The sequence below is a fragment of the Ambystoma mexicanum genome, chromosome 12 (assembly GCF_040938575.1).
Source record: "Ambystoma mexicanum isolate Mex_15411 chromosome 12, UKY_AmexF1_1, whole genome shotgun sequence".
NCBI lineage: Eukaryota > Metazoa > Chordata > Amphibia > Caudata > Ambystomatidae > Ambystoma > Ambystoma mexicanum.
This window is the reverse complement of record NC_090936.1, coordinates 677920352-677992440: the sequence shown is the minus strand read 5'-3', so window position 1 is coordinate 677992440 and position 72089 is coordinate 677920352.

Below are 72089 nucleotides of genomic sequence, written 5' to 3'. Positions count from 1 at the left end.
AATCAACTCTATCAAACGCGTTGGTAGCATCCAGGGCCATCAATACCAACCTCTGAGAGTACTGGGAGGCGAGATCCACTAGATCTAGCGCCCAGCAAATATTGTCACCTGTATATCTATTTTTAATAAAGCCGGTCTGGTCAGGATGAATTATGTCCGGCAGTATGAGTGACAGGCGATTTGCAAGAATTTGGAATAAATATTGGCATCTATATTTATCGGTCTATACGAGGCAGGGTCTCTCGGGTTCCTCCGTGGTTTAGGCAAAAAAATGGTGATTGATTCTTGCATGGAGGGGGCTACAATACCTGTTTCCCTAAAGGAGTTGAAAAGCGTGACCAAGTGTGTAACTAGTTGGGGCCTAAAGATCTTATAGAATCTGGTGAAGAATCCTTCAGGGCCCAGAGCCTGGAATTTAAGAGATTTTATGGCGTCTTCAACCTCCTCACCTGAGATCGGAGTGTCCAGGCTGTCCGTCTGAGTCGTTAAGCTGGGGGAGTGCCGCCTTCTGCAGGTATGCTTTCTGTTCATTCTGGTCTCGTGGAGGCGCAGTTTAGCCACCAGCAGCTTATCCGCTTTATTTTTCGCGTAGTAGAATTGCTTGGTCTTAGCCAAAAGTTGTTCCGTGTGTTCGGCGTAATGGGCCTCTAGTTTTTCTCGCGCAAGACGGATGGCTCGTTGTGTTTTTGGGGACCCGCCTTTTTGCTTATGAATCTTCTCTGCTTCCTGAAGTTCCTCTTCAAGGGCCAGGCGGATTTGTCGTCTTCTCCTGTGAAATGTTACTGCCTGCGCAATCCGTTCTCCCCGGATCACCGCCTTCATAGCATCCCAGGTGTTTGCTGGGGAGGTATCTTCGCTCGGATTTTCCCTGAAGAAATGTTTAATTGTTGAAATTGTGTCTCTTAGAAGCATCTCGTTGGGCATTGGATTGTATAGGGTCCATTGGCGTTGCGGGTTATGAGATGGCTCATGGGCTCGGATCTCCATAAATATCAGAGCGTGGTCAGATTGGATTCTTGACCCAATAGACACATTGTAGGCGTAAGTTAATACCTGGGGGGACGTCAGGAGGAGATTGATCCTTGAAAAGATTCTATGAACATAAGAGTAGAAGGAGAAGTCTCTCTCAGAGGGGTGGAGCAGCCGCCACAAGTCCACCACTTCCAAGGTCCTAAATAAGCATAGGAGGCCCAGCGCAAGAGTGAAATCTTCAGGGGTGGGAGGATGTGATCTGTCCTTTTTGGGGTCTGGTACCCCATTGAAGTCCCCTCCACGTACAATTTGACCTTCTGAGAAGGGGGAGATGGCCGTGCCCAACGATTCATAGAAGGCAGTTTGACCAACATTGGGGGCGTATACTGAAATAAATGAATACAGTTGTCCCAGCAGCAGGCAATTGACCACTATATATCTGCTTCGGAGCATAGTTTTGTTTCTAGGATCTGAGGATTCAACCCCATCGCAAAGAGGGTCGCTGTTCCCCCTCTTTTAGTGCGGCCAGAAGCCAAGAATTGAAGTGGGAAGTGTCTAGAATGTAGTCGTCTGAAGTCTACTGGAAGTAGATGAGTTTCTTGTAGTAAGACCACTGCTGCCTCTTCATCCTGGAACTTCTGCAAGATGGATTTGCGTTTGGCATGCAAGTTTATCCCCCTGACATTGAGGGAAATAAATCTTAGGGTCTGATGTTCCTGGGCAGGGTCTGAGGCCGCTGTGGAATCTGACTGGGGGGTTGGGGTGAGTGTAGGCTAGCCATCATTTTGTCAATAGCCGTATGCCATCCTGCCTTTGGGATTTTAACCCAGGCCTCCAACGGTAGGTCTGAACTTTAACCGGTGGGGGTGCTGTCTTTTTGGGTTCAGCGCCTCCCCTGGCCAACTGGGCCACATGGATGCACTCAGCAACGTGGCTGGGGCAAAGAACAGGAACTGTGCTGCATTCCAAGGACTCATAGATGGACTGTACCTTGGAAATGGGCATAGACCGTGGGGGGCCCACTGCAAAGTTTGTAGATTTTTGTCTCAAATTCGGAGTCGGAGGAGCTTCGTCCAAGAGGCATGAAATCCTATAAGAGGGGAGGGAGCAGAGCTTCACCATCTAGGGTTGTCACTGGGTAGGGGACTCAGGGCCATGCAACCAGGCCATTAGCGTCTCAGGATCTAGAGTCTCTCCCCACTCATCATCCACGCCACAGCCTATCTTTTCTTTCCGCTCCTCGGCACCCTGGACCACGATGCCCGTCTAGGTTCTGGTGGGAGGGGATGCCCCTCGCTCATTGCCTTTTCCAAAGCTGGATGTGCAGCCCCGCCAGGTGATTCTGGGTGTATGATCTTTTCAGCGTCTTCAAGATGACTGATTTTCCAAAGGGCACCTTTATAAGAGAATAGCAGCGCCGTCAGAAACAGCCAGCTGTACCGGATCTGGTGGTCTTGGAGGAAGAGAGTCCGTGGTCGGAGGGATTTTCTCTTTTGTAGTGTGAGGAGGAAGAGGTCTTGGTAGATCTGGAGGGGAGAACCTTGGAACGATAATTCGTCCCGATAGCGACTTATTGCTGAGATGGCCTCCTTTGTGGTGAAGAAGAGCGCCCTAGTTATTATGTCGGGGGGGCGTCTGTTTCCACTCCCCGACGTGGGCGCAACCTATGGGTGCAGTCGAAGAGGAGCTGAGATTTATTGAGCAGTGGAAGCAGTGGAAGCAGTGATTGGAAGAAGTCTCCCACGTATTCCCCTAGATCTTTGTCCGGAACCGAAGCTGCAATCCCTCAAATCCGAAGGTTATTGCAAAGGGCCCTGTTTTTGAGGTCTTCCTGTCTAAATTCCAGGATTTCACATTTGTCTTGCAGGGTCGTGATTGAGCGTTGAATTTCCCCTAGGGCGGCTGCGTGGCCCTGGGACCGATCCTCGCCCTTCCCAATTCTTTGTTCTGCCTCCGTTAACCTCTGATCGGTGTGTTCCAGCTTTGTAGTGAGTTCGGTCATGCATGACCTAAATTCAGCATTAATATCTGCCATAAAGGCTTGAATGTCATCTTTGGTGGCAAGGGACCCATTATCATCTGGGGATCTCTGTGGAGTAAGCTTGGGGGGGTCTTGTTCTTTTCCTCTGTCAGCCGACAGAAGCATTGTAGCAATATCTGGGATCTTACCAGATTTGAACTGTTTAGACATGATGGCTTCAGTTAGGTAGAAAAAAGAGTTTAGTGGCTTCCAAGGTGGAGAAAGGTAGGTAAAGTTATTGTCTTGGTTCAGATCACTGTGTGCAGCTGTGCGGGGAATAAAGGGGCTCCACTATCTGCTATTTATTGGCACAGGAACTTCCGGAAACTGTGTCCCCTAGGTGAAGCAGCGAGTGAGGGGGAGGCCCCCCTATTCACGGTTCAGAGACTGTGGGCAGGATTGTTGCACCTTCGTGGTCAGGAGCGGGGCGGCTGTTGTGTGGGGCAGGGCGCCCCAGGAATGAGAGTGAGAAATGTGGGGGGGAGCAGCTACAGGGGCGAAGAGGGGGGAAGCGCGACTTTTCAGCTGCTTCTCCTGGAATTAATTTTTTTTTTTAAATTTCTTTATTGGTTTTACAACATCAGAAAAATCAATCATTAATCAGTGCTATATTCATAGACCTGAACAGCAGGTCTTAACTATCCCAACCACCCCGTCCCTCCCCCCCCCCACCAAGACCCCATTGGAACTCTCAAGAGAAAGCGTCTTAGGCTCGTATCTCGTCAGGGCCACTTGGACTGTTCGGGGTGCTATCCAGTGACACTGGGTGGAGTAATGGCGTCGTTAAAGCCACCCATCGGTTCAAATCTGCGCTAGAGTCCAGTCTCTGTGTTTGGATTGCCGTTTCCCAAGCCGCCGTCTCTGCAGCTATCCATTTTTTGAGGTCATTCCACCAGAGGGCCCTGTTCGGTCCCCTTGCGCTCTTCCAGCTCATGGCGATACGTCTTTTCGCTGTTATATATGCCAAGTCCTTGAGTTTATTTAGGGGCTTGTTCTTGCTGGTCCGTCGGTAGCTTCCCAATATACAGGCTGCCGGCTCATCGGTCACCAGCTCGATCTCAGCGGTCGCCATTTTTTCCCCCACGCCGCTCCAGAACTGCTGAACTGTCGGGCAGCTCCAGAACATGTGGGTCATTCCCGCCCTAGGCTCATGGCATTTGGGGCATGTTTGAATTGTGGCTCCCTTGAAGTTCGATATAACTTCGGGCGTGAGGTAGGCTCTGCTGGTGACATATAGTTGTATGAGTTGGAGGCGGGCATTCCTAGAGATTGCCTTGTGGTAGTGTGTTATTCTCCCCCATGATTTGTCCTCAAATTCGATCCCCAATTCGCTCTCCCATCTGCCCTTGCTTTTCAATACGTCATTTGTCGTGCTCTGCAGGAGAGTTTCGTATATTCTGGAGGTTTCATGGCCTCCTTCAGCAGCGTTTAGCAACAGTTCGATAGCCTCGTTTTCCTGAAACCGATTGGCGGCCTCCGGCCATCTCTCCTTTAGGGCTGTCATTACTGCTCCATATAGCAGGAACTGACCCGGTGGCAGGCCAGTGGATTCGCAGAGGTCGCCGAAAGCCACAAATTCTTGCTCTTGGATGAGGTCCCCGAGCACTGCTACACCATATGGTTCCCACAGCGTGCGTGTGTCCGCGTGACCCCATGAGGATTTCGCCATGACAGCTGCGATGGGGATCTGTGGGGAATACGGGTCCGCTACCCCTATTGCCTTGCAAGCCCTTCTCCAAAGCTGAGTCCCAAGTTTGATCAGGTAAGGGAGGCGTTGCGTGTTTCCCCATCTAACCCAGAGTAGGTCCCTGAGTAGCAATCTCGGCAGGGCTGGCTGGAGGAGTCTAGTGTCAGCGGTGGTCTCATCTGCCATCCAGTGCATTACGTGCCTTAATTGGCTAGCCAGGAAGTACAGCTCAAAGTTGTGGATTTTTAGTCCCCCCTTCTCGTAAGGCCTCTGAAGAATGTCTAGTGCCACCCTGTGCCTGCCACCCTGCCACAGAAATCCTCTGCAGAGCTTGGACAGATCTCTAAAGAAGGTAGAGGGGATGTTAAAGGGTACATTGGTAAAGCAGTGCAGTAGGCGTGGGAGCGCCACCATCTTGAGGAGACCCGCTCGCCCGGCCACTGAAAGTGGGAGCTTCCCCCAGAACCCCATGGATTTCTCTAGCGCGTCCTTTGCCCTGACCGTATTAAGAATGTGTTCAGTGTTTGGGTGGCGATGGATGGTGATCCCCAGGTATCTAAAGGACGTGGCTTGCCATTGGAGGGCTAGCGGAGGCAGGGAGCCATACTCCTCACTGTGGAGAGCAGCTAGGGGGTAGAGACAGGACTTGTCTTTATTTATCTGTATGCCCGTAAGTGTGTGGAAGCAGTCCAGTGTCTCTAGGATGTAGGGCAGGCGGAGCTCGGGATCATGCAGGTAGAGCAGCATATCATCTGCGTACATAGAAATAAGGTGTGATACCCCATCTAGCTTGATGCCTCCGTCCCCGTACTCCTGGCGGAGGTACGCGGCCACCGGTTCTGCGGCTATGATGTAGAGCATGGGGGACAGGGGGCATCCTTGCCGTGTACCTCTGTGGAGGGGCCATTTACCGGAGTAGGTCCTGTTAGTACGGACCCTGGCAGTGGGGCGAGTGTAAAGCAATTGGGTCCATTTAAGGAAGGCAGGTCCAACCCCCATCTTGACCATGGTGGCGTACAACCAATCCCATCTGATCGAATCAAAGGCCTTAGTGGCGTCGAGAGATGCCACAGCGTACTTCTGGGGCTTCCCTTCGGTGCTATGTATGATGTGGTGCAATCTACGTAAATTTTCGGTGATGGAGCGTCCTGGCACGTATCCCGTCTGGTCTTGGTGGATCAGAAGGGGGAGTGCTCTGCGCAATCTGCTTGCTAATAGTGCCGCGAGTATTTTGCTATCGACATTTAACATAGAGAGCGGTCTATATGCTCCACACTCCATCCCATCTTTGCCAGGCTTTAGTATAGGAATTATTATTGCCTCGCTCATAGAATCCGGGAGGGTGCCCCGCTCAAAGGCCTCGTTGTATACCTGTGCGAGCAAGGGGGCGAGGGTCTCCTCATATGTCTTATAAAATTCCCCGGGGAGGCCGTCCATACCCGGCGTTTTACCCGAGGGTAGTGTTCTGATTATAGCCTTCACCTCGTCAGGTGTAATGGGGTTGTCTAGGGCTTCCGTCATCTGTGGATCCAATCTGGGTAACTGTATGCAGTCTAGGGCGTCTTCGATTCCGGTGGCCGACGAAAGGGGGGTCTGGGAGTAGAGGTCGCGGTAAAACTCGGAGAAAACCTCATTGATCTCTGCCTGTGTGTGCGCAGTGCCGCCATCAGGTTTACGCACGTGACAGATAGGGGCGCTGGGGGTCTCTCTTTTATATAGCCAGGCAAGGAGTTTGCCAGGTTTGTCTCCTAGGGCGTGTGACCTTTCAACGTGCTTAGTGTAACTCAGTCTCCCGAGTGTCTCCCAGTGGGTCAGACAGGCCTGTCGCAGTTGAATCATTTCTCGCAGGCTCTCGGGGGTTACGTCCGCTTTGCTTTCTAGCTCGCCCAGTTTCCCCTCTGCCTCCGCCAGGGAGTTCGCGACAGTTCTCTGGGCTCCCCCCACCGCCATCAGCATGTCCCCTCTCATGACCACCTTATATGCCTCCCACGCGGTACCAATGCTGTCTACGCTACCCAGGTTAACCCGCCAGTATTCATCTGTGCTGTTCTGTATGTGGTCCCGGAAGGCTACATCTAGCAGGGCCTCAGCTCGTAGTCTCCACGTGGGAACCAGGGGTCTAGGCGGGTGCATCTCCCATGTGACCATTAAGGGGGAGTGGTCCGACAGGACCCTAGGCAGGTACTGTGCATCGCTGAAAGTGGCCTGCCATTCGCAACTGACCAACATGTAGTCCAGCCTAGTGTAGACTTTGTGTGGTGGGGAGTAGAAAGAGTACTCACGCTTCTCCGGGCCCAGCTCCCTCCACAGATCACAGAGCGAGAGTTGAGTCATTAGCTTAAGCAACACTTTGGCTGGAGGGGACGGGCGGGAGTGTTTGGCATCAGATCTGTCCCTGAGCGGGTCGAGGGTGCAATTGTGGTCCCCACCCCAGATCACCGTGGAATTTGCGTGAGGGCCTAGTCTGGTGTATAGGGAATGGAAGAAGGGGGTGGCATCATGGTTTGGGGCATAGGTGCTAACCAGGCACAGCTCCCTCCCCTCCACTGTACCCCGCACCAGGGCCATCCTACCTTCATCATCCGTCTTGGTGTCCGTTATTCTGAAAGGGACGGTCGGGTCTATCCATATCAAAACCCCCCTTGCGTATGAAGAGTAGGAGGATCCAATCAGGGTCCCTCGCCATGTCTTGGCCAGGGCTTTCAGTTTCTCCTCTGTTAAATGTGTTTCCTGGATCATGGCAATCCTGACTTTACAGCGCCTTAAGTATGTGTGTATCCTGCGTTGTTTCACGTAACTGTTCATGCCTCTGACGTTCCACGTCATTATTTTAATCGTTCCGGCCATGGGCATGGTTGGGTCCAATGCTCCCCCACTGTCTCGGGCGGGGGTTTAGTTGGCAATGTATCTGTGATAAGGATGTCCTGGGGTCTCGGCGTTTCCCTTTCAAAGTCCCAACGTGGGTGCAACTCCTCTGCGATTCCCTCCCCCCAATAAACTTCCCAAACAAAAAACTGGTCTAACGGAGGGAACCCCGTCATGACTGTCCCGTTTCCGCTCCTTAGGACCAAACATGGCCGTCGGGTGCCCTACGGGCGGGTAAACGTACCCTAAAAGAGGAATAGAACTCCAGGGGGTTGAGGGAGCTGGTGCTTCGGTGTTCCGCGTGGTATGATCCGTTCAGTTGCTTGTAGGGAGCGATTCCGTGTCGTTGTGCATCTGTGGAAGAGCTCTTTTCATTATAGTTACGATGGGTGGTTCAGTTCTGCTTACGTCTCTTATCTTCGATATCTGGCAGTTGTTGCTCGTCCATCCAGTCACGAGCGAGTGCCGGGGTGTCGAACAGGAGGGCCCTGTTGTTGTGTAGCACCTTTAGCCTGGAGGGGTACAGGAGCATGTATTTCACCCCGGCCGCTTTCAATCTAGCCTTAGTGTATATGAACTGGGCCCTGTTCATCTGTACTTGGAACGTGTAATCCAGGTAGATCGCAATCTTGGCCGAGTTCCTCTGGATCTGTCCTCCCGAGCGCGAGAAGGCCAGGATGACCTCGCGGTCTCTGTAATTTAGCACCTTCGCTATCATAGGCCTGGGTGGGGCGCCCGGTGGCGGTTTCTTAGCGAGTGATCTGTGGGCCCTCTCTATGGTGAATCCCTGTGAAAGTTTCCCCGCTCCGATCTCTTGTAGCAGGAGATTTTCTACGTAGTCGGTGGGGTCTGAGCCCTCTATACCTTCAGGTAGGCCTAGCAGCCGGATGTTATTTCGGCGGGCCCTCCCTTCGGCCTCCTCCGCCCTGTCTTCTAGATTCTTAACTCTCTGCCGTAGGCCGTCTACATCATGCAGGAGTTGGGCCTTTGCTTCAGTATTTTCTCGTACCTGGGTCTCCAGCGTCTCGGTCCTGTCCGCTAGCGCACGGACGTCTTGGCGCAGGAGCCCCAGGTCGATGGCCACGGCATCTATCTTGTTCACTATCGTTGCTTGGAATGAAGCGATGGCCTCCATAAGTTGGGTGTTGCTGGGTTCGGTCGGCGCCGCGGCGGGGCCCGGGTCCTTATTAGCCGTTGTTGCTTCGGGGCACCCAGGGGCTGCATACACATCCAGGGTGGACTGTCGCTGTTTAGATTTGGCTCCCCTGCCCGTAGATCTGTCCAGGCTGGCCATGCCTACAAGTCCCTGGCGGGAGGGCCGCGCGCCTGTGTTCTTCCCTCGCCTCAGCGGGCGGGCCCGGTTCACTCTTCAGTCCCCGTCGGACCCCACCGCGGGGCCGCTATGCCTGCCCTCGCAGGGACCGTCTCGAACCCAGCGAGGCCTCCCTCGATCTTCCTCCGGAGCCTCTTCTCTCTCACTTGCGATGGGGACCCGTCCCCTTCGCGGATCTCTAGGCCAGCTCGGGGCTCCGCGGGCTTAGCAGGAGGCGGCCGCCATCTTGGTCTCAGATTACGCCGTTGTTCGCAAGCCGCGTTTGGGTCTTTTAGGGCCGCGATTTCCTTGTGTGAGAAGTCCAAGGGCCTCCTGCAGGCTTCCACCACTCCTTCGATGTTTCTGCGGGCTCAGGTGTAGCTTAAGTGTCCCGTAAAGCAGCTTATCGATGTCCTTCGAGCGGAGCTCACCGGAGACGCGTCCACTCTACATGGCGGTTAGCCACGCCCCTCTCCTGGAATTAATGTTTGTTTTAGCTCAGATTGCTGCAGATAGTAAGTATGGCTGGAGGTAAAGAGGGCCCCTTTGCTGACTTCTCATCACCATTGTAATCCACAGGATCAGGTTGGGCTGTTACCCAGAGTGGGTCCTCCCTCTCCAATGAGGGGGGAACAGAGCGCAAATGTGTTGATGGTGTGGCCAGGAAGTCGCTTTGCTCCCTGCAGGGCCGGCGGAGCCTTCAGAGTGAGGCCCGGGCTATCTCAGCCATACAGAGCTGCTGGACTCACTCACCGTTGTCGGACCAAAGGAGCGGAGGGGGAATCATCTGCTTCCGCCCGTGGCACGGGATGCTGCTCCAGAACCACAGTTTCAATGCTGATGCGCTCCGAGCCTGAGCGCTCGGACGGGGTGAGCCTACTCCGCTAGGCGCACCAGGGCTCGCGGTACGTGGTACATGGATCCCCAGGAGCGGGGATTGTAGATCGCCTGGGGATATGTGGGAGGCAGAACGCTGCACTATGGGCTCTTCATGGCCGGGGATCCTAACCAACATGGCCCTTCCGCGGGTTGTCGCTGGGTCCAGGAGGTCCATCCGCCATCTTGGGAGAGGACGATGGAGGACCCGCGGTGCTCATGGAGTTTGTTCTCGACACCCCCGTGGACTCAGATCTTCGTTTCTGCTTCGGCAGCTGCCCCAAAGCTTCTTATGACTCGGCAGGCATCTCTACTCAAGTTTGGAATGCCGAAACCCTGCTAATGTTGGCAAAGCAGCGGGCTCTCCACAGAGGCCATTAAAAGAACGACTGCATCGCCGGCACTCCAGGCTATGCCCCCCGCTACCAGAGTCTCTTAGAATTTAGAACTCTGGGGCTCTCGTCTGTTGGAGGCTGAAGCAGGTATATGGAAACACAGAAAGCAAAGCACAGCTAGCACTGATCTGGGTGAGTGGCATGGCAGTGCAGTGCAATGCCTGCGCAAGGGAAAAAAAACGCCATTACAACTACTAGTCAACTGTGTCTAAAGAAAGTGTAACCCCCTGATTGGAACACTTAATGGTCTGGAATTGCTTACCTCCCATAAGCTATCCTGCACTGGTCATTGTTATACCTATCACATTTTTGCTTTTGGTGCTACGACAACAGTTGAGTCACAAGAAGTTTCTGTGTGCTTGTCTGCACTACATATTATACATGTCTGGTGGACAAGTGTGCTCTTAATGCCGGATGAAGTCGGCAAAAGTAACTACAACCTACAAGTCATAAGATGGCTTCTTTGATTGCAAATATTACTACGAACAGTATGCAAACCCTTGCTGACTCTGAAGGCCGGCTGAAGGCCGGCTGGCAGTCCTGAGAAAGGGAGACTGTTAAGAATCCTGATAAGGGAAAAATGTCGAATTATATTAACGGCCCGGGCGACGGAGCTAGTGATTTGTCTTCAGATCACAATACAATGGGTGTCAACTCTGGTGCTTCTGTTGTAATAGACAACAATAACTCACTCCACAATGTATGTTATTCTTTGCAGTCTAAGGTGCTGCAATCAGTGATTATGGGTAATATGCCAAGGACATGAGTTGTGGAACAAACCTTACTTGACAACCCTTGTCTGCCTCCTCCTTCAGTGACACTATTTAGCTCACCGAAACTGGCGGGTTTAATCCACAATGATAATTCCTTAGAGAGCTGTAGCGGGCACTGGTGATCTGGCTCATAATGAGCCTACTAATTTTGCACTGAAAATGGTTTAAAAATGTGTCATCATCTACACGGTGAGGCACAAAAACCCTCCATTATAATAGAAGTGCTTGAAAAGGAATTGGTAACTGGACCAAAACCAAAGGCACAAGTGTGTATGCGGCTAAAGCTAACCACGATGTGGACTCCCCAGGGAGGAATCAAGAGCTTGGGGAGCCTGCACTGCTGGTGGAAGTTCTAGAATCTGCACAAGTTGATTGTCAAGGTTACTAATTGACCTTGTGACTCAAGAGAAACCAGTAGATGACACCATATGTCAAAAAAAACCAGAGGAAATTAAAGAAACAGGGAAAGGGTGACAGTATAACCACCCCACCACAGCTGGAGGATACTATCCTCAGTGTCAATGAAGAGGTTCCAATAAGCGCTCCCAAGAAAACAAGAAAATCACGAAGAAAGGCAGCTTTTAAAGAAGGCACAAAATAAAGTGGGGAATCTCACTAGTTGGTTGCTGAAAATAGAAAGACGAACAAAGTGAATTAGCAATTCAGAGGATAATCAGTACGATGTCCCTAAATCACCTAATAGTAGTGTTGACCTGTCTATTGCAGACGAACGTGCGGCTGGAAATTACTTAATCTCTGATGCAGTTCCTGATAGTCTGCCGAGGGGGAAAACAAAAGGGAATGACAATGAGGAAGAGGGCAGCCTTGTCCCTTGTAATCCTCTACCTACAAAATCATTCACTATTGTGAGACTGTGACAAAGACAACTCCAGTGAATCGAGGCCTGGTGTTACAATTATTCAGTCACTTACTGGCATTAAGGGTGTTGAAGAGCTTGCATATTGAGTATGTAGAACAATGAAGATTGCCCAAGCTTACAACGCAGGTAGTCTTGATTCTATTAAAGACACTGGTGCAAGATTTATGCTTAGCTTCTTTAATTACTGCTTCTAACAGCTCTTCAAAACTTTTAATTGTTCTCTTTTTTTTTACTTCATTCATTAGCTGCATATCAAAAAACCAACAACCAAACAAAAAGAGAGGAGAAACTGCTAATCCCCATGGTCCTTTTCTTACTTGTAGTCCTGAGATCCTCTGTCACAGTCCACCAATCAGGACACACTCCACAGTACATAACACACTGTGCCTAGGTCCCTTCCTCTTCTTTTGGATACCTCTCTTAAGTCTCTTGAACAAACAATCTATTCAACACAAGGGAAACTCCACTTGGCATACTCAGAACTTCACCCATCCCTCCAAATAAACTTCTTCATCTTCTGACGATCGGTCATCTTTTTGCTCCTCCGCTTAGGGTTGTTCTCATGTGCTCTTCTGGCCATCTTCTGCATCAATAGAAAGATGTACCAATAAGGAGGGGAATACACCACCAATCTCCAAATAATACACTGTTCTGTAAATTACATTGTGTATTCGCTGGGTGGGATAATGCTAACCTCGGTGTCTTTAACAGAATCAAGATTACCTGTGCTGTAAGGTTCAGCAATCTTCATTCTATGTCACGACCGGAGGCAAGCATCATGCCTTTTCAATGCTCTCTACCACGGCTGCAGCAATCGCTGAAAACGGCTTGAAATAAAAAGTCTTAAACATTTAGTCACCAGACCAATCGGCTGTTTTCATGATCTCCTGCAGCAGAACTCCCGCTGCAAAAGCCTTGAAAGCCATAGCTCCACTTGCAAGATGTACTCTGAACACTGATGCATAAATCCCTCCTAAGGCGATTATCTGTCTTACCCATCTTACTATGGTTGCTGTTGCTACTGCATGGTAAGGCTTCCTGCGCGCTATCAGCAATTGGGTCACACCAGCGGCCTCACTCCTGCCATAGCCACCTCATAACTCTTAATGCACTGGGCGATGCATAGCTTGCTATTATTTGGAAAGTAGGGGTAGGACATAACCAACAAACTGGTCTTGGTGCGCTGCGCAATGCTAAATGCTACTCCTTCTGGGTAAAATATCTTCCTGTCAATCTCCAACGCTTTGACATCTGAGACATGTCAACAAGATACTAGACATAGTAGAGTCGCAAGCTTCCCCAATAACTGTTTCGTCGACAGAAGATTGTTACATGGCCATTACTCAAAAACTCTCAATAATGTATTCACATCCAATAGGGAAGAGTACTTCAGCTGTGGGGGTTTGCTGACCTTCACTCCCCTAATGAATCTGGCTACTGCTGGATGTTCTCCCACCGGTACGCCTCCTACCAATTAATGACTGGCTGAGATAGCTGAACTGTACACCCCCACTGTCCTGAACGCTCTTCCTTAACTGGGCAAACTTTCCAGAAAGTTTATCACCTGTACTACAGGGGCTGAAATGTGAGGAAGACCCCTCCACCTGCATTTTACTCCCAGGATTGCCATGCGGCACTATAGCTCCTGGCGGTAGATGGAGCCCAGGATAATTCGATGAGATCTGTAGTCTCTTCCGAAAGTCCTGGCAAATATCATCTGGGCGTGAAACACTGCATGCGATCAGTGCTAGATATTTCTCCTGCACTAATGGGTGTTCTGCCCCGGTCGGGTCTGTCAGGATATCCGCCTGGCAGAGGGGACCTGGCCTAGCAGTTCGGGCTGGGCTGCTACCTTTGGTGGCGGCAGCTGCTGACTGATTTGCACACGGCTGGTCCCCTTTTGCAATGGCGCAGAGGGGCTAAAAAACGGTGGTGTGGAAGGTTGCCCAGAGCAATTGCCAGTGGTTTAGATTCATTCGAAACCTTCCACCCATCACTTTTGTGGTCAGGATATCCGCCTGATGCAGAATCTTCTGGGGGAAATCTGAAGAAAGTTCCATCAGAACTGAAAACCATGCCTGCAATCTCCATTCTGGTGTCACTATCACAATTACTGCTCTGTCTCTGCAGACCTTTGCTAGTGCCCTCTCCAGCATCACAAAGGGGGGAAAGGTGTAATGGACGTGTCCTGCCCAGTTTGGTTGGAAGGCGTCTGTCCCCAGTGCGTCCGGATCCAGCCTCCTGCTGAAGTACTTTGGCAGCTGAGTGTTCAGCCTCGAAGCGAAGAGATCCATACTGAACGGTCCCCACACTTGCCGTAACCATGTGAACATGGCTATGTGCAGTTTGTAGTCGCTTGAGTCTTGCAAATAGCGGGAGTTCCAATCCGCTATTGTGTTCTGTGCCCCCAGCAGGTATTCCGCCATGACAGAGATACATTTCCCTAATTAGAAGTGGCAAAAGTCTTTGGCCAGTTCCGCTAGCATCTTGGACTTTGTCCCCCCAAGCTTATTTATATATCTCCCTGCTGAAATGTTGTCCATTCGCAGTAGAATGCAGCATTGTGCTTTCTTTTTTTTTACTTTTCTTTATTGGCATGATGAGAGAACAGACAATCAACACAGTGCACGAGATATACACAGATACAGTTACATTAATGTTTATATGGTATATGGGGAATACAAATGTAGGTAGACTTTCAGTTTTTACAGTTCAGTGAGTCACAGTAGTGGTCTAGTTTACTTCCTCAGGAGGGGGGGATGACAGTAGTTCTAGGTCCTCCTTGCTGTTCAGCTAACTACAAAATTCAGTCCATACATTCTTGGGGCGAGAGGGCAGCGGGAGGGTATTGATGTAATCCTCCTCACATGTTTGAGTCCAGGTGAGGGCCCTCAGCCACATCTCGAAAGAAGGGGGGGAGCGGCGCTTACAACATTGTAATATGCATTTTTTGGCCACCATGGTGGCCACATTAAAATAACCTGGAGACTTTTCTCAATTCAGGCTCGTCCCATAGGCCGAACAGTACAGCTAATGGCTGAGGAGGGATATGGGACGCTGTTATTTCATAGAGAGCGTCTGTTATGGCTTTCCAGTACGGGCCTAGTGCACCGCAAGTGCAAAACATATGTATGTGATCCGCATCTGTAGATTTGCATCTGGGACAATTGTGAGCCTGGTTGTTTGCGAATCTATCCAGTCTGTGCGGTGTGTAATATAATCGGTTCAGGAGCTTGTATTGTATACATCTATATCTGGCGTTTAAGGAAGTGGTGCGGGTGTGTATGCACATTTTCCTCCACATTACATCAGTGATGGGCAGGCCTAGCTCACCGCTCCACATGTCGCGTGCCGTCTGTGGAACATCTTTAGGGTTGGCCATCAGCATTTTATAGAGCGAGGATATTATCCCTCTGGCCCCGGCCAAGTTGGTTATATAGTGGATCTCGGGTGAATCTGGGGGTTTGTCGGGGTATCAGGGCCACCAGGCACAGACCACTGCTCTCAACCTGAAGTATTGTAATAGTTCCAGCGCAGAGCCAGTGTGACCGGGGCGCAATGTCTGCAGGGTGATAAACTTCCCTTCAGGGTATAAGTCAGTCAGGGCTCGGTATCCCAAGTCATGCCAGTGTTTCATTAGGAGTTTGTTGTGTGTGGGGCTGAGGCCTGGGAACTGCCAAATGGGCAGCCATTTGTAGTACGGGTGGTGGCCAGGTTGTGTGTGTAGTATTTGTTTCTAAGTCATGGTTGTTGCTGCTACGGGGTCAGCTAGGGCATCAGTATGAAATGTATGATGGAGTATGAGAGAGAGGGTGTTAATCCCTTCACTTGCTAGTTTTTCGAGTTTCACCTGTTTGGGAGGATCGGTGAATGTGTACCAGTGTATAGCGTGTTGGGCTTGCGCAGCGGTCCAGTATTTAGGGAAGTCTGGGGCAGTGAAGCCCCCATTCTCGTATGGAAGAGTCGTATGCTGCCACTTCTTACGAACCGCGCCAGAGTGCCACAAAAATTGGGCGCATGCAGTGTGTAGGTCCTTGAAGTATTGTCTCCCGGGCCAGACCGGCACGTTAACGAAAACATAGAGCAGCCTAGGGACAATTATCATTTTGATTAGGGACAGTCTGCCCGATAAGGAGAGCGGGAGATTGCACCATTTCAACATTTGGGCCTCTGCAAGCTGCGCCGTAGCCACGTAATTGTCGGCCAATAGTGAAGATTTAGTGAGGGATACCTGGAACCCGAGATATCTGATGCCCTTAGGTGACCAGCGGAGGGGGAATTCGCATGCTGGTTGAGAAGTGGTCGGTGTGAGCGGGAAGATTTCAGATTTGGTATAGTTTATGATGAAGCCCGAAAATGTGCTGATTTTTGTTATGTCCCGTATAATCGGGTCCAAGTGGACAGCCGGGTGTCTGATGTAGAGGAGTACATCATCTGCATACAGTGAGATGATCTCTGGGGTGTCACGCAGACGTATGCCTTTACGTATGTGTTTGTCTCTGACATTGTCCGCCATGGGTTCAATAGCGAGTGCGAAAAGTATCGGGGAGAACAGGCAGCCTTGGCGGGTGCCCCTATGTAGGGTGAAGGGGGCGGAGACCCTGGAATTGATAAGGACTCTGGCCACAGGGTTTGTGTAGAGCAATTTGATATATATCATGCGTGGGCCGAAGTGCAGCCCACATATATTGCCACAACACCATGTCAAATGCTTCTGGGCATCGAGGGTGACCGCTACGGCGCTTGCTTTGGGGTCAATTCTGGACATGACATTAAATAACCAGCGGATATTGAGAGCTGTGGATCTGCCGGGTACAAAGCCACTCTGGTCAGGGTGAACTAAGTGGGTCATAATGGGGAGGAATCTATTCGCAATAATCTTGGCAAATATTTTCATGTCAGTGGTTCCAGCGATTTGCCCGGCTTGGGAAGAACAGTTATGAGTGCTTTGCGCATGGATTGGGGTAGGGTGTTCAACCTAAGTGATTTGTTCCACACCTCTAGGAGTCTGGGCGCCAGAACGGCTATGTGCTCCAGATAAAACTCCTAAGTGAGACCGTCTGGGCCTGGTGCCTTGTCCTTCGGACAGTTCGAGATGGCTCTGGTTATCTCATCTACAGTGAATGGAACTTCAAGCTGGTCGCTGGTCGCGTAGAGTTGTGTAGAACGCGGTGAATGTCTCGAGGATGCCTTGGTCGGACCAGCACAGGGCGCCCACTGCGTCTTTAACGCAGTCAATGCGGGTCCTGCCACCCTCTGCACGGACAAGTCTGAATAGTGTCCTCCCCGGTCTGTCCCCCTCCCCGTATTTCCTGGCTGCTATGGGACGGGCGTGGTATTGTATCTCCCTCTGGGCATGGGTCTCAAATGTTTCCAATTCCGCTCTAATCTGTGCCAGTGTGGTCGGGGAAGGGGCGGAGGTGTATTCCCTCTCGAGTTCTTTTAGCTTCGCTTCAGATCTCTGCAAGCTATTTTTAATGACTTTGAGGACCCCGGATTCTCTAGAGATGCACACCCCCCTGAAGGATTACATATCTGTCCTCGGGGTCTATGTGACTGGTGCATAATGAAAACTGGACTGATTTGTGTATTAGGGTGAGTACCCCCCTGGACTGGGTCGAATATTTTGTATAGTATCTGTTGTTGCTCCAGGTCGGGGTGAGGTATGTTGCTAGGCGCCCCAGTGCATGAGTTTCTTGGAGGAAGAGTACTTTAATTCCATGCCGCTGGGCATAGGCAGTTATCCTGCGGGCTTTGGTGAAGTTACTCAGTCCATGAATATTCCATGTCATGAAATTAAGTGACATAGTGTCGTATTATGGGACATCCCTGCAGTAGTATTCATTACCATTCCATAACTTGCATTCACTTGGTGTACAGGTACACTGCGCTGCAGTCATGTACCTCCCTGCCATGCCATTTTCCTTTAATCCAACCCCAACAGTACCACCCCCCACCCTCACTGCCCAACCCGAATATACAGTGCAGCACCCCCACCCCCCAACAAAGGTACCAACAATTGAACCGACTCCCACCAGGAGGCGGAGGTCGGAGGTCCGGATCCAACGTGGATATACCCTCATCCCAGCCCAACAGGGGCCAAACATTAGCAACAACCAAATGAAATTAAACATTGCAACTGCAACGGGGAACGCTGATGCCGTGCGGCCGGCATTTTAAGCATGATGTAGGGCAGCAGTGCTGTCCCGGATATGTTACTGCGGTAGATGGATTTTGCAATCGGCCCCTAGAGCTAGAGAGCACTCTCGATCTGGGCAAATCCGCAGGAGAGGGTAGGACACATGGCTAGCTTCTGACATCAAGAGGGGAGAATGGCCAGTGTATACCATCCAGGAGCCAGCCTGCGACCCAAATGCATGTGATAGGGATCCATGTCTGCTTAGTAGACAAAGTCAGGCTGCCATCGACACATTATAAGACAAGGATCAGTGGGTATGATAAGTCTCCATGAGCCACGCTGTTCCTGATTAGCTGTCGTTGGCTCGGTCGTCTCTTGGGCCGTGTAGCGGTATTTGCAACTCGATAAATGTCACCGCTTTGTCTGGGACAGTGAAGAAATACAGTTTACCATTGTGGGTGATTTTGAGTGGCGCCAGGAACAGGATGGCATATGGGATGTTGCTCTCCCTGAACAGTTTCTTAACGCCAAGGAATTGACGCCTCTCCTGCTGTACCGCCACCAAGAAGTCTGGGATGATTCTAATAGTGTGGGCCTCAAGTCGTAGGTCTCCCTTCTCACGCGACAAATGAAGAATGAGGTCTCTGTTGCGGTAATTGAGTATCTTAGCGATGATGGGCCTGGGGCTGTCGCCCAGCCTAGGGCGTGGTGATAAGGCCCGGTGAGCTCGCTCCACCGTAAAATATGGTGAGAGGTCTGGATTATCCAGCAGATCTTTGAGTAGTTTTTCCACTGCATCTTCCATCTGCCCCTTGAGGGCATTCTCGGGAACTCCGATAATGCGCAGGTTGTTTCTGCGGGAGCGAGACTCCAAGTCATCGCATTTCGCCTTAAAACTCTTCATGTCACGCGACAGGGAGGCCACAGTTTCTTGGACCATGTGTATTTTGTCCTCATTGGCGGAGATTCTATTTTCGGCCTCAGTGATCCTAGAACCCGCCTGGTCCACCCGAGTTTTTAGTGAGGCAACATTTGCGTTAATGTCGTCTAGTTTTTCATGAAAGGAGGCAAAATTTATGGCCATAGATTCCATCAGCATGGTGAGATCTGGCGCTGCAAACCCATAGTGAGGGTCCGGGTCGGATTCTTCCTGTGAAGATGACGTGTGGCCCGGCTCAGCCCGCGGCACCGATTTAGTAAACTTGTCCATGGTACCCCCTTGGGCAGCACCCTTGGATCTACTCAGCATTGCAGCAGAAAGAAGAAGGTATGGTGCGAGCTCACCGACGGAGAGGATGGTGATGTGGAGGGTAGTAGCTTCAGCAGGGCTGGAGGTCTCCTGCCAGTGTCTCCGTGTCAGCAGGGTGCGCAGGCCGTGGCAGAGGCAGCAAGTTGCGGCGAGGCTGCAGTATGAGGTATTGGCTGTGGATTGAGGAATACCGCTAAGCGACGGGGCAGTGATGGCCACGGTACGTTATTACATCACATGCTTAGATTTCTTACGTCTGGTCCGCCATGTCGGGCCACAATGGGGGAAACACCGTGCACACCTCCCTCCGCTCCTCACCGTGACCGCCGCACGGATGGTGCGAGCCCCAGAGTCGTCCCAACTGGGCGGCAGCCAGTCCGTAGCCGCTGGTATGGTGTCCGTCACAGCAAAAGGTACGGCCTCTGAGTACAGGGGGAGGTGGGCCGTGCTCCAGTGCTGGCCCCGGCTGCGGCCCCGCCGCACCGCGGCTCGCTCCGCGCGGGCCCCCGCAATAGACGATGTCGGGTCTCCACAGCACCCTCGCCGATGTTACCAGGGGAAGGGACCCGGGGCCGCCTCTGCAGTTGTTACGGTGTCGGCCTCTGGGGAGGGAGCCAGGCGAGGGGAGTCAGAAGTCAGGCGAGCGCCAAGCCCTGGTGCGCACACGGTCAGCAGTCGCCAAGAATGTCACATCTAGGCCCTTGAAGGTCGTATTGGGCCCAAACTTGCACTACACACGCCCCGCAGTGTAGGCAGCAGCTCAGCCAAGCAGTGATGTTAGATAGCGAAGGAGACCGCAGATGTAGCCGGATCGATGCCTGGGCCGCACAGAGCTGAAAAGCTAGGCAGCCATCTTGGGCTGCTCCACAGCGCCACCCCCATTGTGCTTTCTCCCTGACAAAAGCTTTTACTGCAAATGAGCCGGCTAGCAGCTCTAGGCAGTTGATATGTAAGTCGAGTTCTGTCTGCAACCATTTGCTTCCTATCTCTAGCTGACCACACCTTGCGCCCCATCCTGATCTGCTGGCGTCAGACTCTTTGATGAGCTCTGGAACAGTCTCCGTAAATGGCTCGGCCATTCCATGGCTCCATGTTGTGGAGCCACCATAGCAGCTCTGACTTGCTTTCTTCATCCAGAGGCACTAGCTGATGATAGCGCATACCTTCTCAGAGGTGTTTGCTCTTGAGCCTCTGCAGGGCTTAATAGTGTAGGGGCCCGGGAAAGATTGCCTGAATGGACGCTGCAAGCAGCCCAACTACTCTGGCTAGATTCTGAAGCAATATAGCTGGTGCCCTGAGAGCTACTCTCAATTATTTCTTTATTGCTCACATCTTGGGTCTGGGGAGCTCTAACGTTGCTTTCCGTGTGTCTATCGCGAACCGTAAGAATTCCGCTCTTTTGCTGGGAACAAGGGCAAACTTCTTCTTGTTCACTAGGAATACTAAACTCGTTATGGTCGAGATTGCCCATTGGACCTGCTTGACCAGCCTCTCCTTGTTGCTTGCCATGAGCAAGATGTTGTCTAAATATATGATCATGCAAATCCCTTGCTCCCTGAGCGCTGCTGCCATCGGCCTCATCAGTTTGGTAAACGCTGAGGGGGCTGATACGAGGCAGAATGGGAGACTCCTGAACTTCTAGGACTGCCCTCTCCAAGTGAATCTCAAACAGGGACAGTGTTTTGCTGTCACTGGCACTGTCAGGACTGTGTCTTTTAGGTCCAGCCATGCTAGCCAGTCATCTCCTCTGATCATGTCCCCTAGCAGAAGGATTTACTCCATCTTGAAATGCCTGTATTGCAGTCAGCAGTTTAACTCTTTCAGATTTATGACCGGACGTACTTTGTCTTTGCGGTGCACTAGGAACATGTTGCTCTGAAAACCTAGCACTCGCGTGTCTGAAATTTCTATTGCCCTTTTCTGTGCTAACAGCTCTAATTCCACATCTAAAAGGATGCCTTCCTTTCGTGATATACAAATGCACGGAGGGATGTTCTTGATTGGGTGTCTCTATGAATTTGAGGTGAGATCCTACTGTGGTCTGCAGTACCCCCCCACAGCTTGCACCAATTGTTCACAAAAAGCGGTATCCTCCCTCCACCAGCGGGTAGCGTGTGTAGAGCACTCTAACCTGGGGGCGTGCTTTGATGTCTGTAATATCTGCGACCTCTGCATCCCCTGGCATCTCATCCCCTTTTGGGAAAGAAAGCATCTTGCTGCTGCGATTCCCAATACTGTGCTCTCTGACCATGGGGCCTTCTTTGCGAGTTGAAACGGCCAGTCGGACGGTCATTGCGTCGGCCGGACCCTGCAAAAACTCTCCTGGGAAAAAACTTTCCGGATTGAGGCTTGCACTTTCTCCAGTGCCGTGAATGTCCCAACAAATTTGTTCATCTCCAACACAAAGGTTTCGCCAAAGAGTAATCCTTTTGCTCTTTATCCTGTTTCGTAAGATGCTAGGTCAGCTAATGTATTGTCTATTTTCAGGAGCATGCTCCTGTGCCTTTTGGATGAAATAGCACAGTTTGCGTCCCCTAGCATATACACTGATCGTTGATTCCAGTTCGCCAGAACTTGGAGGTCCATCGGCTCGCCTGTATCTCTTGCCCGCTCTGCAGGGTTCATTATTTTCGCTATTGACCTGGCTAGGTCTAGGACCCTTTCTTTGCAGGTCTTCCATGCCCGGTCCATGCCTTCCCTGGTGTCTTTACCCACTTTCGTCATGAAGGTGAGCATCTTTGGGTTGAGCTCTGGTGTTTCCACAACTTTTCCTGGCAGCTCTGGCCTGGGACACTACGCCCTCAGGGGGTACCTTGTCTCCTCTAGGGGTTTGCGCATCTTCTGCGACATATATAGGGCCACCCTTTGTGATGGAGCCCAGTCTGTTGATCTGGGGTGTCTAAGTTCCTTCGGTTCCAACATGTCTGACATGTCGTCCTCGTCTAGAATAGCAGCCTCCACACTGCTGGCTTTCGACTCACGATAGTTATTATGTCTGTGTCGGTACCTGCACTGTCATCATCTACATCCGGATTGTCCTCACCTGAAGACATCTGTGCTTCCCCTGTATTTTTCGCCCCTGGGGTAGTGGGTATAAGGCTGGGCAGTGCTGTTTTCAGAAGCACAGCGTTTTGTAGCCTATTAAAAGCATCATCTGCCTCCTGGGGCTTCCTTTTCATCCCCTTCTGTGTGCCTGTGGGAGTAGAAGAGGCCTTTCTCTTCCAGTCTGTTTTGCTCTCCTTCTCGACCTGGGTCTTTTGTGGATAGTCCCTCACCTGTGTCATCTTTTCTGCCAGCTCTGTTGCCCAATATGTCTTCCAGGACTTGCAGTCTGTCCTGTAGGGGTTTTACCCTTTGTGTATCGGCCTGCACTAAGGAGTTAGTTATTTCTAGAGAGAGGCACATGCTACCTTTTTTGTAAGGAGTTCCTTAGCACCTTCTTGAAACTCTTGGAGAGGTCAGTTTTCACCTCTTCTATCTCTTGCTCACTCCCCTCGCTCCATCTTCAGTCCTCTCTGTCGCAGGCCATTGTGCTGATGCCTTTTTTGGGGGTGGGTCAAAGTACAATGACTTGCACACTCCTCACAATATACACAAAATTAAATGTTTTTTTTCATTTTTTTTCAGTGCTGTGTAGGGTGGGGGGGTGCTGTGTGCATTTCTGCTCCTGTGATGATGTGGCTGCTTTAATAATCTTGGAATTACTTGCGCTGTCTCAAGCAGATCTTTCGATCATCTGTGTTATTTCCGCGATCAGGTACTGATAGTGTGCATGCACACTGCGTGTCTTATGCGACGTGCAGCTGATTTGGCCCAGGAGGCTGTGCGCTGCCTTGGATGCCGGTAGCTGTAGTTCTCATCTTATGCAGCCAGAACGGAGCCCTGAGGCAAGTGAGATTGCTCACAGGCTCGGTCTGCTTCGCTCTACCTAATTAGTATAACGCTCACTTGCGGTCGATCACTGAGGATTATATGTGGTCGCTCTCGCGCTGTTCACACCACAAGACACAAATCAGCCATTAATTACGACATCTTGCTATCGCGCTTGCCTTACTTCTAATAACATTCGTTAGGACATATTAAGTCAAATGCTATAATGTAAAAACCCACTGTATTGGGAAGAAACGAAAAGAGTACTTAGCTGTCAGAGACCAGCAGAAAAGAAGAGGAGGGACCTAGCAACAGCGTGTTATGTACTGTGGAGTGTGCCCCGATTGGTGTACTGGGACAGAGGATCTCAGGACTACAACGAAGAAAAGAACCCTGGCGATTAGTAGTTTCTCCTCTCTTTTTGTTTGGTTGTTGGTTTCTTGATATGCAGCCAATGTCTGAAGTAAAAAAAAAAGAGTTTTGAAGAGCTGTTGGAAGCAGTAATTAAAGATGCTAAGCATAATGCTATCCTCCAGTCTTGACAAAGAATTAGAGGATCAATCTCCCCCTATGTCTCGGGTCCACTGCTATATATCTGAAGTGGTATCTTTGGTGAGATTAAATTCCGTTTTCAAAGTAGCCCCACATTACACATTTTCAGTGAACCCAACTCTTTTCCTATGAGAAAATAAGGAAATAAAATAGGCTACCACACAAAAGAGGCCCTGGGTGCAGGCCAGTCCACCCTTGCCATCAGCTCTCATTGGGACTGGCTCTTCTCGTGTTTGCCTCCTTTACACAATGTATCCTGAGCAGTGATTATTATTATTATTATTATTTATTTCTTAGAAAGCGCTGCATGCCCATGGGCCTCAGAGCACACAAATGACAATCAAAACGTAGACAGGATGGTAACAAATAGAAGGTCAGAGCGGGGGAGAGGAGGCAAGGGCAGGCACACTTCAGCCTGGTTTAAGGTTGAACAGGTGAGTTTTGACCGATCTTTTGAATTTTGTGAGAGAACTGCCTCTCTCACTGCCACAGGGAGACCATTCCATGCTTTCGGTGCTTGTACAACAAAGCTGGTGCCACCAAATCTGGCCAATTTACACCGTGGTTGCACCAGTTTGAATTTGTCCTGAGACCGCAGGTTGTGGCTTGGCTGACTCACCGTCAGCGGTCTGTGAGGTATTTAGGAGATGTAGAGGTCCAGCATTTGTAGGATAATGTTAGGAGCATATGTGTGATCCTGTGCTTGATCGGGAGCCAGTGTAGGGCCTTTCTGGCAGTTGTGATATGGTCTCTTCTTGAGAGGCCATGAATCGCATTGATAGCGCAGTTTTGGGTGATTTGTAGAGATTGAATGTTGGCTTGTGAAGTGCCAACCAGCGGATTGTTGCAGTGATCTAGCCTGGTGTTAACTAAGGCAGTGGCCAGAAGAGATCTGCTGCTGGTGGAAATGTAGGGTCATATGTGGTTTAGGAGCTTAATAACATAGACCCAGGTGGATCGAATGTGGGAGAACTGGGGTTTTATAGGTAGTTCTACGTCTAACTACATACCCAGTGTCTTTACACTTTTAGCTACCATGAGTCTGCTGCCAGCAATGATGAACCTTTCAAAGTCAGGGTTCAGTTTCTTCAATCAGGGTCTTCAGGCCATAATAAGGAGCTTCCTTTTATCCCTGTTGAGTGCTAGGGAGTTTGAGGCCATCCAGACTTGGATGGCATCATAGACTGCGTTGAGGGCTTGAGAGTCCTGTTTGTAGTCACCTGACAACTCGAGAACGACCTGGGTGTCGTAGGAATAGTTGGTATATTGCACACCCAGGTGATCCAGGAGATTGAGCAGAGGCCTGATGTAGATGTTAAACAAGGTGGGGGCGATACAGGATCCCTGTGGGACTCCGCAGGTCATGGTGGTTTATGTGGATTTGGCTCCTTCCGTTGCCACTCTGGTCGTACAGAGTCCCAAGGAGGAGATGATTGATCGAGCTGATGCCCTGGAGCAGCATGCCAAGTCCTATACTCCGTCCACCAAAAGCGTGTGGTTGACCAGATTAAAGATCGCTGATAGAGGCAGTAGCATGGCTTAGTGACTTCTGTCCACTGTGCTTGTTAGGTTGGATTTCAGACCAAGCATGGCAGTTTTGGTTCCATGCCTAGTTCTAAAGCCTGATTAACAGGAGCCCATGAAGCTTCAGTTAAAATCTAACTATTCACAAAAGAGAATCACATTGAAAAATTCATACATACATACATAGAATAAATGCTAGATAGAAAAAGAGTAAAAAACAGACAACAGACAAAACATATTTTACATTTACAACATTAAAATCATTCTTATCAAAAATATCAAAAGAATTAAGATCAATACCCCTTATTCAACGCGGCTCCATTACTATCACCATAAGGCCATTGCCGAATAAGAGTAGTTACGCTACAAACAATCCTGCCCATATCCTATTTCTAATTCATATACTAAAGCCTGCCAAACCCTTTTAAGTCCCACCGCTCTTGCAAAACATTGTCCAGATAGGCATCTTAACCAGAACATTTAACTGCGTACTTTGTGCCAACTGTCTGTCATCGTTATGTAATACCTAACGCAGTATTTTAACATTACCTTACATGAAGTAAGTACATGTCTAAGTGACTCATTTGTTTCTACTTCTTTACATAGCCGACATGTATGTTCTTTAACAGGTATCTTTAGCCACGCACCCTTTACTTCCAAGACTGGTAGCTTATTTAACCTCATTAACATGAACATGTGTCTAAATAGCGGGCACAGTAATTGATATATGTATTTTTGAGATTTCCTATAAGGGAAATAGATTTTACTAAATGTCTGTAATGATTTCAATCATCCTATATAATCAGGGTTTTCTGCCCAGTACCATCTTTGAGCACTTTTTTTTAAAACTACTTAATTGTGCCCTAAACCTTCTCCCCTTCTAAGGACCACATGCTCTTATTAAAAAACTTCTCATTTATATTTCTAAATTCCCTTAGCACTCTAGAATGATTGCTGATAATCTTCTTTATCAACAATAATATTGACTGACTCTCCGTACACATTATCTTGATCTACAAATTGCTCCTATTTGTTGCAATAGTTTTTTTCAGGGAGGTTATACCCAATTCCAGTCGTATTGCCTGAATCAGAGTTGCTTTGGATAACCCTAAAATATGACGCCATATGTGGCCTTCAAGTACTTCAGCCCATTTGTCACCCGCTGTGTATGAGCATTCCATAGCATATCCTATGCTGGTGACTCATTTCTGACAATACAATGCTACTATACCGGCAAGGCAAAAACCAGCATCTGTACTCACAAAGTTCTTAATGAAACTGTAAATATGCCACTCTATCCATGATTTTAAGCAAGAATCGTACATTTGTTATGGGCCGAAAGTTTTTTGCTCCAGCTGGATCGAGGTTACTCTTTTTCAGCAGCGACCTGATAGGCCTCCTTCTATGAAAGTTGGACTTGACCTTCCTTGAATGAGAGGTTAACTAGTCTGGTAATCCATGGGACCAGAACATCCAGAGAACCTTTAAGAATGTTGGCAGGACAGATGTTTCCCATACAGGACATAGGTTTCATGTCTAGGATTATCTTGCGAATTTCAGGTTTTGCACAATGCTTAAATTCGAATTTAGGTGACACGTTATTATTGGAGGGGTTGTGTGGGCTTTGGGGCATGTGTGGTGCTTCCCCAGAGCCCGTAAGTCTTGATTGTCGGTCCTGAATGGTTCGTTGATTCCCTGTGATCTTGGCTGAAAACTCATCATGTATTTCCTGGCACCAGGCGGGTTCTCTGCTGTAGGCTTGATTCACTGTGGACTTTCCCTCCAATTCTTAAAGAATTTTAAAGAGTTCGCTAGGGCTAGATCTAGCGTTGGATATTCTTGCATTAAAGTTCTTAGATTTAGCTTCAATAATGGCTGACTGCAACTTTTTCACTGACTCTTTGTAAAGACCAAGAGTTTGAGGGCAGGGATTCTTTCGTCGTTACCTGTCCAGGGATCTTTTCATTGGATGATGTTATCATTATACCAAGAGTTCTTGATGTTTTCAATCTTTATCCTCTTGACTCTTTCTGGCGCGAGGGTCTCTATAGAGGAATTAATAGTGGCCGCCAGGTGAGTGACCACATCAGTTGGAGTCATTAAATGAGTGTATTTGGAGTAGTGTGGCTACCAATAAGGCAGACAATTTCAGAGGAGTGACGTTTTTAAAGTTCCTAGTTTTTTGTAGTTTCTTGGCTGTTTATCCAGTCTCATTGATTGTGCTGGTGGATAAACGAAAGTCTTCACCATAAAATGATCGGACCAGTGGCAGAGTAGTGCCACAACACCTGTAATATGCAGGTGATATGTCAGGATCCAATCCAGCCTGTGCCCCCCGACATGGATGGGTGCTTTGGACCATTGTGTGCGTCCGATGGTATCTAGTGCAACTAGTAGGGAAGTGGCTTGCTTGTCTTGATTGTCTTCAGCCCATCGGTTGAAGTTGCCTAGTACGATGAAAGGTGTTTTAGGTTTGGTAATGCTGTTGAGGAGGTGGCATGTCCCTGGGTAGCCTGTAGATAGTCAGAACAACTAGGGTTATGTTAGCTTTTATTTTGACTTTTATAAGAAGACTTTCGCAGACCTCTGGGCTTATGTGTTTAATAGTATGGCAGTTTAAGAGGTTTTTATGTAAGTAGGGCTACCTCTCCCCTTCTCTGGCCTAGCCAATCGTCTCTGAAGATTTGGTAGTCTGGTGTTAGGGTGTTAGGATGCACGTCTAGAACCCCCCACCACCTAGATGATTTAGATTGCAGAAAATATATTTGAATATGGAAATGAACACGGGACAGTGTAGGGGGAGAAGGTGGTGTCATGGTTAAGGATAAGTGGTGGGAATAGAAACCCATAAAGGGGAAGTTAATTAGCAATGTTGCAATTTACTTATGTAGGATATAGTATGATTATATAAATGACAGACACAGCATGAACGAACACCACATTTACGAGTAGGCCTGAATCCTTGCAAGCCCTGTTCTCCCAAATAACACTGAACAACAAGGCTTTGCTTCTCGTCTTATTAGTGTTTTCCAAATTCCCAGGCTTGGCAAAAGAACACACATGTGCCCACACATCAGATAGGTCTTTGAACTAATTAGGTAGGAATGTGTGCAGCCGTGGACATGAAGGGCTGCGGCCTAGCACCAAGGTCGTATTCCTGAGAGCGAAGGCAGAGGTCTTGAGATGCCAAAACATGAACTAAGATGTAGGGCACTAGTGCCCCTCAGAACGATGGTCACTATATTTGAACTACCAGATGTGCAGGGAAGTAGGCGCTAAATCCTTCGTGAACTGGATATGATAGTTTATCTATATAGCGCCTATACACAATTTGTTTCAGAGCGCTTCACGACAAGGGAGGGAACAAGGGAAAATACAAAACATTCTTACAGGCCATGAACGACAAGAATGTGAAATTAACTATCGTACTCGGACTAGCAACATTTAAGATAGCGCAAGTGCTAAAACACAGATAGGAAGGAAATGGGAAACAGACAGGTGACTACCGCACTAGGCCTGACGACATTTATGGTACAGCCAGAGAATTACATGAGGTGAGGGAGAGGGGAGGAGAGAGGAGGGAGAGGAACAAATGAAGCGACTATCGTGCTAGGAATGACGACATTTCGGATAGTGCTGGAGGAGGCGGAATAATAATCAAGGGGGGGAGACAAACATGTGTTACTATCATACTAGGTCCAGGGACAATTCTGATAGAGTAAGTGCACTGAAAAATGTAGGGGAGAGGGGAGGAGAGAGAGAGAAGGGGAAGGGAAAGGAGAAGAGAATAGAATAAAAACGGTGAAAAGAGCAGAGAAGCAGAGGAGAGGGCAAAATAACGTTCAAACCGCATCGGCACTCAGGCCATACCCTGTATACGCCTATGTAAACCACCACACCCTCTGTGACGAGGCCACAGAATCCTCCCAGTTGTTTATCTATGATGCGCTTATGACTGAAAATGTGGGATGATATTGATGGGTGGTGACTTGAATGCCAAATGTATTAACTATGAGAATGTGAAAATGGTACTGTGTTAACATCTTTTAGGTAAGAGCATGGGAAAGAAGAGTGTAATACCTGCATGGTGCTGCTTAGAATTTTTCAGTGATCTTGAGTTGCATAGATTGAATGGGCAAGTCGAAGGTGATATCCTGGCTGCTGAGACGTGGAGACGCGATGTGTCATCCGTTCCCATTGATTGTGTATATGTTAATACTAAATTACTTACTTCTCAGGTTGCTATGGATGTTGCATTCAATGGCCATACTGATCAGCTATACTAACCTTGTCAGTGTCAATAAACTCCACCTCTGTGAGAACGGTAGTTTGGGTAGGTACTAAACAGATCGATGCTGCTAAAAGCAGGGTGGCGTGGCCAGACAGGAATGTGAGTGGCATCACTAATCTCATAAATACATTGGGGGACTATTATGTATTTTTAGATTCCCCGTATGAAGCGGTTAAATGGGTGTCCACGATTACATGCATTTTCCTTTCTGATGGTTGTCGTCAATTGGTAAAGCATGATGAGAGTGCTAATAGGCCATTTGATAAGGCCATTAGGGATAAGAAAAAACAGCAGATACAGGATCTGAAAATGATACGCAAAAGCATTATTTTGCCTTCTGGGAGAAACTGCTATATTAGAAAATCAAAAAACCTTTACAGGAATTGGGTTAAACAGCATGATGTGTCTAGTAGTAATGGGGCATGGCAATAAATGTATGCGATGTTAATCGAAGAAAATTCCAAGAAATTATGGGAGACATTTAGGAACATGAAGCGTGGGGAGTTTGATATTCCGATAAACGTGATTAATGAAGAAAATTGATCTATGTTCCTAGTATAATAATGTAGGGCTGATAGTGTGGATATATACCCCTAGCGGATCAATCAGTATTGACTTTGATCATGAAAGCATTGTTGAACTAATCCAAGGCCTTAAACAATAAAGAGCCCCGGGCCCTGACGTGGTATCAAACGCTGTCATGAAAGCTAATCCAACAGTCTGGTCGGATATGATGTGCTTCTTATTCAATAAGGTTATTAGACAGGCGGTTATCTATGATTCCTGGGGAAAGGCCCATCTTGGAACAGTACACAAGAAGGGAAAGAGATCTGATCCTCAGAACTATTGATTACTTTCCATATTAGATGGCATGAGTAAGGTCTTTGCCAGTTTTATCTTCCGTGGGCTTAATACATGTGAACAGTCCAGACAGGTGCTTAGTAGAGGCGTAGACAGGGTAGGACCTGAGTGGGCAAGGCCCACCCGCAATCTGTACATTCCCACTCAGAAGCACTGTGTGGGCATTTACAGATGGTAATGTCACTCTGGTGGGCTCAATTAGATGAGCTTTAGGCCCCAGTTGTTAGACAATAATGGCCACGCCTCTGGTGCTTAGTCCTTTTTAGACCGGATTTAGTAGGGGTTTGTCAATGTCATATAATATTCTAACATTGAGCACATTAATGCAGCAGGCTAGAAACAAATTATCGGCTCCTCTGTAGGCCCTTTTCATTGACTTTTCAGCTGTGTTTGATTCAATCGATATTGCCCAAATGTGGGGAAAACCTCACACCTTTGGGTATCCCAGAGAGTTTACTTTGTCTCTCTCAACTGCTCCACCACAAAAATAAAGCTAGAGTAATGCTCAATGGCATGGGTGAACTGCCAGATCCTATCGAGGTATGTAGGGGGGTCAGGCAGGGTTGCGTGCTGGCCAACTGTCTTTTTAATCTCTTTGTTTTTGACCTTGCAGTGATGAAAGTTAGGTAATTCCCGCCTATGCTAGTCCACTCAGCAATCTGATGGCTTACCTAAACGGATGATGTTGTGATCCTGGACAGCACCTTTGTAAGTATTAGTAGGTGCGCAGAGGCGGTACAGGGATATGCCAAAAATAAGTCCAAGTTTATGTGTTTCAGTTAGCCAAAGAAAGAAAGGCAGGTGATCTACACTATGGATGGTGGTATGGAAAGGGTTTTTAACCGAAGGCCAATAGTGAACTTTTGCAAAGAAGAAGGCTGAAAGCAATATCCAACTTGCTTTTTATTTAACAGTTTGTTCAGAGGTCTGCCGGCATAGCCTTATCGGTATACTAAGGGTTTATAGGCAAAAGTTTGTCATAAGCATACTGTATGCTTTAGAGGCATCTTACTCCAATCTTGATGCCTGGGTCAATGCACTTGAGGGTTTCTTATGGTGTAAAACATGAGGGTTATCCAATGGAACCTCTATTGAAGCGATCAGAATCGAGTTACAATCCACGCTGTTGGAAGCACTTATTAAGATTAGTAGAGGTAAGCTCTACATTAAAATAATGGCTGCTGACGATAACTCTTTATTAGTGACAATCAAACAAGCCTTGTTGGACGATTCTTGTCGTGCATTGTGAGAATTTAAGGGGATCAATTAATGTTTTTTTGAGCTGATTGCATGTATCCCTGAGTGGATGGATGGTCCAGGGGTCCTGATGAGTTCTCTCAAAAACATGCTGAAAGATGGGGCTGGGCATTCAGTCATGATCATGTTGGGAAACTTAAATCTTTCAGTATATTCGCTTGGATGTACTTATATAAAAAAAACACTATATTTATCAATTCTCTTTGCCAAAGCTCAGAAGGACCTATATTTTAATTAGATTTAACCAATTGAATGTACTGGCAATTCGAGGGGCATGGATTGGTTTACAAAAAGCGAAACTTACTTGCCAATTGTGTGGGGATGTTGAAAGGCTGCAGATGGCTAGGCATATCTTGACTTCCTGTTCTTCTTCATTAAGCACTTTTGTGCCATATTATAAAGCGCATGTTGAAGACTTGAAGGACACACAGGTGACGCTTTTTGGTGGCGCTGCGTTTCTGGCCATAGTCTTTCCATGGTTGTGGCCATTACTAGAGTATGGTCTGTTGTGTCTTTGTTTCCACTAATGCAGCCCTCTTGAAGTTTCACGGGATGTGGCAAGCAGGCCTTTGAAAGCCCAATGTTTATTAGTGAAATAATCATACAGAATCTCGTCTATTGTTATATGTATGTATGCTTGAATGTGATAGCATTGAGATAAGATGATGCTAATATTAGCATCAGTCTCGAATTGTGATTTTATTTTATGATGTAACAGAAATGAAAGCTGTGGAGTTTCTTTATGGTGTATTCTTGGATCTTAATGTTGTTAAGTTTATTCTTTTGATTATTTACAATTTTAATTTCTTTTGAATTGTCTTTTCATATTATGTTGGTAAACGAGATGAAGTGTAGGTAAAGTTATTTTGATATTGATATTGATATTTTATTTCTATCGCGCTCGTACACAAGTGTTTCAGAGCGCGATGAGGCAAAGGCGGGGAACAGGGGAGAACAAAACAATGATCTTACTAGGCCCAGTGACATTGAGAACGCGCATGTGCATGGGAGGGGGGGGGGGATTCATGGAAGGGGGGAGAAGTGGAAAATGCGGAGCAAAGGAGAAACAGATAAATAATAAATAAATAAATAAATAAATAAATAAATAAATAAATAAATACATACATAAATAAATACATAAGTAACAAAGGCAACAAACTGTGGTAGTGCAGCCAGCAATTGGCAAGTGCTGGGTTTCATCTGCATCACACGAATACCTTTAAAACAAATGCTTATGTACAACTTTCTATAAAGAGGACACAGACCCTTTTTGGGAAAAGGTATTCCTCCTGTCTGCCTTCCTCTTTGCCCTTGGAAACAGAGGCTTTTTACAAGGGTGGGGCAGCCCTCCTTCGTCCTATAGCTGTTGCCAAGAGTTACGTAGATTCTTGGGAGTGGTCTTCCAGTGAATAGCAGCTATGCTCGCTTCACACTAGGTTCTCACTCAGCACTGCACTGAACAAACTAAGCCAGGCACACATTGGATAATTACAGACTGTGGGAAAAACCTGCACTGCGTGTAATACGAAAGAAGCTTTTTCAAAAACATTACTGTATTGGGAAAACATTCTCAATAACTCAACATGTTTAAAGAAGATCCAAATGGAATTGTAAGTTTAGCTATACATTTAAACTGGGCTGCATTTTTGGCCGTGCCCCCTTGTTGGCTAACTGATGTATTTATTAAAAACAAACGTAATGGTGGTTATTGATTTATTTGTTAAGCAGGGTGTCTATGGCAACTTTATTTTCTGTGAAAACTTTTACAGTATTAAGTTATAGTACAATCGTAGGTTACGTTTTGTGTCGGACATTGCCTTTCAGCACGGCACAACTCATTCAAATAATGACAATGTGACAATTCAGTCAGCCCCACACTCTTGTCACAACAGTGTCCCACAATTTTAATATCTTCAACATGCTTTTATTTCATAATAAAATACTATGCATCCATAATATTTCATTTGATTGCATGAAACTTGCAAATTGAAGGTTATTTCATCACACGTTTGGTGTGTTGCACAACATTGACACCACATGCTTTTTCGGTTTAAACACCTGTTTCCAGTTGGACTGAAATTAAATTATTAGTAATTTTTTTTTTACTAAAGCCAAAACTGTAAATAATAAAACACTGTATGTAAACATAGACTTAATTACAGGTAAAAGATCTAATTATTGTATTGTTCCCTTGTTCTCATTCGTGCGCTGTGTTGTTTGTAAATGTCTGATGATGATCCTCTCATTACATACACAGGGTGCTATACTGCTGCCCGTGGGGATTATGGAACATATAGGGCAGAATTAGGGGTGGATTACTATCAAACTATTTTGCCATTCTGCTACTTGGTCCCGCGGATTTACTGCAGGATCACAAATGGGGAAATGGCAGTGTTAATCCCATGTTTGACAGTCAGAAGGATTTTGTCCTATTTTGTCGGATTTACCGTGATACCGTGAGCGGTAATTCCGCCACAGTAAATCCTACATTTTTAAGAGTGTAAATTGGAGGAGTCATCGTCACACGGAGTTTGGTGTTGCAGTAAAGTGGTGGTATCAGAATTACTGCCACTTTAACACCATTTACACCGGCACCACCTAACTTGTAAGGAGGCCCGTAGTGTTGATGATAAATTGTAACATGTTTCCTTATAAACATATTTCTGAAAACATTCACTGAAATTCGTTTTGTTCTCAATATGTCTAAGTACACATTACCAAAAGTACAGGACTTTAGATTGAACAGTATAGCATGTTAATTCACACATGGTGGTAGCATATGCCACACTTAGATGGAATTCTCAAGCTTAGCCCGCGTCGCATCTAGATAGAAATATGATGGTTAGCATATGCCACACTTAGATGGAATTTCAGAAATGTGATCGTTGGCATATGTGATTCTTAGCATGCACCACACTTAGAATTCCGAACCTAGCCTGCGTCACATCTAAATAGAAATGTGACTGTTAGCATGTGCCACACTAGTCTGGAAATCTGAACTTTAGCTCGCGTCGCATCTAGATAGAAATGTGATTCTTAGCATGCACCACACTTAAAATTCTGACCCTAGCTTGCGTCGCATCTAGATAGAAGTGAAACTGTTGGCATGTGCCACACCTAGACGGAATCCCACAATTGCAAGAACAGCAATGCCAACTAACCAACCAACTAACAATTCCATCCCTCTGCATATACCTCTCAAACTATAACCAAACCCAACCACAAGCCTAAAACGTAGCAATCCACACAAACTTCACAATAATGCAACAACAAAACAAACCACACATAGACTTGCACAACAGCATACGACGACTACGGACCATAAAACACCCCAAGCTCAGCCAACAGATCCACTGGGCTGAGGCTGCCAACAGCACATCACTGCTCTCTTGCACTTTTCCAGCTTATTCCCACTAACCCACCACCTCTCCTCCCCTTTTCAGAGCCTCCATAGCGCCAGGGGACCACTTCGGTGGTGATAGTGCGCGGTACAAATGTCCTTTAACATTAACATGTTGAAGGAGATGGTTCACGTTCTACTTACAGTCAGTGACGGCCCACCACTATGAACAGGAACACTGCCCCCTTGCCTGACTGGAGCCCTCCATGCCCGAGTGGCAGGCAGCACAGTCCACATGTGTGCTTTATTTGCATGGGGACAGGCAGGGGCGTGTTCTCTGCTGCTCATTTTATGTGTGTATGTGGAGCCCTTTGGGATGCACAACAAACTAAGTGCTTAATAATGAGAGGCTGTTGTGAGTTGGAAGTCCGGTCCAGCCACCTCTCATTATTGCCCAAACAGTGTAGACACGATGATTGACAGGAGAGTAGTCCTGTACTGTCCGTCAGCATGTTCACACTGTGGAGAGGAGGGCCATCCAGTCATCCGGGGCGGCGCATCACTTATGGAGGGTGCAAGCAGGTAACCCCTCCCCTAAATTGCGGCCAAGGGTAAAACAAACATGATAAGTGAAATCAGTGGCTAAGCACTCTATTGGCATACAAACACTTGTCATGTTTCCTTTACCCTTGATGCAAAGTAAAAAATGGCATGCGTCATTAAAGGGGAAGTTCGCTCTAAAATGTTTTGTCCCGATCGTTTGGGCATGTATTTTTAAGCATACTGTAATCGATTTTAAAAGTTTTTCCTATGCATCTTACCTTAGTTTTCTTCACTTTTACACATGCAAAAACAACGGGTGGGCGAGGCCATCTTGTGCTAATCTTATCCGTTGATGCATCTCCCTAAGTTCAAGTGCGCTTGCGGCAAGAATACATAGCGCCTGAAGCTGACATCACTAGACGCATAGGACCCTTTTCACAACGTCAATGCACGTCTCGTGTCAACGTTCTCTGTGTGCAAGCTATTGACATGTCTCCATGGAAATGCCAAGACGCCTCTTTCCTCAACAACTATAAACTGATTAGACAAGATTGGAGTTGCTTTGTCAATCGTTTCACTGTATTTCGTTTATATCACCCATGACTCGTTTCAGCTCTGTGCAGCTATCTTTCTAGTATGAAGCCCTTGCGAACAGGTGCTTGCATGAGCAGAACTGATTTCACTCGTTACTTGCATTATTTGCGTTATTTAAATATTTGTCATATAATGGCAACAATACAGCCCTACCAGTACAAGCCTGAATATTCCGAGGAGGAACTAATGGAAAGAGAAACATGCAGAAATGATGGGGAATCGGACGATAGTTTGGAAGATGAATCACCGGACCATGAGCCTGAGCCTAGTTGCATGTAAGACATTTCCACCTGGTGTACCTGCAATCGTTGCAAGGTCATGCCAACCGAGGTGGAGAACTGCTGCTGCCAAGAAAACTCTGATTGCTCGCCCTACATAGTCGAAGAAGACACACCACCGGGATGCGTTACCGAGCTGCATGACTTCAGTGCAGCCTGCATCACAAGGTCATGTTGAGGATTGTGATGGTGCTTATGCACGAACTTCGCACAACAGTTCGCCCTCGCAATCCAAGTAACGAGTAAGTATGCTCTAGATGTGATGTCATTTTGACCACTGACATGACTACCATTTCATGATGTTCTCCTACATTGTCATAACTTTGATTGATCACTGACAAATGAATTTAGTCTGTAAATTGAATACATTTCTCTTGCTTTTTGGAAATCAGCGTGTATATCGCTTACGTGTCTTTCACTTTCAACTAAAAAACAATATTTTTCTATGACTCGAACCTTTCTGGCTTGAATGTGTGTTCACTTTTGTAATGTATCGAGACTTCCAAGCCCAAGTTCATTTTTCCAGAAAGTTACTTTTCTAAGGGCAACTATGCCATAGAATTTAGGATGCATTTTCAAGTAAGGTGGTACACTTATCAGGTTCATTCAATTAACATATGTATGTTTCTCTTTCACAGGTGGTACAGGCTAGTGGCCTACCGTTCGTTTACATGGTGGATTCATGGGAGGCTTGGATTTCGCATTCGTCAAGTAATACCCACATGTGCCGGTCAAGCCATTCGTGCCAAATTCCCCAGTGACAGAGGACAGTACAGGGGATTTTCACAAACTGGGATGCAACCTCAAGTATACAATTCTTAGTTTGTTTGTGCATCAACATCACCAAATTAAATAAAATACAAATGAGCATTTACGAATAGTTGTTTTAATTTTTCTCTTGGTCAAAAACACGCTCAATCGTCTATGAGGGTCACAAAAGAATCGTTGGTGACCTTTTGCGCTCACCTCGAGCCATCCATCTCCCCTCCAGTATCCCTCCTCTGGTACTGGGTGGGTGGGAACGACCAAGGTGCCACACACCATGTACAATGCAAAGGGATCCTCCAGACTCCCATCTTCAAGACCCCGCACCAGCAATCAACATATGTTTGTGTACCTTCAATGGTGATCATGGCCTTTTGCGCTCACCTCATGCCCATCCATCCCCCCTCCAGTAGCAATGGCAGTTCATACCTATGACTGTGTGCTCCCATAGGGGCCGGGTGGGTGGGAACTCTCATGTTGCCAAATACCATGCACACTTCAAAGGGATATTCCACACAGGGACCATTGTTCACATAACCTCACCCAAACCGGTGTCTGCAGACTCCCCTCTTCAAGACCCTGCTCCAGCAATAAACATATGTTTGTATCCCTTCAGCAGTGTTCCGGGCCTTTTGCGTGTGCCTCATACCCATACATCCCCCCTCCTGTTTCAATGGCAATTCACCCCTATGACTGTGCGCTCCCAACAGAGATGGGTGGGTGGAAACACTGTAGTTGCCAAACACCATGTGCACCTCAAAGGGTTATTTCGCACGGGGACCATTGTTCAGATGGCCTCCCCAGACCCAGTGTCACCAGACTCCACTGTTCATGGCCATATATCCTCCCTTCGGTATCAATGGCAGTTCACATCTATGGCCGTGCGCTCCCAAGAGGGCTGGGTGGGTGGGAACACTCTAGTTGCCAAACACCATGTGCACCTCAAAGGGTTATTTTGCACAGCGACCATTGTTCACATGGACTCCCCAGACCCAGTGTCTCCAGACTCCCTTGTTCAAGTACATCCATCCCCCTCCTTACCTCCCCAGTATCGATGGCAGTCCACACTTAAGACCATGCGCTCAAAATGGTTCCATGTGTTGATATCTCTGCAAAAATACTGCGATACAAAAATATCGCCATATTTTTGCGGCGATATTGAGCAATGGACCCTGCGGGGGAAACCCCCGCAACCCCTGCATTATTTTTAAATGTGCAGGGGACACCCCTGCAACCCCCTCTCCCACAAATTATCCGCCCCAAAAATATTGCCTATGGCGAGACAAACGACCATATGTACGGCGATATGTTTGGTGGGGATAATATGTAGGGATACCCTTGAAAGGCAGCTGGGTGGGTGTGGACGCACAAGATGCCACAAGCTGTTGAATAGCTAGCCTCTGTGTAGCATTGACAATATACATTATGCATCATACAAAATGATGCAGTCTCTTTGTTTTTCTGTTGGCAATAAAAGTCTGTGGCTTCTATTAAACATACCAATAACAAACCAAACAAGATTAGTGTGTTTGTCACAACTCAACAGGTGTGCATCGTTATCCTAGTTCTGTACTTTTTGGGCACTGGTACTGTGAAACAGGAACTGGCCCTCCTTAGCTCACCAACTGTCCCCATTGTGGGCTCTCAGGTCTGCATGTTGGGGACCTACATCTTGTCTGGTGAGTTCTCTTGCGCTTGCTGGCAGCTTCCTTCCAGGCCCATGATATCCGTTGTCCACATGGTCAGGCCAGACCCAGTTTCTCCAGACTCCCCTCTTCAAAACCCCGTCCCTGCTATCAACATATGTTTTTGTCCATTGAGCAGTGTTCCTGGCCTTTTGCGCTCACCTCGTCCTCATCCACCCTCCTCCCTAATATCAATGGCAGTTGGCACCTATGAACAGGGTCGTAGTGGGCCATAAGATTATCTCGGGCAAAAATGAAAACGTGGCACAAAGTTCAAAGCCGCTATTCATTCCTTTTTGGGCACCATTTGAATATTACCCAAAGGTGAGCATTTTGATGAAAAGGTGATGCCAATTGTACATGTAAAAAGATATATGTTCAGCAACAGTGTTCACTACTACTACTAGCTGCATATTGAAGTAACTCATCAAACTGGCACACATGGCCCAAAAAAGTATGCCATTTTCATTAAAACAAAAGACCCACACAAGCATTTTGTGTTTGTGTTTCAACCCTGGCCCCATTGCCCTATATGTTGTCCTATGCCTGTGCGCGCGCAAGGGGGCTGGGTGGGTGGTTTATGGCAGATGTGAAACATTGGCATTGATGCTGAGTGAGTGTCAATGAACACCTCACCCATTCACATACACACCCACTTTTCTAAACCTTTATAAGCACCTTGAAATTTACCAGGAGAACACCTCTCAGATCTACAAGGTATATTGTCATTGAGCTACCCGTACCCCGGATACCTGTTCCACACTACTTGTTCCCCTGCTTGCTGAATAGGCTCATTTGTTCTTCCAAGTAAGGGTAGGTGACCTATGTTCATCGATCGCTGCTCTGAAAGTTTCTATCGATTTCCACTTAATGTACCCAATATTGTAATGTTCATTTAGCTTAAAGACTTCACCATTTTCGAATGTTTAAAGGAATAGTTTGGTTAGAAATATTATTGTCCCTATGGTTCGGCTATGTGTTTTTAACCATAAGTCGATCGATCGTACAAACATTTCCTATGTACCTTACCCAAGTTTTCGTCTCTTGAACACAAGCGAAATCAGGCAGCAGGGCACAGCCATTTTGTCATAATCTTATCACTTGCCGCATCGCCCAGGGTGAATTGCGATTGCGGCACTAAATCACTAAATCATATCCCCCGCCCCTAATCCTGACATCACTAGACGCGTACCGCCCATTTTACAACGCCAAAGCACGTCCCGTGTCAACATTCTCTGCGCTTCAGCTAATGACGTCTCGCCATGGAAACGGTAGGAAGCTTCTTTCCTCGATAAGTATAAACAGACCGTTTCACAACACACAACAGCAGATTATCTTTTCCATTGCTCTCACGGTATTTCTTTGAGTATTCTGTGACTCATTTCTGTGCTCTGGTCAGCTACCTTAGTTGCTTGTAGCCCGTGTGAACAGATACCAGTACCACCGCTATAAATTATTTTACTTTGTTTACCACACAATGGCAACAATAATGCCCTACCTGTACGAGCCCGAGTATTCCGAGGAGGAATTACTGGAAAGAGAAAGATGCGGAAACGATGGGGCTTCGGACGACAGTTGGGAGGACGTTTCAACAGATGAAGAGCCTGGGCCTAGTCGCATGGACGGTGTTTCCACCTGGTGTACCTGCAATCGGTGCACGCTAATTCCAACCGAGGAGGAGAACTGCTGCTGCCGAGAGAACTCTGGATGCATGTCCTACATATCGCAAGGCGATCCACAGCCGCAATGCGTTACCGAGCTGCCAGACTTCAGGGCAGTCTGCCTCACACGGTCCGTGTTGAGGATTTTGATGGTGCTTATGCACGAACTTCGCGCAACAGTTTGCCCTTGTAATCCAAGTAACGAGTAAGTATACTCTGGTTGTGATGTCAGTTAGGCCACTACTACACTACTATTTCATGGTTGTCGCCTATATTATCATAACTTCAATATATCATTGTCATATCAGTTTAGTCTTGCAATTCTCTAGTAATAGCTGCATAAAAGTCGTTCAATATTGTGCAGTATCTAGTTAGCATTTGTCCTGGCAAAAATGCCATTGGATACAAGTATTGTCATTGACAAATAAGGTTTTGTACACTTATATTGGTCATCGAAAAACAGTTTCTATCCTTCTTTTTCACAAGTGGTACAGGGTGGTGGCCTATCGTTCGTTTACATGGTGGCTACATGGAAGGCTTGGACACCGCGTTCGACGAGTAATACCCGCCTGTGTCGTTGGTGCCATTAGAGAAACTTTCCCCAGTGACAGCGGTTAATAAAGGGGATTTTCTCTCGCTGTGCTGCAACCAGACCTTTACAATGTGTAGTAGGTTTGTGCCCTCAAAATAAGAAACCAAATAAAACACAACATATTTTTTATCAATGGTTGTTTCAGTTTTTAAATGAATCAAGTGTGTTTCCATTCAGCAGTGTTCCGGTGCCTTGTCTGCACGTCCCAGGCCCATCCATCCCCCCTCCACTATCCAAGGCAGTTCTCACCAGTGGATGTGCGCTGCCAAGGGGGGTTGGCAGGGGCGGGAACGGCCAAGGTGCCAAACACCATGTACACTTCAAAAGGTTTCTTACGCCCAGGGGCCATTGTTCACATGGCCTCCTCAGACCCTGTGTCTCCAGGCAGGATCCCCTTGAAGCATGCTGCTCCCCTGCAATACACATAAGTGTGTCTCCATTCAGCAGTGTTCCGGTGCCTTGTCTGCACGCCCCAGGCCCATCCATCCCCCCTCCACTATCAAAGGCAGTTTGCACCAGGGGATGTGCGCTGCCAAGGGGGGCTGGCAGGGGCGGGAACGGCCAAGGTGCCAAACACCATGTACACTTAAAAAGGTTTCTTACGCCCAGGGGCCATTGTTCACATGGCCTCCTCAGACCCCGTGTCTCCAGGCAGGCTCCCCTTGAAGCAGGCTGCTCCCCTGCAATACACATAATACCACCACATATACACGTCATTCATTCACAAACACACACCTTTTTGTAATTCTTTATAAACCACTTGATATTTATCATGTGAACATCTTTGAGCACTGCAAGTCAACTCGTGAACGTGCTACTCGAGAAGCCCGGTGACCGATGCTAATCTGCTCTTCGTTGTGTTATCTGTGAACTTCTGTGACCGCTTCGAGTGAACTCTTCAGTGTGCTACCTGTGAACATCTCCCTGTTCTCCTGCCACTAACTACTCTGCTTGCTGAATCTAACTGTTTGTTGGTCAAGGTAAGGGCAAGTATCCTAATCATATCTCCTTCATTTGTAAATGTATATCTATTTCGAAGTAACATACTCAGTAGTGCTATGTTAATTTGTCTCATTGCTATTGACTTGAGTTTCTTTTGTTATGTTATCGATATATCAATTTGTATCAGTGTCAATTGGCATCGAATTGCATCCTTCGCGGACCGTGTCTATAGTATAAGCATGTTTCCTTTTCATTCACGATAGAACATTCAAGGGACGAGTAACATGTTCTGATTTTCAACACATGAATGAATTGTTTGTTAAAGTTATCCTACAATACAGCCGCCCACGCTGCACTGGTTTTGCTGTGGTGCCCAAAAGAAAGTGTTCAATGAACAATGTATGGTCCAATTCCTTCTTTCTCACATGTTTATGCAAAATAATTTTCAAATAATGTTGACCTTTATTTTGCAGAATTTACAACAATGCCTGCATGTTCTATTTTTGGTTGCCCATCGAAGACCGATGACAAATCTGAAGGCATTACAATGCATGTATTCCCTAGGACTGTTGATCGAATAAGAGAATGGGTCAGATATTGCGGATATCCACCAGAAGACCTTGAAAGTAGAGTAAAACAAGTCTTGGAGGACAAGAGGGGTCATCGATACCGCATCTGCAGCCTGCACTTTACCCCGAATATGTACGACACATCCTTGTACACAAAGAGGAATCAACTGAGAGCAACTCGAAAATTGCTCCCAAATACTATTCCGACTTTATTCGTGAACATGCCGCTACCGGTGAGTTACGCTTCCGAATTTTGCTTTACGCCTGTATTTTCGGTGTAAATGTCACTTATAATACTTTCAATATTTATATGATTGAATAGCTGTTTAAATAATGACTATTTTGGTAAACATCAGTCCTTGTTTTTGAGAACCCTCATAGAAAATTGATTTATGGGAACAGATAACTATACTATATTATGCATTTACAGAAGCCCAATTTTCTCGTATTGAGTCTCCTTACATGTCACTTTTTACTGTTGGCATTTCTAAATCGAATAATACTTTCCCTTTACAACTCCATGACTATCCTCTGAATATGAAGCAACAAGATTCAACATTCATGTCTTGCCTGGAGTCATCAACCACTTCGAGCGTGTATCAGGTAATCTTACCTAGCTATTCTGTTCCAGACTGGTTTTATGGACGCAATTTTATATAATGTGATCATATTTTCACAACGTATCATTGCTTTACACAATGTTTATCGTGGTTTGATATTGATGTGTACCTTTGACCGCGTCCCAATGTGTGTGTTCAATTTTCAATATTTTCATCCTTACTAATGCAAGTACTGTGTTTCAGGGAGATGCTGAAGCGTCCACTACAATTACAACATCCCTTGTAGTAGATCCGGAGCCAGAGGTATGGGTCTTGACAGTTCAATTGAACGAGATAATATGACCAGATTTACATATCGTGGAATTGTTTTACACAATGTTTCATTCGTACTTTGCTATCGATATGTACCTTTGTCGTCTTTCCAAATTGTGTGTCCGGTTTCCAATATTTTAATCCATACTAATGCAAGTACTGTGTTTCAGGGAGATGCTGGAGCGTCCTCTACAATTACATTATCCCTTGTAGTTGTTCTGGAAACAGACCTTGTAGTTGTTCCAGAACCAGATGTTGTAGTTGTTCCGGAACCAGACCTTGTAGTTGATCCAGAGCCAGGGGTATGCGTACAGACAGTACCCTCTAATGAAAGAAAGTTGGGCTAATTATATGTGTAATATGTGTAATGCAAATTACTTATTTTAAATGGATACTCTTTTTTGTGGGGCTGTATACAAGATCCGTATATTGAACGGGAGGCACGTGGATCTGAGTCGGTGCGCCAGCTTGCTGACAGTGATGTTAGAGTAAAGATTGTTTCATGGAAAAGAAAGAAAAATAAGGTTAGTTATAAACAGATGTTTTTGACAAATGTTTTGTGCTGAGGCCTTCATTACATGCTTTTTTTAAATGTAAATTGTACAACACTGTATGTTGGATTTACACTGAACATCCCTTTTCCTATCTGTCCTGTAGTTACCCGATGGAGTACGGACTATGCAGACACAGACAGCGATACCAATGACAAATGCTGCTTGCCAAACTGTTTTCACCATGAAGGAACTATTGATTGAGGCGCGGCGTGTTCACACTCGAGATACCTATGTCCAATGGCCAGAAAATGAATTTAATGTGACCGGTGAATCCAGCAAAGTGTTTTTGGACCATTGCTACAATGCGCCTGCTCTGCCAGTTGAAGATGAAATGGAATTTATAGAAGGTAGTTTTACATTACTCGCTGAGCACTTGACACAATTGACACCCGCCAAAAAAATGCCCCCCAAAACACAGTAGATATTGACATTTTCTCCTATCCATGGTCAAGTAACAGATGTTGAAATGACAGAGACTGAAGCATCAACACTATTGGCCGACAAACTAGACAAATATACCAACTATAGTATGTCCAGTTTAGCTGATATGTCCACAACGGTTCAGTCCGAAACAACAGTGTTGCCGGATGACAGTCTAATAAAAGAGGCCAAATACATAGTATTCGACAGCAGCTTGATGGAGATTATAAAGATGCTGAAATGTGCGCATTCAGTGGGAGGGGAAGTATGTGGGAAGCCATTGGTGTACGTGACTCGTCTAAGACAAGGCAGTAACCTCAAAATACATGCCACCTGTGAAAAGTTACATAAAACATTTTCATGGTACGCTCAACCGAAGCAGGGGAAAATGCCAGCTGGCAATCTCCTGTGTGCAGCAGCTTTACTTTTCAGTGGCTCTAGTTTCACGAAGTTATCCAGTTTCCTTCAGTTTGTGGGGTTCCAGTTCATTTCTAAAACGCAATACTACAAATACCATCGTGATTATCTAGTTCCTGCCATTAGTGATGCTTGGAAAATTGAACAATTGGCTATTCAAAGTACATTCTCTGACAAACGGTTCAGGCTAGCCGGCGATGGACAGTGTGACAGCCCCGGATTTTCTGCTAAGTGCTGCACGTACCATTTCCAGGACATGGAAAGTAAAAAAAAATGTGAGTTTGGTGGTCATGCAGATGTCCCAATGTAAATCCTCAGTGGCCATGGAGAAACTTGGTTTTATAAAATCAGTGGAAGATCTACAAAAGATGGGAATGCAAATCGACCTCATAGCCACGGACAAACACGTTTCAATAGCCATGACAATGAGAGAGCAGTATCCAAATATTGAACATCAATTTGATGTATGGCATGTTGCCAAATCAATCAATAAAAAAATCTCGGCTGCAGGGGAAAAAAAAGGTTTGGAAACTATTTCACAATAGTCCCAGTCTTTCAGCAACCTTCTTTGTTGGAGCTCCAAAACATGTGATGGGTCTGTGGAAATTCTACTGGAAAAATGGCGGTCACTAATGCACCACTGTTCCAACGTTCACCACTGGACAGAAAAGCAAAATTTACACCAATGTGAACATGGCCCTTTGTCCTCAGAGCAGGCACGGAAGAAGAAGTGGTTGATCCCATCTTCACCTCCACACAAAGCCCTTGAGAAGATTGTGTTTGATAAAACTCTATCAAGAGATCTGAAGGGACTCACAGAATTCTGTCACACAGGAGATTTGGAGGTGTTCCACAATATGTGCTTTAAATACAGGCCAAAGAGATTGCATTTCGGCATCCAAGGGATGAAATCTAGGACTTTACTAGCGGTATTAGAGCATAATGAGAATAGGCCGTGAACAATCTAGGACTGCAGGAAATTTAGGGATGCTTCGCTACACTATGGCCTTCACGAAAAGAAGCAAAAAATGGGTTGTCAAACCAGTATATGAGGAAATGGAATTCGATTTTGTGAAAGATCTTATTATTAATGTCGTAGAGATGCATACTCATGGAATTGCGCACTAATCGGTTGAGAGCACACACACATTGCCACAAAACATTGCCAACGTGCACTGTCCACCCAAAGCAGAGCTCGTTGAACTGTTCAAATCCCGGTACAAATGATTACCATCTGTTTTTATTTTTGGAAAAAATGTTTTTATTAAGTGTCCAAATAAAGTATGCAATTTGTCTTTTGAAATCTATCCTTTTAGTCCATTTTTTAAACAAATAGTACAATTATTACAATTGTTTTCACATTTCTAAGTTTAGTCGAGCTACTGTGGGACCTTCGTTTTTAGTGTTAATAACCAATGATAACAGTGTATTTGAATCTTTGGGTTTTGGCAGTTGCCTTGCCATAAAGTTCCACAAACAGCTGAATATCTGCTCGTCACACAAAAGGGATTACACCTAGGCTACATAACATACTAGGCACTTTGACTCCGTTTTTGTGTTACATCGACTATAATTTCGGAGTAGGGGGCATTCTGTCATTGGCAAGTTTCCCCTACCCCTCAGCAGCGCCATGAACAACGAGCAGTGACAGCCCCCAATTTTTTCCTCCAGGGTCCGTGCTTCAAAATTCATGTTCCCATGGATGCGTTGACACAGGATGTTGCAAAGTAAGAATGTATGTTCATTGTGAGTGAAGTTCAACAGCTTTGAATTTTTGCTTGGGAGCTGGGAGGCCCATGCGTCCCGCGCACAGTATAAGGTTCCATTGTTTTTTGACCTTGAGACAGGGACCATTCCAAAACGGATTGAATTGAAGGGGGGGGTGTAATAACGTATGATATGATAAGGTTGTCCATTCCAAAACTGGACCTAGTTACATGTAAGTTCAGTTTATAAAAAATAGTTGACACGAACGGAGGAGTCTGCATTACGGTCTGCATTATGCCAAGAGAATGGAAATGCCGAATATAATGTAAGTTTCTCTTTATACGATTTTATACCAGAAGTAGTCGTAATACGAATAGCTGATCGTTATTGCTGGGTTACATTGTACTTGTTCATTCTGTGTGGCATATTGCAATGAAGTGCTAGAACAACCTTTGTGTGCTGGGCTATATACCGGGCACATGTACACCACCACTGGTTTCCCCCTGGTTCTACGCTAATAAATCATTACATTGTGTGTGCACCACGAATTGTTGCCTCAGTTTACGCATTACGTTTAGAACTCAACATACTCCATTGCACTATCCTCGGAAGCAAATAGTGGAGTACTTTGATATTCCACGTTGTATTCTCTCGGTTCACATTGTGTCACCCCTGCGATAATAAAGAAAATGATTCATTAGAATAAACATCGGGTACTGAGACACATATCTATTTTTATGTTTTGCAAACAGGTACATCGTGCGATTGTCATCTATTCCAGACCCCGACCGATGGATTCTTCAATCGCCGCCTGCAGCTACATGTCAATCACTGGATTTACTTGACCATTTTTTGGGACGACAGACAAGGGCCGATATGCCCCTTCACAGTACCAATGATTAGGAGCAACATAACATTTACGGTGGTCTAGTGCCAAGTTGATGCACGAGCCTTGCAATTCACCGTGCAACCGAAGTGCTTCATTTAGCCAAAACGAACACCCTGTGTACCAAAAAGGAAGAGCGCGTGACTCACGATAAACATTTGCGGATTTGCGGATAGAGAGCTAAGAAAAAAGTCTCATTTTTATTGAATATGTCAGACGCCGAATTTTATCGAAAAATTTAATGTGAAATAAATGTACTTTACCAATTGTACAGTTTTGCTGTGTCCTTTTAAAGTACAGTTTAATATTCCTAATAGTGACGTGCTTCGCTGTGAGACGATGTGTGTTGTTTTCCGGGTTCTGCGTCAAGTCGCGTAGGTGACGACTGGGCACGTTTGGCTACGCTGCCCAGTAACGTCACGGAGAGAGGCAGAGAATATCAATGATTTGGTGATGTCAGGCTCAGGGGTGGGGCATATGATTTAGTGCCGCAAACGCAGGTCACCCAGGGCGATGCGGCAAGTGATAAGATTATGACAAAATGGCCACACCCTGCTGCCTGATTTTGCTTGTGTTCAAGAGACGAAAACTCGGGTAAGGTGCATAGGAAATGTATGTACGATCGATCAACTTATGGTTAAAAACACATGGCCGAACCATAGGGACGATAATGTTTCTAACCAAACTATTCCTTTAATGTATTTTTATCTCGGTAAATAGCACATTGAATCACTGTGCATTGTAAAAGAATTGAATGTTTTCTGGTCCATGTTTGCAAGTATGTTTTCTTTTGATGCTTAAAAGTTCAATCAACGGACAAGTAACACATTACGATTTGCAGTATATCAATCAATTCTGTAAGAAAGTTATCGCAGAGTTCATTCGACTAGGTTACACAGTTTTTCTTTCTTTATTTAAAACAAACTTTTCAGACAAAACTGTGTTATAACTACTTTATTCACATTCATACAGTATTATTTGTTATCATTAAGTACATTTCTTTATACAGATCTTATGCACTTTTCACAAATGCCTTCATGTATCGTTATCGGTTGCCCTTCTGGGAGCCATGCCAAAACTCAGGGCACAGTCCTGCATACATTGCTGAAGGATATTGATTTAATAAGACGATGGATTACAAATTGTGGTTTTCCAGTGGACGAGTTTGAAAGTAGAGCCCAGGCTGTCTTGGGAGATGCGAGGGCCAATCGATTCTGCGTCTGCAGCCTGCCTTTTACTGATGAAATGTACAAACAGTCAAAGTACACAAAAAAGCAGCGACCCAGAACTCTTTGTAAATTACTTCCAAATGTAATTCCGACTCAATTTTGGCACACGCTGGCTCCGGTGAGTAGTGTTATGTTTGTTGGTATGTAGGACAATGGTCTGTATAAATATGTATTTTCTAAGATCTCTCGATTTATTAAGTAGTGTATTGAAAAGGTAACTTAATGAATAGTTTAGAGTTTTCGGTGTTTATTTCCATCAAAGTTGTATTACTCAAGTTTCCATAGATACCAGAATCACCAGAATTTTAAAATGTTTCTCTTTAGTATACTTTATCTATCCCTGCTTTCGGGAGCCTCTAATAAATCAGTGAAATGTGCCCCTCAGTACAAACTTACATAGTGCCCTTTAAAAGTCGCATAATGTTTTCGGAATGTGCTGGTTGACATATCCTTCTTTACGTAGAGCACACTGATGGAAGCACAGACCCTCACCAGTGACAAAACCACCGACATGTATAGTAACCCAATGGTGAGCCCTACCGACTTGCACAAAGTGATATATTAGAGTGTGGGATGTGGCCACATTTCTCATACTAATTTACCTTTTCCATTGTACTATTTCTGACAATGTGCTGAAAATGAAGGAGCAAGATTCTGCATCAATTACTTTTCATAGTCAACATCAAGCTCACTCGCAAGTAATTATATTGTACTACTCCTTTATATGCGATTGAACTATGTGCATGTGTTATGCTTGGAATTTCAACATATTGAAAATTATTATGTATAGTAGTGGTTATTTCCACAAAGTGGTATTTATAGGTGTCTCTCTGTATGCACCACCATCTGCATCTCATTCTTTTTAGTTTCATTTAGCTTTTTCATCCGTATTAAAACAAGTAATGTATTATAGGGGGATGCTGGAACTTCAACCACAATCACTTCTTCCTTTTCAACAGGTCCAGAGTATTAGTTATGCATACTTACAGTTCCCTTGCTAGAATTAAAGTAAATCCAACAAAGGATATACTTTGAGACTGTAATGCATGTATCCTTGCACTGTTTTAAACTTTTCTGATTTTGGTTCTAACGTTACACCTCCTCCCTGACTCAGAATAGATTACAAAGTAAACATTACAAAGCAAACTACTTTTGAAGGCAACATTATAATCACTATGTTTTGCAGGGTGATCTGAGATCAAGCCCATGTGTCATCTCGCAAGGTTATCATGTGAAATCTGGAATGTATATTATTACCAAATCACGTACACTGTGTTCGAGGTTATGTTCATATGAATGTTCTATTTGTGTTGCAACGATAAACCTTATAGTATATGGTAAAATAATCATTTTGTGCGGAAGTGCTCTGTGCGAAGAAAGATTTTAATTGTCAGTACGATTGACATATTACTTTTTTCTAATGATTATTCTATTCAAGGAATGTACTGAAGATGTGGAATTAGAAGAGTCACATGGACCAGAGGTATACATAACCTAATATGAAATACAATTGGGCATCACCTTGCATTAGTAATACAATTTTATAATGTTGTAATGTTTTCAAGTCTGTCAAGTTGGTTCTGTTAGTAGATATGTACATATGTTTGTTTGCATGGAAATTAAATTTGCTTGACTTAAACCATATACAAATGCTATTTTTTCAGCGTGATGTTGCGGTAGTCAAAGAGATAGCCACAGTTTTGAGTCAAATTTTAAAAAAAAGAACGAACCAGTTTGTTTTAGAGAAGTTTTTAAGCAGATTTATTTAGTCATATTATGATTTTATTTTGAAAATCTTAGTTTCTGTATGTGTGCTACACATTGAGCATGTTTTTCTATAAATCTGTTAGAGGCCCAGAAGGAAGAGGAGTATAAAGACTCAGACAACAACTGAAGCCAAAGATGTTGCTTGCCAAACTGATTTCACATTGGAGCAACTATTATTTGAGCCGCAGCATGGCCCAGTCAATATTCAGACTTGTGATGCATTAGTATTTTGTATTCTTTTATTATTTATATCGCTCACCTAACCCTGAGGTAACTGGGCCCTGGAAACCTTAACATGTCACAGACAAAGGCATATAAAAATGTACGAAGATATACATAGCAGTGGTGAGAGGGTTGAACTGGGTTAAATGTTGGTCTAGCCTTTCAGGTAGGTACAGTTAGAATGAGAGAAACAGTAGAATACTGGTCAAATCATGGGCATTGATGTGGGATAACTTGGACTCAGCAGTTGATAAACTTGTCAGTAAGCCAGAGTTTGACGCTGGTTTTAAAGGCATTGAATGACGGTTCTAGTGTGATAGTGGGGGGTAGGGAGTTCCAGAGGTTGGCAGTTTGAACCGGGAAACTGGCAAAGCCTGCAGTTTTGAGGTTGAATCTGGGAACTGTAAGGAGATGAGTGTGGGACGATCTGGTGGGTCGGATGGCTTGGTGTAAGGAGAATTTGTCAGAGAGGTATTCAGGTGCAGTATTGAAGATGCATTTGTGGGAAATTGCGAGGGTGCAAAGTGAGATTCTATCCCGCACTGGGAGCCAGTTGGAATGTTGTCTGTGGCTGGAGATGTGGTTGGATCTGGGGATATTTAGTGTGGATCTTGAGTTATTTTTTTAAGACTTGTAGTCTGTTGAGATTCAGTTCGGAAGTTCCTAGGAAGAGTGTGTTGCAGTAGTCTAGTTTGGAGAGAGCTAGGGCTCTCGCTAGTGTCATGCTGCTGGTGGGAGATAAATAAGAATTACAGGCGTTGATTAGCTTGTTTGTGTAAGCTGTTGAGGAGGTGATGGTGCTCACTTTGTTTTTTAATGATAAGGTGGAGTCGAGGTAGACGCCAAGCGTTTTTATTTCTTTTGCAACTTTGAATGTATTTCCATCAATGATGGAAGATGCGTACTGTGGGTCAAGTTTGTTGAGGCAAGCTTTGGTGCCCACAATCAGGAGCACTATTTTATCATCATTAATGCAGAGACTGTGTGTCGCCGTCCAGGCCTGTATTTCCAGATAGATGTTGTTAATTAGTTTGGTATCATTGGCGTAGTGTACTGACAATGTGATGAGAACCTGGGTGTCATCTGCATATGTCCAGTGGGCAGAAAATGAATAGAATTTCACCTGCAAACAGTACAAAGTTACCATGGACCCTTGCTACTATGTGCAAAATCGCCCAGGTGAAACTGAAGACAATGAAGATGCATTGCAATTGCTAACAGACGCTTTGACACAATCTACACGCTCCGAAAATGTTCCACTCACCAAACATTCAATGTTACCTGTTTGTACAATTCATGCAGAAATATCACACCCTGAACTAACAGAGACTGAAGCTTCAATGCAATTAACTGAGGAATTTGATCAAGATCTCAACTTCAGTTTGCCTAGTTTGGGGGAACTGTCCTCCACCGTCGAGTCCCAAAGCACAGTACTGCCGGACGATTGGCTATTAAAGGAGCAAAAATATATTGTATTCGACATCTGCCTGGTAGAGATTGTACAAATGCTGAAATGTGATCATACATTAAGAGGGAACATATGCGGGGAGCCATTGGTGAATGTGTCTAATGTATTACAATGTTCTCACACAAAGTTTTGTCCCAACCAGAAAATTATTTCTCTAAGAATTTAATCACCATTATTCTAACTAAGGCATGGAAATGTTGAGCGCTCAATCACTCACCACCTGTCTGGTTTGACCCAGTATCATGTCACTTCTTGGTCGAAAAAATGTATAAACCATACCTTTTTTGGACAATCAGAGAAAACATTTATTATTCACTTGGTCAATTTATACAATGTCACAAATATTCAATCAAAACAAACAAATGATAATTACAGTGAAATCCAGTTTGTTGACATACACAAAGATTATGAAATATAAAAAAAATGCATAAAAACATCAGCAACGATAAATTGAGCAACCTAAGGCAAAACAAATCGACAAGGTATAGATGCTTCTCTATCTAGCTAATCAATGATAAAAATTAACAAAATCCTGCCCGGCAATTGAATCAATGGGCTAAGGGGTCTACGTTGGTCTCAGATTCATAATATGGGAGACCTTCAGCCTTTGGGGGCATATGGTTAATTGCCAGTCAGGCAATTATCTCGTGCATTACAAGGCACCAACCTGAAAATCCAGGCAAGCTGTTTCCACCTCCATAATATTTTTTCATGGTCTGTTCAACCGATGCTCGGCAAAGGGCCTGCTGGAAATCTACTTTGTTCAGCAGCTTTACTCTTCAGTGGATCTACTTTCAGTAAGAATCCCAGTTTCTGTCAATTTGTGGGACTTGAGTTCCTTGTTAAAAGCAAGTACTACAAATATCAAAGGGAATTCTTATTGCACGCTATTAGTCATGCCTGGAAAGTTGAACAGATGTCAATGGACAGTACATTCGCTGGCAAACGTTTCAGGCTAGCTGATAGCAGACAGTGTGACAGTCCAGGATTTTCCACCACGTACTACACATACAACTTTCAAGACATGGAAAGTACAGAAATTGTGAGTTTGGTGATCGTGCAGGTGTCTGAATCTACATCGTCTGTGGCCATGGAGAAACATGGTTTCATTAAATCCATCAAACATCTGGAATCCAGGGGAATGCAAATAGACCTCATAGCCACTGACAGGCACGTTTCAATAGCCAAGGCCATGCGAGAGAAGTTTCCACACATTCAGCATCAATTTGATGTATGGCATGTTGCCAAAGCAATCAATAAAAAAATTACATTTGCTTGTAAAAAAAAGGCTTCGAAAAATATTTTAAAGTGTTAACAGTCTAGTAGCAACCATTTTTGGTGGAGTTCCAAAACTTATGATGGATCTTTAGAAATTCTACTTGAAAAAATGCGTTCATTGATGCACCATTGTTCCAAGGTACACTCATGGACAGAAAACCAACATTTCCACAAATGTGCACATGGACCTTTATCGAAGGAGCAGGAATGCAAGAAGAAGTGGTTGGTGCCATGTTCCCCTCCACACAAAGCACTTGAGAAGATTGTATACGATAAAGCGCTTTCAAGAGACCTAAAGGGACTCAGATAATTCTGTCATACTGGAGATCTGGAAGTGTTCCATCATATGTGCCTAAAGTACAGGCCCAAAAGGTTGCATTTCGATATAGACGGTCTGGAGGCCAGAACAAGACTAGCTGTACTTGCCCACAATGAGAACGTCGGGAGGGAACAAGTGAAAACTGCAGGAACATTCGGGATGCTTTCTTACCTCATGGCCTTTACAAAATGAGGCAAACAATGGGTGGCTAAGCCAATATACTAGGAAATGGATTTTAAATTTGTGAAAGATCTGACATTGACTGTGTTGGCCATGCATACTCATGGGATGGTTCATGATTTTGTTCCCAGGACATATACAATTCCACCAAACATTGCAAGCGAGCCTTGTCCTCCAAAATCGGAACTTGTTGAAAGGTTGACTTCCAGATTTAAATGATTTGTAGCTGTCTTTAAAATCTGCTCACAATAACATTTGAACTGAAAAGAAACTGTAATTGAAATTACACCCCAAAGTCCAACTGCCCTAGACTAATTGTGTTATCCTGAATCAGAGTTATTGCTATATACTGTGCCTAGTATCTGAGTTTCACTAGATCAGAGAAATATATTGTCCATTTGATTAGAGTATGTGATTTCTTGCTGAGCATCACGGTACAATTTACAGGGTCTACTACCCTGGTATTACTGAAAGTCATGTAAATGCAACTATTGTTTTGACTTCCCAATAACTCCTGTTAGGTGTTCCAAATAAGGTTATATGCTTTGGACTGTGTACCTGCAAGCATAGTGTTGTGTTTTTATAAATGTGGTTATATATAATCTGATAGTACTTATTTCCCCCAAGATTTATCTAGGCCAACTCGTTTTTAAATAAACTATTTATTTTTCAATACATAGTGTTTCAGTGTCTCTTTGGACTGTTTGTATGACAATTCCACTTGTACTAATTCTACAGCCCCATCTCCACCCTAAGACAAACCACGCTGCTCTGTCTACGCTACTTTGAACTCAGATCGTACAGCATTATACTAAGATTGGAGTATTGAACTGCCTCAGTTGAATGTTTTTACTAATCCCTTATTTGCACTTTAGAAAAACTGTCCTAACAGCCTCTCTGTGGCAGACACAATAGGTTGTTACAGTAAGGTATATTTTCTATATATGTACAAAGTGGAGGTACGTCCCGTCGACAATAAGTTTGATGAAAGGGTAATGGAAAGGTGTAAAAAGGATGTCATTGCGAACATAAAATCTATCTCATGGCTCCAGCTGGCTACATAGATCAAGCCCTTGCATCACTTGACGCTTTCCGACCGGCACAACCGATATCTTTTATGCATGAATATTCCATAAAGGTATTCGATGTTGGCTCGGTTAGCCTGCGCTCCCCAGCTATTCTCACCTATTGAAAACTGATCTGTCGCCAAGGGCACATCCTACTCGAATAGTAGGAACCAATTCTTCATCACCTCAGGCCCCTTCTTGACTTGCCACAGCCTTCCCAAGAAGATTCATTGTTATCCTGTTCTTGTTATATGTACAGTGCTTTGGTCTAAAGCGCTATATAAGCCTAATAAAATACAAATACAAATACAAATACAAGAACCACTTTTTGCTTCACCAGTGCCTTTGTGCGCTTTCACACACTACTGCAATGTTGAGCACAAGGTTACTCTCTTCTATGGGCTGGACTCGAAAGTTAGGAAATGACTCCAAAAAATGTTCTAATACTCCTAGCATGTTAACCAACTCTTCGCTTTACAGGTTGTGACTGTGTTTTCCTCATTTGTCGCATTTTGAAACGTATTGTATACATGCTATATAGTAGAGTATTGTGTGTGTGGTAACTGTTTTTCCATAACTACAGTGTCTTTCATATACACTTGTCTAAGAGTAATTTGTGGTTCATCACTGTATGTGCTCATTGTGGGCTTCCGATCAATCTCACCCCTACTGAGACTTAGTCTTGACCACATGCCAAGCTACCTAGATTAGTATTGCTTGTTCAGAAAGTTCCCCAGTTTCACTAAACCGAGGGTGGTCTCTAAAACTTTGGCACATCAGATAAGAGTTTAGAAATGCATATTAACACACTTCCAGCACTTGTACACCCATAGGGTACGCCTTGCTTACGCTATGCACTACCACAGGCGATTGGCACAAGGCCTAGTCTGAGCATGAATGTAACTTATTTGGTACGGGTACACAATGTCACCTGTCTCGCATAAAGGTAGAGAGGGCGGCCTCAGATGCACAAGGGAGTATGAACGTACATGCATGAATTATAGTAAGCGCCATGCAATTGAAGGCTGTCCCCTGTTACACTCACACCAGAATGAATACAACCATCTAGGGAAATAAGCCAAGAGATAGCTTGCAAGGATAACTAGGTTTAATTGTACAGAATACAAAAAAATATCAGCAAAGGTCTCAACGTTGGTACCTTTTGAGAGGCCACAGCTTCAGAAATGACATCAAATATAGGGTTTGAACCTGCAGTGTTGATTGGCAAAACAGTATACATGAACCTGCTCCATAAGGGAATCCAGGCTACAAATGGTTTGTTTCTCAGCTGTCTGTAGATTCCCATGTTGGTCAGCTGGGCTTGTCTCTCCATGGAGTTAAGGTCAAGTCTCTCATAAGTTACATTGGGAAAAGTACGATATTCTGCTAAGCCTACTACTACATCACTACGGAATGCACCATGAAAGCTTGTGGGCTGGTGCCAGGGTGAAGGGAGGAAGAAATACAGTCACACTGACCAACACATTCTGTGCTTTGTGCCATGATATACAAACATCAGGGTAAATTCAAAGACAAAAGGAAAGAAAAATACCTTCCCTAACCGTTAAATTAAACTATGTTTGTAACACAAAAACAACGGTTCATCAGGAGAACAAATTATCACAGTGTGCATATCAATCGTTAGTAGACACTTGAGTGGAGATCAAACTTTGTACTAGCTGGCCCTAAGGGAAGAACACCCTGTCTCTGACAGGAGTGCCTGGCCCTAGGTGGCATATGCTGGAATGCCTATTTAATAGGGATAGCATAAGAAAGTATGTTCCTCAACGCTAACAATTGTGACATTCAAATATGTTTCAAGGAACGTACATTACGATCAAACAGGACAAGACCACGACTGATCAGCTGTTCATGTACTTGCAGAACTGGATATTAGATTCTGCCAGGCACCAGCAGATCTAATGCTGTAACAACTACTTATGACCTAGTTGATTATGTATTTTAATCCACCCGTGGGTATTGTGATCACCAGGTACGATCAGTGTGGTCCACTCAATCAATGATTTTTTTTATAAATGGGCTTTTGAAGTCCATCCACTAAAAAGCTCACTCTGCGTCAGTGTGAACTAAACAAAATCTATGGTGTATCCATCTTTCGTATATATGGACATCCGTAGGATCACGAGAGCCCTCGTGGTCAGTGTGGTCGACTGGTTTCGATGGCAGTCTAATTCAGGCCATCTTCTTCAGGACCGTGGTTGTATAAAGGAGCTGAGTTCCAGTATCGGCGTGCCAGAGTCTTCGGCACCAAAGGCGAGCGCCTGCCTCCCCTGTTGGGAGACAAAAACAGTGCGAGGGGACGGGAGTCAGTAGGCCCATCACTCAGTCTGTAAAAGTTGTAGCTAGTATAGAAACACTGTTTGTGTACCAATCCAATATCACTCTCAAGATTAAAACCAATAGCACCAAGGGTGCTTGTCCACCTTGTTCTGTGGGGAGCACAACTAATCCGGGATCTCACCTAAGGGGGGGTGGAGGGAAGGAAAAAGGGTTGTGCAATAGTGAATATCCAGGTGAGCTGGAGTGGGGGGGGCGTGAGGCTCTCTGGCTCTGTGGGTGAAAAAATGGTGATCAGAATGGTGATCAGACGGATCTTACATAGTCCATCTAGACTGTGAACCCAAAATGCTCGGTGAAGGTAATGAGGCACCAAGAAGCAGTGGTGGATGTTAGCCAAAGTGCATGCTGATGGGTAGAAAAGCATGCAAGTGTCATACCTGTTGACACCCCTGCCGAATGCACGTTCGAGCGCTAGGGGGAGGCTGTAATAGCTACTGGTGCTTCTCTAGATTGTAAAAGAGAAGAATGGCAGCAATATGTCAGAACTGTCTAGTAAAACTTGCAAGTGAATATATCTGCCATAGTATCACATGGAAAATGCAAATGTCATACCTGTTGCCCACAAGGGCTATGTACGCTGTACAATAAACTCTATGAGGTTGCGTTAGTATTCAGACCTCGGTACGAGTGGCGTGCTGTTAGACACTTGAGGGATGCAGTTGTCTCAGGTAATACGTCTATGATGCCCTAAAAGTGAAAGGCAGCGACAAAGAGTCAAGAAATGCTCTCTGCCATATCACTGCCAGGATGAAAATCATGCTTGTACAATGTGCAATGTCATACCTTGAGTCTGCAGCGGTGTCGTAAGCTGATCCGATCTCTGTGTAGGTAGAAGCAGGTTGCCAAGGCAACACTGGGTAAATGTAGCATGTAACGAACGCTGCGTGCTGTGGGCGTGTCTAGAGGCACTCGTAGTTTCAGAGCCAGATCGTGCAGACGTAGACAGAGAAGAGGGACTCTTCAATGTTGACGGGGAGTGGCCAAGGCAACCTGCGTCCGGAGATGTAAACATATGTTCTCCTAGTATCTCGTATCGTGACTCAGAACAGTAGGAAGGGCTGCTCCTCCATGTTTAAAGCTGAATACGTGTGAATCAGACTAGCAGCACCCAAAGTTAATGCGTATTGCAGGTCAGCAAAGCAGAGCCTGTCGAAGGCAATGTGAAACTGGCTATCAGCACCAACTATTGGTGCTAGGCTGTGTGGACAAGCAGAAAATCGACTAGCCAAGTATGTCACTCCTGTTCCTCCACTAGAGGCACTAGAGTCTCTCAAAAAAGCACCAGAACAGGAATTATGATTAGAAACAACAGGATGGTTTTATTCTTTATTCATCAAGGAGCCTAGATAGAGGCACATACCTTATCTTATGTTGGCACCTCTGAGCTCAGAGCTAAATGTTCTCTGATTGCTATGAAGGGCCTGCTGTCAAGGTCCTCAGATGGGTTATGTAATGGTTATTGCGCCATAGTAGCTCATTCCTGCCACTGAATGGACTCATTGAGTCCTTGTTGGCATGTATTCAGCTTGAAAATCCACAGTTGTTCTCGCGTAAAAAGAATATCGTTGAAATTGCCCCCTCTTTTTGGTGGTGTATTTTTTTCAATAATGGTCCATTTGAATTGTTCAGCCGTGTGGCCTTCTGCCAAGAAATGTGGGACCATAGGCAGCCAGCATCCAGTCTTCTGCCACGCCCGCCTCGAATCCGGAGCTCCTAGAATAAAGAAGAAGAAAAGGACAAGGTTAGAAAACAAACTTATTTCAAATTCCTCACCTAATTCCAGAATCATTTCATCTCCGGACCTGGAAAGTACATCAGTCCTGCACGCGTCGCTTCGCCAGCTCCAGCACGGCGCAATGCTCACCAGTTCTCACAGCATCTTTTGATCCGGCACTGTCTCCATCATTTCTTCGCCATAATCCGGCACCTAGGGGACACAAGAAAAAGCAAGGTGAGCCAAGGGAATCAACAAATACAACCTCTTACCACCATAGACTTACCTGATTTACCACCGGCGGTATTATTCCATAACTCTCCACATTTTCATATGCTGCATCTGTAAAGAGGGAGAAAAACAACACGTTAACGCATGCAATAGTTACCGGACAGCGTTGGGTAACACAGACTCTTACCGGAACGCCAGCAGCAGCTACGAGACCTTCTTCTCACGAACTCAGTTGCAACTTAAGGAAGGAAGGGGACAAGAGTGAACATCGGGCACATTGAACTCTTTGAACTTGATACTTACCAATCCCGACCAGGGACTTCAGAGTCAATACTTACCGGAACTCTCCCAACGCCTTCAAACCAGTGAAGTAACTGGTATCTACCCGCCCCTGCAAGACACGCAGGATGGAGAGCTCATCTTTTACGAACATAAGGTGAGGTTACTAAGGGGATATCGGAGGTGATTAGTGGGGGAGAGCGAGAACAGTTGGGAGGCCATCACTAAAACCCACAGGTGGTTAATCCCTGTCTCCACTTGCAGGAAAATCCTTCTTCGGGTCCAGCAGACAAGACTAGGCGGGCCAGTCCAGACAGTCACCTCTGCACTACGCATCACGCTGTCCGGGTCCGATCGACACCCCTGTGGGGTCCAGGTGAGCGTAACAAGTTGCTGCTTGATCCGGACCAAGATCTTTTCTGTCCTCTTTGCATATTTTGGTAGCGCAATTGTGCTGCATCTCGCCTAGTTTGTTTTGCCTCTTCAGAGAAGTACTCATTGGCCACATACGGATCGATTTTTATGTGCGTGAAGGCTGAGAGGTCTTTTTTGAGTTAAGCTATTTTCTTGTTTAAATCGGTGTCTTTAAACTCCTTCAAGGATTTTTGCAAAATGGCGAGTTTAGCCATATAGATGTCAGCGGCTATATTGGTTTTAAGTGTTCCACTTTTATCTGTTAACTCACAAATAAGTTGGTTGGTTACTGATTTAGCGGTGTTAATAATCAGTAACAGCCAATCTCTGATACATTTGTTTGCGATAAACGACCAGTCTTTTTGAAACCGTAAATAGTCCAAAAAAATATGTGGTTCAATCTGGATAATCGGACCGTTGGGTGCAGCGTGGGCTCTAAGGTACTCGGTCATCAATGCTCCATGCAATTCCGAGCAGATGATTTTTTTCTTGATAATTTCGATATCATTCCATTCGTCAGTGTTGGTGTCACTGTTTTAAGTTAAATCTAGTCCCAATAGGGATGGGATAGCTAGAATACCATCTCCCAGTTCTTCGCAAAAGCCAAGTAATGCCTGTCTGCCATATTGGACTGCTTGGCGAGCGACCAATATGGATGATCTGTTTGAAGGGAAGGGAGAGGGGAAAAAAGGAAGGAGGATGGCGGATAGTGCTGTGCTCGATAATTGGAATTATTATTGTCCGGAGGGAGGATGGTCCTTCCTCCAGGTCAATAGAGTAAATCTAACCCAGCAACTCCTTGAGTTGCGCAAAGTCAATGTACAAACATCAGGGTAAATTCAAAGACAAAAGTAAAGAAAAATACTTTCCCTAACTGTTAAATTAAACTATGTTTGTAACACAAAAACAACGGTTCATCGGGAGAACAAATTATCACAGTGCACATACCAATCCTAAGTCGACACTTGAGTGGAGATCAAACAGTGTACTAGCAGGCCCTAAGGGAAGAACACCCTGTCCCTGACAGAAGTGCCTGGCCCTAGGTGGCGTATGCTGGAACGCCTATCTAATAGGGATAGTATAAGAAAGTCTGTCCCTCAACGCTAATAATTGTGACATTCAAATATGTTTCAAGGAACGTACATTACGATCAAACAGGACAAGACCACAACTGATCAGCTGTTCATGTACTCGCAGAACTGGATTTTAGATTCTGCCAGGCATCAGCCGATCTAATGCTGTAACAACTAATTATCACCTAGTAGATTAAGTATTTTAATCCACCCGTGGGTATTGTGATCACCAGGTATGATCAGTGTGGTCCACTCAATCAATGATTTTAAAAAAATGGGCTTTTGAAGTCCATCCACTAAAAAGCTCACTCTGCGTGAGTGTGCACTAAATAAAATCTATGGGGTATCCATCTTTCGTATATCTGGACATCCGTAGGATCACGAGAGCCCTCATGGTACGTGTGGTCGACCGGTTTCGATGGCAGTCTAATTCAGGCCATCTTCTTCAGGACCGTGGTTGTGTTAAGGAGCTGAGTTCCGGTATCAGCGTACCGGAGTCTTCAGCACCAAAGGCGAGTGCCTGCCTCCCCTGTTGGGAGACACAAAACAGTGCTAGGGGATGGGAGTCAGTAGGCCCATCACTCAGTCTGCAAAAGTCGTAGCTAGTATAGAAACACTGTTTGTGTACCAATCCAATCTCACTCTCAAGATTAAAACCAAGAGCACCAAGGGTACTTGTCCGCCTTGTTCTGTGGGGAGCACAACTAATCCAGGATCCCACCTAAGGGGGGTGGGTGGAGGGGAGCAAAAAGGGTTGTGCAATAGTGAATATCCAGATGAGCTGGAGTGGGGGACTGTGAGGCTCTCTAGGTGAAAAAATGGTGATCAGAATGGTGATCAGAAGGATCTTACATAGTCCTAGACTGTCTAGACTGTGAACCCAAAATGCTCGGTGAAGGTTATGAGGCATCAAGAAGCAGTGGTGGATGTTAGCCAAAGTGCATGCTGATGGGTAGAAAAGCATGCAAGTGTCATAGCTGTTGACACCCCTGCCGAATGCACGTTCCATGAAACAGTGCTGGACAGGGGAGAGAAGGGGATTCTATTTAATTTTCTTCCAGAGATGATATATACACGGAGATAACAAGCAACACATACCGTTCTGGATTGTTACTACGTTCCTGTCGCGAAACATATTTTACATAGCTGTTTGTGACTGTCCTTGGTTTTCTGAAACACTTGCATGCTGCAGCGTCTTGTCCATTTCTTTTTTTGGCATTCTTTCACAAAATCGAAACCTACCTGTCAGTCGCTTCAATCTCTGAAAACAGGCTGCTATTGTTATTTGGCCTTGAGTGAAAGTCAGCAACTGTTCGAAGGACACAAGGCGTTGAATACCCACAAAAAATGATAACATTTAATATATTGACAGTGGACACAGTTAGTTTCCATTTCTGCAATCTGTTGTTCGGAGCGTTTACTCAGCGTGACTACAAGACAATGGAATATCCTGAAATTAAGTAAATTCAACTTTACATAATATTTTTGTGATTACAAATGGCATCTATGTGCTCTATGCCTAATAACTAATTCAGCGACATTTGACCAAAATAATGGACACAGAACGTTATGTTATGTTGATTTTTATTTATACTGCGCACTATAAAAAACAGAGTGCGTAACTCGCAGTTGTTTTATTTGTCGAGTAATGATTGTTATTTGTGTGTAGTTTAAAGTGGAGTGAATAGAGCTTTGATTTTTTTGGCAGTATTGCTTACTGGCCTTATGGGTTGTTAGCTGGAGCATACTGTGACGATTACTCACCGACGAACCGCAACCACAACCTGTATGCAAGCTAGTAATATTTAAACCGCTGTGTCCCGTGGAATATCTCAGTGTGCTGTCACTGTTGCATCCTTGTGCACCATAAAGTGTGGGTCCAGGGGGAGGGGCAGGGGCTGAACATTTTTCATGGACACTTGGTTCGCTTTTCGATCACTAATCTTACCAGTTCCGTTATAATGCTCTCTGTCTGTGGCTCAACATAAAACGTTTGTATCTTTGTCCTTATTTTCTGCATCTGGTTCTCCATACCATTGATAGCTATACCTACTTCACAGCGCTAACCTTTCATGCACCTCGTGGTCTCAAATACTCACCCATGTTGTCATGTGTGCGTTCATTATGTGTAGTTGGTTTTTATTATTCGGTTTCATCCGGTTCTGAATTATACGGTAACTTGCTATATTGGATTACAGAACAGCTACTAAAATATATTTTTATTCTCTTATCCACACAGATACATTGTACCATTTTGTGTATGCCATAGTTTCCAGCTACTGTTGGATGGATTCTTCAATCAACATTGGCAGATAACCATAAACAGTGCTTATTGCATAATCGTTATGTGGGACGACCGACAGGGACCAATCTGCCCTTTGGCGGTACCAGCAATAAGAAGCAACCTGTCAATGTTCACAATGTAACAACGTGCTGAAGCAAAAGCGTTGCGCTTGAAAGCGCAAAGAATCCATATCTTCTCCCGAAAGGAACACCAGGTGCATCATTAGAAAGCTTTCTGTTGTAACATAAGGACACACAAGAATTGGAGTACTGGGATTAATCGATCATTGATCACAGTCAGCATATCATGAGGAAGTTATAAACAACATTCAGAGCATGTAACGTTCTCTAGCTATAACTTGTATGGCAAAAAAATTATTATTAATTTTGCGGACTTAATATTCTCTTTTGAGCATTGTTTGATAAAGAAAAGCACTTGTTACATTGCAGACTATTGATGTTTTCTTAAAAAATAATGTTTTCCTATTCTATTTGGGACAAGAAAGAAAAGTTATGTGCTGTCAAAGGATGTGTGTGTTTATCTTCCTGGTTCTGCGTTAAGTAACGTTATGGCATGGGTGATGACTAGGCATCTTTGGCAACGCTGGCCACGAACATCATGAAAATAGTTGGAGCATATTGTTTGGACTGGTGATGTCAGCTTCAGGGGATTTCACTCTGTATTCTTGCTACGAGTGCACTTGAATTTAGGGCGATGCGTCAACGGATATGATTAGCACAAGATGGCTGCGCCCAACCCGTTGTTTTCGCATGTGTAAAAGTGAGGAAAACTAAGCTAACATGCCTAAGAAAAATGTTTAAGATCTATTACAGTATGCTTAAAAATACATGCCCGAACGATCTGGACGATAACATTTTTGAGCAAACTTCCCCTTTAACACCAGGGTTGTGTGTGGGTGGTGCGTATGGAGGGGACGGGGGTTGGAGGGGTGGGGACAAGGAAGTCCAACTATGATAGCCAGTGGGAACAGTTCATGAAATATAGTCAATATAAAAGTACAAAAGAAAATACAACATTCACAGCAACAGATGATCATGGAGGGAGCAGCAGCCTATTTTGTTGCTCGTATCGCCAATCACACTACGAAAAAAAACTTCCCTGGGACAGCATCAGCCTGCCAAGCAGGAGGCCCATCAGCTTTCACATTCACCCCACCAACTGGCAGTCCAGCAACATCAGAAGAGGAGAAAGAAGAGCGTGCCAAGTGTGTACAAGCCAAGAGTGGACAGGCCCAGGTTGTCTCCCCTACATATGAGTGGCCAATAGCTAGTTATCACCTACCAGATGGACTTGGTTTCAATAGAATCAATCATGACAGAACTCCAGGTTGACCTATAACTCAAGCGTGAGATCAGAAAGGCAATACCCCCCATGCTGAAACTGATCGCCTTGTTGTACCTCTGCACAAGTGGCTCATTCTAGGACATAATGGCACTACACAGCCCTGTTTCTCAAATATCCAAACACGGGTCCTGGACATCATGATATAATGCACAAAGTACCAACGGTATTCAGAATTCTCCTACTCTCAATGGCATGAAAGGTAAACTTTGTGTCAGGTTTGAATTATATATCAAGTTGGGGCTTTTCATTGCACACTTGTCCCTTGTACCACCCAGTTCCCAGGTGCATTTCTACTAGAAGAGACAAAAAACGAATTATCTTTGGTGTAGACCTGCTCGTCACACATGTGTACATGCTTCCGGAGTCAACAGATGGCTTGATGATCCTATGCAACAGCTGTTTGCCATCATATAGGTATTACAATAACACTGTACCTGGATGCTAGGTGTGTGCCCAAAACATCCCTTCTACAGAAATTCATTTAACTAATCAACTCCTAGCCCCCCTGCACTGGAACTCCTTACCTCTCTCACTCTGCTCTATTTCTACCTTTTCCTCATTCCGCACATCCCTTAAATCTCTCCTTCTCCATTCCCCGCCATGACACCCCTCAACCCTTCTTGCGCCCCCTCCCCTCTTGCCTCATCACCTTGATCATCTCTCTCCCCTCCTCCCCCATTCTCACCCTTTACCCCATCGGTTTCCTTCCTCCTCTTCTTCCCCACACCTCCCTCTCCCTCTCAGTTCTACTGCACTACTCTCCTTCTCTACAGTTTAATTGCTCTACTTACTGTTCTGTTGGTCTGATTCACATTTGTAAATTGCTTCTACTGTTACTGTTATAATGTTAATTGTTTCATGTATCCTGTTGTTAAAATGTGCAGCGCTTAGGAGTAAAGCACTATATAAACTAAATAAATACAATACAATAATTACAAAGTTGACAGTTTTGACTTCTTACCTGGGCCGATTACGTTGAAATGGCTCTCAGTGTTCTTATCAGAACACCTATGTATTGCCCATCAAGCCCTTTCATGGCAAGGGCCTCCGCTATAAACAACACATTGGTCAAATGCAGTGGTTATGCACTCCAGTTAGATGTTCATCCTCCTGAAACATCTTCCGTGCCCTTAAAAAGCAGAGAATGTCTGCCTCCACCAATGGAGGATTCTGCTGCGATGCTCCTCCCAGGACTGCATGGCATGGCCCCAGCCTTGTGTGCTTCCATGGCCATAACAAATATCTGGTTAATCCTGCCATGATTTCTGCAGTGCCCCATGAGCCTGTGGAACTTTACACATCTCACTGGCACTGCCCGGGCTCTCTCTCATCAATGTGTTGCCTTTGAGCCAAAGTGGTTGCTGTGGCCCTGGCTCCAGATTGGCAGGCAGCACTCCTTGCGGCTGTGAGAGTGCTGCTGCCATCACTGCCATAGGCCAGCCTCGCGCTCTCAGCTGGCCCCGCCTCTATTAGTCTTCACCTGAGCCACATCTGACAGACATAGCCTGGGACTTTGCTACCCTGCCCTCCACACATGGTCTCAGACTTTTATTTTTAATTATTTCATTGGACGTTGTGGGACCTCCCTGCTGCTTTCCGTCTCCTGTGCCAACCATTGAACATGGCACGAGCTGCTGGGACTTACTGGCCGGCCCCCTCAGTGCATCCGACACTGGCCTTAAGACTGCGCATGCGGCCGATCGCTGCCAAGACTCTTGAGGGGGCATCTGCACAGTCGTCCTTGACCAGGCTACCTGAGCACAAGTGAGACGTAGACCTCTTTATTTAAAGACTGTATTTTTCGAAATGTGCACACTCTAGACTTTGTATTTATTTCACACTTCAGACTGTATTTATTTGTACATTGCAGTTGCATAGATAGGGTTAGTGTGTGTTATGTAGGGAGAGCTAGGGTCATAGGTATCTTTGAATAATGACTTGTGTGGTTTAAGCAAAACAAAGAGGTGATGGCAGGAAGGTTTAGAATTAATCTTAAACTTCTAAATTGCTCTGGGCAACCCTGCAGACAATCGTTCTTTGCCTGCCAAGCCATTACAGTAAGGGAAAAGACCATATGCAAATCAGGCTTGGTCCCATCCAAAAAAGGGGCAGTCCAGCCCGAAATGGTAGGTCACATCCCTTCTGCACGAGACCACAAGCATCCCCAGCCAATTTACATCCTCATTGGGCGTCATCAGTGAGGAACATCTTGGGTCCATAGGCCCAGCCAGCACAGTACCCAAGTCTGGGCATACCCATCCGACAAGGGGTGACAAAGCAAAAGAAAGAGGTTCTTAAACTACTTTTTTATAAAACCAAGAAAATGGGGCACTTGTTTACTGGCTCAGTCAGAACCACCCATCCTGACACATGAGGGTAACAAATGTGACAGAGACAGGCACTTATGCCTGTAAACATTCTGCACACCTGTTCAGTTTCCCTTTCCCTCATTCAATTCTAACCATTACAACTGCTCTCTTGAGTTAATCACAATGAAACCCCTGTTAAACCCTAAACTGTATCGCATGTCCTTTGCTGAACCCTAACGGTGTCACAGATGATGTTAAAAAGTGAGATCTGTGGGGCTTCACTCAGGGGTTACACCCAAGATAGTGCCTTTCCCATTGAAGTTGATACCGACGTTCAGGAAAGCCTTATTTCCCTATCACATCAAAACTGAGGCTGCAGGATTTTAATTGTGCAGCACAGATGATGCGCTGGTACCAGCCAATTGACATGGTATGTTTGGGAAAGTTGCTTCCAACCCCAGTTATTGCACTCATTCTTTCAGACGGTAACCAAGTAGGGACCATGCCATTGCTATAATAGCTTTTTCTATGAGGTGGGGAGGAACACCAGTCCTTTATCATCCACTTTATTAAACTTATGCAAGTAGGTGTTCTAGTCATATATCTTCTTGTACTTATCTTGTGCTAATGTCAGGTATTTATTGATCAGTCAAGAACCAGGGTTCTTCATTCTTTTATCTCTTGCACAAACTAGACAGGTCACACTGCTGCATTATTTTGTGCCTCCCATCCTTCCTGGAGCATGTCCAACACATTGCAAGCCTTTTGTTCATAGAAAAGCTCAAAAGGTGAGAATCCGGTAGATGCTTGTGGGTCTTTCCAACAACAAATGAAAGCAAACAAATCCCAACGCATATGATGGTATCAACTCGAGCTTGAAGCATTTCAAACATGGAAACTTTCTCTATGCCATCCAACTCTTCTCATAATGCCTAACCTTTCAAAGCCATTTATCCTTCAAAAAGATGCTTCAAGTATCAGCCTATTACCAGGTCCACCCTGTCACAAGAGAGAGTGACAAGGATGTAAAGAACCTATTTTATTCATCAGCAGAAAGTTATTCCCAAGAGAACAAAGCTATGTAACAGTCGAACTGGACATTGTGGCCATTAAATAGACAATTGAGGCCTAAAGTATTATCTTACTGGCCTCCAATTGCGACTGATTATAGTTCATGCCCTCTTAACTTAGGTGGCACAAAACAAGGACACCAATCCAAGATTCATGAGATAATTCTCGGCTCTCCAACCCATTTCACAGTCGAGTACTGCGAAGGAAAACTGTAATCCTGCATACATTTAATGAGCTGCTAACCCCGTTCTTGACCCTGAAGGGATTTCCAAGAGCCAAATGCAAAGGAGAACCTGGGGGCCATGCAGACCAATCCCCAGGAGACTATCCTCCATTGCAAGGCTCTGTGCTGGAGCTGGTATTGGGACCCCAGGAAGGACATAGTGCTTAGGTTCAGACTCAGGGTGCCCATGACCGTACTTCGAGATTGAGTCCCACAAGCAGGTGTCAGAAGCAGACCGCAAACTGTCACTTACCCCATACGCACAGACCGTGGGCCTCCTCATGAGTTGGGCGGGAACCCTTAAAATCGGCGGTAATGCTATCAGTGCCGATTTTAAGGGTCCGTCGGATCACGAGTCCAAATACCGCCGGCGCCGTTACAGCCGGCGCAAGTACAGCCGGCTGTACAAGCGTCGGCTGTAAAAGCGTCAGTATCCATTCGCGCTAAAACATAGCAATCACGAGTCTGGCGTAGGCGCAATTAGCGCCAGAAAAGCGGCGGACAATCTGCCGAAAATACCCCCAGCAAAATGCTGGAGGTAAAAGAACACAGGCCACAGCAATAAGTGCCCAGGTGAAACCAATGCAAATCAGAGGCCTACAAAGGACCCACCCATGCACAACACACCTTCCCCAACACCATTCCATCAGCAGGAGCAGGGAGGAGACAACAATAAGGGCCCAGGTGAAACCAATGCAAATGAGAGACCTACAAAGGACCCACCCATGCACAACACACACTTCCAAACACCATGCTGCCATTTGGAGCCGGGAGCCTTGATGTGGACTTTTACCTGCTGCGCCTGGAGCTACAGAGGCCAGCCAACCAGGCCAGGGCCCTGGGAGCGCAGGGGGTGGTGGGGAGCAGGGGACGGAGGGGGAGAGCAGCACCAGCAAGGCGGCCAGCCATCCCCAGGGTCAGGCCAACACCCTGGGTCCTGACTGATGGCCAGTTGGTGACTGAATATCGGCTGGACAGGGCAACCATCACCCAGTTGCTGGACACAATCCAGGCTGACATTGGCAGCCGTATAGCCATCAGCACAGCAGTACCCCTGCTTGTGAAGCTTGTGTCCGTGCTACAATTCCTCGGGACTGGCAGCTACCAACACACCGTTGCCATGGTGCATGGCATGGCCCAGTCCACATTCAGTGCCATGCTGGGACAGGTGCTGGATGCACTGTTGAATCATGTGAATGAGCACATCGCATTGCCAGCCACACAGGCACAGGTGAACCAGCTGAAGGGTCAATTCCATGCCATTGCCCAAGTCCCGAATGTAATAGCAGCCTTGGACTGCACACATGTAGCACTCGTACCGCCCCAGGCACATGAGGCAGCCTACAGAAACGGGAAAAATTACCATTCCCTGAATGTGCAGATGACATGTGGCCCTGACCTCACCTTCAGCCACTGCTGTGCCCGCTACCCACGATCCACCCACGACTCCATGGTCCTGCGCAACAGTACCCTGCCAGCGTACATGGAAAGGCACTGAGGGAAAAACACATGGCTGCTGGCTGAGTACAAATATATACCGTAATGCATGTCAATCCACATCTGATGGGGCTGGTCACACACAATGAAATCCCTGAATGTTAATAGGCAGCACCATCAGTGCAGCATTTCCATTCAAGCACCTTGCACGAGAATCCTTGGACATGTCCAACACAGCAGAAGACACCCATTCAGGATGTAAAAGACATGTGGCAGCACAGTGACATATGGAAGACCTACCACCACAAAGCCTCCTGTGTGAGTAGCACTATGGCTTCCCACACTGACACAGTACAGACATCCCACCCTGCCCACCCGACAGTCATGCAAATGTAACACAAAAGTCGGCACATCCACAAAAGCAACACACATAAGTAGTCTGATTAATGTCATTGTACATCCCACAAACACTGTCCCCTGATTGGCCAATGAAATGCCTGGAGAACAGTACACAATAGTTACAACCAGAAAATGCAACAGCAGCCAAAGGGAATGGTAATGACACATGAGGTAGCCACTTCTGGCATGCACAAGCAGATGGAAGGGTCCCCTTTGTTAGGGAGAATTCTCTCTTTAGGCTGTATTTCCTAACCTAGTGAGTCCCCCAGCAGCTTTGCTGGATTTCTGGAGTTTGTTCTTTCCTCCTGCCAAGAGTGAGACTCTTTTTCTCCCACTCTTGGACATGATTTATGGTGTTCCTTTGACTGGTAATGTGTTTTATGGGCTATGGGGTCCTTTACTCCATAGGGTCTCATGTGTTTTTATTATGTGTGTTACACAGCACCCTCCGTGCAGTAACACAGGGGTGTCCTAGTGACACCCCACCATATACTCCATACCCTGGGACTGACTACTGTCTCCCAGGGCATGTAAAGTCACCATTGCCTTTACTAGTCCCAAATTATTAACAGAAACCAGAACAAACCATTATATTGTGGATGTACTGGTCGGGGCAATTCAATTGCCCCGGGGTCTGTTAGTTGAGGGGGCACGTCTCCGTCCCCCCTGATCAAGTTTTGGCTGGTGGCAGTGGAAACTACTTGTTATATTCGACCGCGAATATTTTCCTATGGGATTTTCCCATTGTTCGAGGCTACCAACTTTAATTATTTAATTCTCATAGCCTCGAACATAGCGCCGGTTTATTTAATTAATATTAATTCGCCGGTTGGTATTTTTTGCCAGGACTCAATTCTAAAATGGCGTTTGTGTTCTCTTCTGTGACTCCAACCCAAGTCGAGCCATTTGTTCCACTTTTTGGCGGGCTTCTCCACAGAAGCCTCCAAAAGTGGTGCCACTCTGTCTGGGTACCACAGGTGGTGTGGGAGGGGGTTTAGGCAACCTGGACTGAGATACCTTGGTAACTCAAGTCGCACTCTTGTGTGATTGGCCCAAGTGCTGAGCCGGCCGGCTCACCACTTAGCATGTTTGATTGACAGCTAGGCTGAGTGAATGGGGGTATGCTGCATAAAAGCTGGGCTTTGGGGACTGGAACTTCAGAAGTCACCACAGGATCTGAGAATCCAACGAGGGAGAAGCTGAGCCGACCTACCACGACGACACCACCAGTGGAGCCCTGCGGAACCGACTCACCACTTCCCGACGACAGAGAAGATCTCCCGGCTGGAGAGGCTTCTTCCCCTGACTGGTGGGCACAACCAGTTTTACCTTCTTTCTTCGCACCCCAGACCGGTTTGTGGTCGAACTGCCCGGCGGCCGGATAGCCACGCACAACTGAACCGCAAATCAACGGACCGCTCCTTGTACCTGAGAAACTCTGCGGCTGGTTTCTTCCCTGGCAGTGCAACGGACTCCTGTCTTCCTCCACGACGAGATCCTCTCTTCCCCCGGATGAAGCACCGACTTGCATCTGCTGCCAGGAACAACTGCCCCCGCTGCAGTGTTATCACCACTTTAAGGTACTGTGTCCGCCAGGCCTCCCTTTCTAAAGATTGCTACAAGGTAATAATAACCCCTTAACCTTCTGGACTGGGCTGGCCGCCTTGACCCTCTAACTGGTCCCTTTCTTTGGTCCAACTCCTGATTGAACCATTACAAGACTTTTGTGCACTGCAACCGTGTGACCTTGGAGACATTTCGTTTGATCCTCTTAAAGTGGATCCGGCCTACTGAACTCTAACTTCACGGTTTTACTTTGCCTTCCTCTTGTGTTATGTTCTTGTAAAAGCGTTGGGATCTGTTTCAATTTATTCTCTGCTTTTCTCTCCCTTTTTAAAAACGAATTATTAGAGTGCCATCTACGTTAAGCGCTCACCGCTGTCTGAAAATAAGTGGGGCTTTACTTATGAAATGTCTAATATTCTTTTAAGGGAGTGTATATCTTTTAGTGACTGTGTTTTCGAATTGCTTACTATTAGTGCCTGTGTGTT